Here is a 70,907-nt window from a genome sequence, read left to right as displayed (position 1 = left end):
AAATTCACCCAATTACATTTAGCTTGGGTCATTATTGTTTTGTTGATTATTTAATTTATTTAGGGTCATTTATTTAAGCCATCAGCATTCCATTGACATCTTCACCCCTCACTCTCAACCACTCTAGGCATTGTACGTGTAGAGCAAAAGAACAACACTTTGTTGGAAAAGGGATTTTATGATGATGGGCCTTATGAAGTTGGAGATGAGAACCGCTTGGATCCTGACCTGGTGCCTGTGCCTGCTAACAGCTACCTAGGTGGGTACAGTAGGTCTGAACCTTGATTGTGGGAATCATGTGTTTTGTGTGCTTAGGTATCCTGTTCATGACCAGTTTGTTTGCTGCCAACCCTGATCAGTTTGTGTATAAGTCACCTTCTCTGCAGGTCAGCTTTGAGAGAACTCTAGATGTGACGACCAATACTTACTTAGGTTTGTGACCTTCGAGGTGCCTAAAACATTAACCATTCCATCTCCATGATGGCTAACTAGTGAATGGTTTATAGTGTGAATATTTAGCATGTCATTATTTTAACATAATGCTTGAATGCACTGCAGTTATTATTACTGGTATACTTATGTGTGCATCAACATGTGTTTTCTAGGTTGCATCAAGATGACATGACTAGTATATTTATTCGTGTTTTTCTTTACATCCCAAATTCACTCATTTATCCATGAAATATGCATGATCTGTATTATAGACAGTGTAAGAGATATACCTTGATTCCTGTTATTTCATGTTGCAGGATTTTCCCTTGATTCTGGCTTTAGCATCACCAAGGGGCGTGGCCTAACTATTGTGTCTGGAGCACCACGAGCCAATCACTGTGGGGCTGTGGTCCTGTTGCGAAAAGAGAATGAAGCGTCAGCAAGACTCTCCCCAGAGTACATTCTAGAAGGGCCTGGACTGGCATCGTCTTTTGGATATGATGTAGCTGTGGTCGACCTGAATGGAGATGGGTATGTCACACAAGTTCACTTCTACTTCTCCAGTTGTGGCTTATCCATACATTATGTAATCAAACCTACATGGATATTGTAAGATATGCTTACATTTTTTTGTTTTTGTTTTTTGCATCCCAGGTGGCAGGATATTGTAGTGGGAGCCCCTCAGTTCTTCATGAAAGAGGGAGACATTGGAGGAGCTGTTTATGTCTACATCAACCAGGCAGGAAAGTGGGCCAAGATCACCCCAATCCGCCTCAATGGAACCAAAGACTCAATGTTTGGGCTGGCAGTGGAGAACATCGGTGACATCAATCAGGACTCCTATCAAGGTGGGAACCTGGTATCTGTTCTTGTTTCTGGCCTTTTCTGTGCTTTTCCCATCAAATTCCATAGCTAAATGGCTTCTCTTTTACAGACATTGCCGTTGGAGCACCCTACGCTGATGCCGGGGCAGGAAAAGTGTACATTTACCATGGTTCTGCTAATGGAATCAACACCATGCCTGCACAGGTTGGTTTTGCAGTGTTTTATTGGTTAAGAATATGCTTGTTGACATAGTGAAATGACATCACTGCTGCATCCTATTTTTATTTGTAATTTCAGATCCTTGAGGGAAAGCCCAACAACATCAGATTATTTGGATATTCTCTGGCTGGGAACATGGATTTAGATAAGAATTCCTATCCTGATATAGCCATTGGGTCGCTCTCAGATACAGTACTCGTTTACAGGTGATGATCTTGTTAGGCTATCTATAGCAATCTAGTTTCGACCTCACAAATGAATTTCAAGATAACACAACTCACATAACATTTTTTTTTTAGGGCAAGGCCAATTATTAGTATCAAGAAGGATGTCAAAATTACTCCGAAGGAAATTGACTTCACAAAGAAAACCTGTGGCAACAGTATCTGGTAAGGTTTTGATGGGATTTGATAACTACTCATGTTTGAAAATATGTCTGACATCTTTATACTTCTGTGGATTTGTTTGCTAATTTAATTGAATGACATCCATTTATTTGTTGTCTACAGTTTGACCGTGGAAGCATGCTTCACCTATAAAGCAAACCCTGCATCCTACAGCCCAAAACTAAGTAAGCGAAGCTTCTCTCTCTCCTGTAACCCCACCCCAATTGGGATAATTTGTCGTAGTCCCGAAATTCCTGAATCCATTTGTCCTTACATAATACATACTGTTGTTCTGCAATGTTTCCTTACAGCTATCCGCTATGCATTTGAGGCTGAAGCAGATCGCAGGAAGCAAGGGCTGATCTCTAGGGTCCTGTTTCTGAACAAGTCTCGCACCGACCAGGACTTCCAGTCCACCGGAATTCTGGACCTCCGGGGACAAAACAAAAGAGCGTGTACCAAGACAAAAATCAGACTGCAGGTACAGTATTTGGTCTTCGTCTAACCCTCTTGAGATTTTAGAATAACACCTAGAATGTGGCTCCGGAGACAGTGTACTCATCGTGGTTGTGTTCTCTGTCTGTAGGATAACATTAGGGACAAGCTGCGTGGTATTCCCATTGAGGTGTCAGTGGGGATCCTGGGCACCAAGCGTCAGAAGAGGCAGAATGCTCTCCCACAGCTTGTGCCTATTCTTGACAACTCCCAGCCAAGCAAGGTCGTCACTGAGGTAATCATACTGCTTCAGAGCTGAGAGAGGATCTCCGTGTCCCCATTGTTGCATATACTTCACGATGCCATTGAATGTCTCAGGGCGAATGGAATTCAGTAAAGTTTAGAATGGACTTACTGTCAGATGCATTAAAAATAAGCTTTTTTATGTATTGTGCTTCATTACAGGTTAACTTCTTAAAGGAAGGATGTGGAAATGATAATATTTGCCAGAGTAATTTACAACTGGAGTACAGATTCTGTTCCAAAGAGCCCAACCAAGAGGTATTCCCTCCATTACAGATGTGAGTATGAACAAACATTCTCAGAAAAGAAAACCATGAATCTGAGGAAGAGGTTTAAGGCAATGTTTTGTTTTTGTTTTTATCCAGGCAGAATGGGCTACCAGTGATCTCCCTCAGTGATCAGAAGGACATAGCTCTGGAGGTGACAGTGAAGAACAGAAATGGGGATGATGCCCATGAGGCTAAGCTGGTGGGGATGTTCCCTAACGCTCTCTCATTCTCCGGCTTTCGCTCTCAGAAAACTACGGTAAGTGGAGGGACTCTGGTTTATTTCAGCATACTCAGATTTGCTATCAGTCAAGTAACAACATTGTAATGGGTTCTTGTTCTCCAGAGGGACAAACCGGTGCTTTGTTTAGCCAATCAGAATGGCTCCCAGACAGAGTGTGAACTGGGGAATCCGTTCAAAACAGATTCAAGGGTAGGCTATGAAGTAGTTTTCTTTACAGTATTTTTCTTATTCTGTCATTGTGTGGCTCACTCATGGTGAATGTTATTTAATATCTGGATGCAATGGGTTTCCAGGTTACTTTCTACATAATCTTGAGCACTGCTGGTATCTCTCTCAATACCACAGAAATCGACATTGACCTTGAGCTTCAAACGTAAGTAGCACTATAGTTTTCGCACAAACGTGACTGATGACTGACTTGGTGGCCTTGTAAAACACTTTTATGTGTCATTTCTCTTCTTTCAGGACCAGTACACAGGAAAACACGGGCAGTGTGAAAGCAAGGGCAAAAGTAGTGATTGAGATGTTACTTTCTGTTGCAGGGTAAGTATTCAAACATTTACACTTTTTGACTACTGCATCAATTAGTTCTGAAAGCTATTGTGTGCAATGTGGTCCTCTAATATGTGGTTTATCAACAGAGTTGCGAGACCCTCCCAGGTGTATTTTGGGGGCGATGTGAAAGGAGAGAGTGCCATCAAGACAGAAGAGGAGATCGGCAGTTTGATCGATTATGAATTTAGGGTAATTATCGTTGTCTGCTTATCTCACTGAGTTTCTCAATATAACTTGATCTGAGGTTTGACCGTGATGTTGAAAATGTTAATATTATACCTCCAGATAATCAATTTGGGTAAGCCGTTGAAGTCCTTTGGCACAGCCTCGTTGAACATCCAGTGGCCCAAAGAGAATGTGGATGGGAAGTGGCTGTTATATCTGGTTAAGATCAGCACCACTGGCCTGGAAGAGATCCCCTGCTCCCCAGAAACTGAGATCAACTCTCTCAAACACATTCAGGTAATACTTTCCTAATGCAGTTTCACTGTATTCTATGCATTTGTTCAGAAGCAAAAAACGTCCAGAGAAGGCGTTTTAAAACACTTAATGAAATTATAGTTTGAAACACTAACTTGTGATAATTTTTAGGAGTCTAGCACATCTAGGAAAAAGCGTGAAGCTGGAGGCAAAAAATCTGGAGGCAAAATCTCTTTGTTATCAGACCAAAGAAAGCACAAGATTTTGGTAAACACACTTTCATTTGCATTTTTTTTTATTGATCAATAATGACATCTAGGTTGTCTGACAAAAAAGTATTTTCCTCTCAGATGTGTGGCAATGGCTATGACTCTAGATGTGTGGTGATCAAGTGCCCTCTACTGGGCTTGGACAGTAGTGCAGTGATTTCTCTAAGGTCCCGTCTGTGGAACGCTACCTTCCTTGAGGTGAGAAACAACATGCCTGTTGCTATTTGCTTTTCAAAATAGTCCTAAATAGCCGACACGATTGATTCGGACATTCTCTAACATTGAAAACCTTTATTTTGAAACAGAATTACGCGTCTTTGAACTATCTTGATATAATTGTGAAAGCTTCCATCAGCCTTGATGCTCCTGCAAAGAATATGGTTCTCAGGAATGCTGAGACTCAGGTGAGTGGCACAGTCGACTCAAACAATGAATCCTTCACTGATCAATACAACTAAGAGTTTCTATGTAACAAATCAAAATAAACATACTGTTTCTTCTTGTGCCCATGCAGGTGAGAGTCACAGTGTTTCCAGAGAAGGCAGTAGCCCAGTTTGGTGGAGTCCCATGGTGGATCATCCTTGTGGCTGTCCTGGCTGGTATTCTGATGTTGGCGTTGCTAGTGTTTCTGCTCTGGAAGGTAAGGACAGTCTAGCTGCAACACATTTACTAATATATTCACTGTGTTGTACTCTGAGCTATTAGTAGACGCATGTAACAGTGAATCATTATTCATTCAGGTGGTAATCATAACATACAGTGATTATAACGTATCTTCCTCATAAAACAGATTTTATTCACACTTGCGGTGTTACAGTATATTTCCAGTCTCATATTGATTCTCATCACCCTTGCTCTCCTTAAGTGTGGTTTCTTCAAGAGAGCCCCACAGTATGATGCAGCGTATCACAAGGCACAGATCCATGTTCAGCCCTCTGACAAAGAGGAACTCACTACTGAGGCATAGTGCCTGATCTCTGCACTCAGACCTGGGGTAAAATGGACATTGCAGTCAGCATGGAGTGTGGGCTTAACAAAGACTAACTCACTTTGGCTTTAAAGGAAATGCTTACTTCCGAAGCTACTTCCGAACGTCTCGTGTGAACATTTTTGAATGGACACACACTCCCATACGTATTGATTTGGATAGTGAAGCTAAAACTTTGAATTTGGCTCTGTACTCCGTCATGTTGGATTTGAGATTAAATGTTTATATGAAGCAACAGTAAAGAATGTCACCTTTTATTTGAGGGTATTTTCATACATATCTGTTTTAGTATTTAGAAATGAATGCACTTTATGTATCTTGTCCCCCCATTTGAAGGTGTCATAAGTATTGGACAAATTCACTTATAATATATTAAGTAGTCAAAACATTAGTATGTGGTCCCATATTCCTAGCACGCAATGACTACATCAAGCTTGTTACTCTTGTTGGATGCATTTGGATGCATTTGCAGTTTGTTTTGGTTGTGTTTCGGATTATGTTGTGCCCAATAGAAATGAATGGTAAATAATGCATTATATAATTTTGGAGTCACATTTATTGTCAATAAGAATAGAATATGTTTCTGAACATTTCTACATTAATTTAAACGCCACCACGATTACGGATAATCATGAATGAATCGTGAATAATGATGAGTGAGAAAGTTACAGATGCACAAAGATCATGCCCCCAAAACAATTTGGTGAGAAAGTTACAGAGGCATAAATATCATACACCCCCCCCCCCAAAAAAGCATGATATTTATGCCTCTGTAACCTTCTCACTAAAACTTTTGACTAAATTGAATACACTATAAGTGAATTTGTCAAAATACTTATGATACCTTCAAATGGGGGGACTAGATACATAAAGTGATTTTATTTCTAAACTGTTAAACAGATATGTATGAAAACACTCTAAAAAAAGGGGAAAATCTATACTGTCGCATCATAAAACATTTGATCTCAAAACCATAATGATGGAGTGTGACACCAAATTAAAAGTTTTAGCTTCACTGTCCAAATAAATACGTGTGTGATTGTACTATGTCTGGTCATTGGAATTGATCTAATTTGAATATGTGCAAAGAGTATGCACTATTCAGATACAGTATTTGTGTGTTTGAATTTGGTCAGCATTTAAAGTTTTTTTCCCCCGAATGAGCAGTTATTCGATTTCCCTTATTTTCAAACCTATTAAGCTTTTTATTCCAGAAGTAATTCTGGAACTATATCTTGTGTGCTATGAAGCTTCTTTATTTTTCTAGGTTTCTGCTTTGCCCGCCTGGCTGTTTGGAAATGCTATTTTGAATATTACTCTTTCCAAGGGAAGCATGCTCTCACACAAATCACTCTCTTTGCATTGCCTCTGATTTGCTTGAGCATTATATTTTGTAAGTGTTGTATTTATATGTGCAGGTTGATACAAGTCTCATTTATAATAATGTATATTTTCTCTTGCCAGTGTGGATTTTTCAAACGCTCAAAACATGATGACAGCGTTCCAAGATACCATGCCGTACGGATAAAGAAGGAGGCTTGTCAGTTTAAAGACGGAAAAGCCAAGCTGGATTCCTTTGAGAAAAAGCAGTGGATGACAAGCTGGAATGAGAACGAGAGCTACTCATGAGACACTTGACTGTTGGGATACGGTCAGATACATTAGTCTCCTATTTTCCTAAACATCTAATGACTGCATTCGGGAAGCAAACTACAAAATAAACGTTTTCTATTCTCCCCAAGGACTCTCAGATGAAAATCTATCCCGTGTCGTATCTGAGGAAATGAGAAGCATCACGTCTTACATTTGGGTAGAGAAAGGAAATTGGGATTTTGAAATCCATTATCTGCCACTGATACAGTTTTTAATGACATGATGAATTGAGTTTCAATCTCCAATGTTTAGCTGTAGATAATCTTTCTGCTGTGTTTTTTTGCAGTCAGTTTTATCCAATCTCTATGTTGTATTATCCCTGCAATGTATAGACTGGAACATTCTGTATGTTTTGTATATATTTAAATACTTTAGCACACTGTATATTTATTTTTTGTCATTATCTGTACAAAGAAAACAGATATGCATTGGCCAAAGTCTTTTTAAATGTTTTATCTAAAGTTACTTTTCAGTAGAATAAGTAAGGGTAAATGGTACTGCTGATTTTCTAGTGCTGCACAGACTAAAAAGTAGCTACAGGTATTATGTGAATAATATTGTCATTGGGACTCATTCTTTGCACTTGTTATGATTATTAAAAAAAGGTATGTCATTTCTACACAAGTCATAAGGTACAAAGTTTATGCAATGCTTCTCAACTCCCAAATTAGAAAAGAATAGCACCTTTATGAATATTTCTAAGACAGTTATATGTCAGTTATGAGTTGGAGATATATAACGGATTCACACCAAACCTCTGTTTATCCATGGCTTTGACAGTGCCCCTGTCAAAGCCATTTCATATGCGCGAATACTGTACTGGGTGATACTTCAGTAGCATGCAGCTGGGACAACTGGAGTCGAAAGAAGCAGTAAAATGCAGTTTATTGTTTTGCTAATTTTATTTTAGCATTCCTGAGTAAGAAGGAAGGCACTCAGTAATGGTATTTGTAATGTGTGTCTTGAAGGTTAAGATGCCACCTGACATAAGAATCATAATACAAACCCCCAAAATGACGACTTCGGAAAGTGATCTTGTTGATGAATGCTCTCTGTAGGCCTATCAGACTTCATTTTATATGGAAGCTATTCAAAGGGTAATTGCTGTGGAATGGTGATCAATGAGAGGCATTAGGCGCTTTCACACTGCACCTTAGCTCAGGGTTAACAAATGCTTGTGTGAACACCGACTAAGCTAGCCCAGGGCCAGTCTAGCCTGGGGCTAAAAACAATGCAGTGTGAAAAGGCCTATTTAGTACTAGGCCTACCTAAAACATGTTTTGAAAAAAAAAAAAGTAAGTCTCAGCACTGGCTCTTCATTCATTCCTCTATTCAGATGTTTTGAATACTGTGCTTTGTGACAAATTGCAATAAAAAGAGAATAAATGGCTCAAAGTTCTACAATTCCGTCTTCTTTTTCTTCTTTTTACATAACAGTTGTTATGGGGTCACTGAAACTTGTAATTGACCAACTACAAGCAAAAAATATGAGGGATAGACAAAGATTGTCTATTATATTGACAAGATATTTGAGTGACCGCTCTAACAATGGAAATACATGTCCTCAAAGATGGAAGGCTGGCTGGATGAGGAGATCAGGTGACACCATTTTAGGCAATGAGAGGGCAGATACATGCTGGAACAGGCCATAGAGATAGATAGAGGACTCATCTTTGTATAGTGCCATTTGTGTCTGTGACAGCATCGGCAGCGCTATTGAGGCTATCTCCATTTTAAAGTAGTGAATTTTATCATTCATTGGCTGATTCTCCCAACTCATAGGAATCCCCACCAAGTTGACTACTTTAAAATTAAGCCCTCAAATGGCAATGTCCATGCTAAAACGGGTTATATCCACGATGAGTCCCATTTTTCGATATGACAATAGGCAAAATTCAGATATAAACTAATTTTATTTCAAAGTTGCCGAAATTCCACGTGGCCACTTAAATTAGTGATAAAAGTCACCTTGTCCGAGAGAGATTTTCATAGTTAGCAAAACGTCAAGCCAGAGTAGGCCTAACTGAAACACAGCCCATATTTTAAGTGTTTCTAAAATCCCCTATGGGGAAAATGAATGGTGGAAAAACAATTGGAACCATTTCCCTGTTTAACTGCTAGGTTTTATGGGTATTATGACACCTCCACTGTGGGGCTTTATACCTCTGGTTCATTCAGCCATTCCTATGGGGGAAAGAATGGGGTTTTGGGGATAAATGCTGAAAAGAATGTCTGAGGTTAACACAGGCTTAGGAGATCTGATACATTTTGTTCTATGAAATAATATTGTTTTTGGGAAATGTGTTTTTCGCATATTTTACTCTCCCTGAGACAACCTCTGAGAATGAGGGGACAGTCAGTGTCTGCCATTATCAACAGTGACTCTGGAGCATAAGGTTTAACTGCTTTGCTCAAGGGCACGTCGACTGATTTTTTATCTTGTCGGCTTGGGATTCGAACTAGCGACATTTCGGCTACTGGCCCAACACTCTTTATGTGCTTGTTTTGATTAAATAAATGCTTAAAAAGTATATAGACTAAGGAAACAGGCACTTCTGAGTCTACTAAAGTGGCATGTGTGACGTCAAGGACCCTGAACCAAAGAGGAAGCTCACGCTTGGGGTGTACTTTGACACTAGGCTGACCTGGGCAGAACACATTGAGAGAGTGGTGGGAAAGTAATGAGCTAAATGTCATGCGCTGTCTGATGGGGAAAGAGTGGGGGGCTGGGCGTTCCTCATTGAGGACCGTGTACCGTGCCTTCGGAAAGTATTCAGACACCTTGACTTTTTCCACATTTTGTTATGTTACAGCCTTTTTGCAAAATTGATTACACCCCCCCAGATCTACACAATACCCTATAATGACAAAGCAAAAACAGGTTTAGACATTTTTGCTAATTTATAAAAAATACAAATAAATTAAATATCACATCTACGTAAGTATTCAGATCCTTTACTCTGTACTTTGTTGAAGCACCTTTGGCAGCAATTACAGCCTTGAGTCTTCTTGGGTATCACGCTAAAAGCTTGGCACACCTGTATTTGGGGAGTTTCTCCCATTCTTCTCTGCAGATCCTCTCAAGCTCTGTCAGGTTGGATTGGGAGTGTCGCTGCACAGCTATTTTCAGTTCTGTCCAGAGATGTTTGATCGGGTTCAAGTCCGGGCTCTGGCTGGACCACTCAAGGACATTCAGAGAATTGTCCTAAAGCCACTCCTGCATTGTCTTAGCTGTGTGCTTAGGGTTGTTTTCCTGTTGGAAGGTGAACCTTCACCCCAGTCTGAGGTCCTGAGCGCTCTGGAGCAGGTTTTCATCAAGGATCGCTCTGTACTTTGCTCCGTTCATCTTTCCCTTGATCCTGACTGGTGTCAGTCACTGCTACTGAAAAACATCCCCCACAGCAGGATGCTGCCACCACCCTGCTTCACCGTGGGTATGGTGCCATGTTTCCTCCAGATGTGACGCTTAGCATTCAGGCCAAAGAGTTCAATCTTGGTTTCATCTGAACAGAGAATCTTGTTGGTCTGAGAGTCTTTAGGTGCCTTTTGGTAAACTCCAAGCGGGCTGTCATATGCCTTTTACTGAGGAGTGGCTTCCGTCTGGCCACTCTACCATAAAGGCCTGATTGCTGGGGTGCTGCGGAGATGGTTAACCTTCTGGAAGGTTCTCCCATCTCCACAAAGGAACTCTGGAGCTCTGTCAAAGTGATATTTAGGTTCTTGGTCACCTCCCTGGTCAAGGGCCTTCTCCCCCACTGCACAGTTTTGCCGGGCGGCCAGCTCTAAGAAGAGTCTTGGTGGTTCCAAACTTCATCCATTTACATTTACATTTACATTTAAGTCATTTAGCAGACGCTCTTATCCAGAGCGACTTACAAATTGGTGCATTCACCTTATGACATCCAGTGGAACGGCCACTTTACAATAGTGCATCAGTACCTACCTCTCTTCTCTGTCGTGACCACCAGGGCCTCTGCAGCCCCCCCCAGCCCTGTTTCCTCCCCAGTTGGGTCAGTACCTACCTCTCTTCTCTGTCGTGACCACCAGGGCCTCTGCAGCCCCCCCCCCCCAGCCCTGTTTCCTCCCCAGTCGGGTCAGTACCTACTACTACTAGTACCTAAACATTTAAGAATGATGGAGGCCACTGGATTCTTCGGGACCTACAATGCTGCAAAAAATGTTTTGGTACCGTTCCCCAGATCTGTGTCTCGCCACAATTCTGTCTCAGCTTTCTACAGACAATTCCTTCAACCTCATGGCTTGGTTTTGGCTCTGACATGCACTGTCAACTGTGGAACTTATATAGACAGGCCTTTCAAAATCATGTCCAATCAATTGAATTTACCACAGGTGGACTCCAATCAAGTCGTAGAAACATCTCAAGGACAATCAATGGAAACAGGAGGCATCTGAGCTCAATTTCGAGTCTGATAGCAAAGGGTCTGAATATGTAAATAAAGTATTTCAGTTTTACATTTTTATAATAAAAATAAAAAAATGCAGTGGGTGGAGGAAGTCATTAGATACAGTCTCAAATATTTTGTTATATTTTTTAAGAGAAAAAGGGCTGACAGGTTGGATTTCGTTTTTCCCTGTCTCATGGACCACACTCTAGTACAGTAGGTGGCGGTAATACACCATAACGTTGGATGCCAACCACCGATAAACCCCACCGAAGAAGAAGATGAAGCTGGTTCGTGTTTGTTTTGACTGCTAGCATGCTGCTGGAAGTTAGCTAGCACAACAAAACCAATGCACGATTCTTGAAGCGATATATGGTTGTTTAATGTAGAAAGTAACGTTATAATACGCTAAACTAATACGTATAAATACATGTTTTGAGATGTAGCTCACTTTCTAGAAAGTAGCTCACTTTCTAGGAACGCTTGCGAACAGTTCCAGTCGACTTGAATGAATGACATGCTGGAGTACTAACGTTAGTTAGCTAAATAATCTGGCAAACTCCACCAAGATATTGTCATTTATTGTAAACTGTAACCGTTACCTAGTCTATTCGTTTACTTGTGGACCGTGATGGCTGCAAACGAACTTCATAAAAGCTACCTAAGCTAACTAGCTAGCTGTTAAAGGCTAGCTAGTGACGTAGCTAGCTTAGCTACATATCTCGCTGAATTCATCAGATGTCAACAATGCCATGGGCAATCAGCTGTTCAACACCGCCAACTGAATAATTTCTATCCATGCCCGTTTATCAACTGTAAGCTAAGTCGATCAAAATGAGGATTCTAAGGGCCTTGATGAGTAACGCCGCCTCCATGGGAAAGCATATTGATTACTACTCCAGGTTCTCCCCTTCTCCCCTCTCAATGAAACAGTTCTTGGACTTCGGTAAGTGTACTTGATTTTCAATGTCTTTAGCCAACTGTTGACTAGCTTTATTGAGACGTGGCACATAGGCTTTATATGGCTGCTTCATATCTTTCATATAACTAACCAACAGTCATGTTTGTGCTGTTCCACATTCAGGGTCTGGTGAAAATGCATGCGAGAAAACATCGTTTGCATTCCTCAGACAGGAGCTACCTGTGAGGTTGGCAAACATAATGAAGGAGATCAACTTGTTACCTGATAATCTGCTAAAGACTCCATCAGTCCGGTTGGTACAAAGTTGGTGAGTACTGTCATTTTAGATCCAACGGACCCCCATCTAGCCTGGTGGAACCAGCCTGAATGCTGCTTTTACCATTGCATTTCACTTCAGTAAAACAGGATGGTGAATGCAGAAATCAGGCTGGTTCCACCAGGCTAATTCCCATCTTCTCCTGTTATGCATTTTCATCAGGCCTATGAATAGTTTAACCATGTATTGGGTCATTTTCTCTTTTTAGGTACATGCAAAGTCTTAAAGACATTATTGAGTTCAAGGAGAAAGATGCTGATGATGAGAAAGTAACATATGAGTAAGATTATAATCACGTTTCGTTATTCATGCTGACATATCACTAACATAAACGGGGCCTATTGTGGATCATAATTCCTTTTGGTGTCTGTCTTCACATAGTTTCACTGACGCTGTTATAAAGATCCGAAACCGTCACAATGACGTCATCCCGACAATGGCCCAGGGGGTTGTGGAGTACAAGGAGACCTATGGCACAGACCCCATCGTCAGCCAGAACGTTCAGTATTTCCTGGATCGCTTCTACATGAGCAGAATATCCATCAGGATGCTGCTTAACCAGCACAGTGAGCATGTCACCTGTTATAGCACCCACACTGACATCAAAAGCTGCAGCATTGCTCAGAAGAGGAACATTTGAAATGGAAACGGTTTCTGGCAGTTTAAAGACAAAAAATATCTTACATCCTACGGCCAGAATATGTGAAAGAAGTTGACAAATAACGGGCCCAGAGCTGTCAAACTTGTTATATAAACATCTGTGAAATGTTAGTGGTGACGGTTTTTCATGTATTTGTGCGTCTTCTATTTTAGCCCTGCTCTTTGGTGGGAAGGTGAGGGTAAACCCAGCGCATCCTAAACAGATTGGCAGTATTGATCCGCACTGCAGTGTTACTGAAGTAGTCAGGGGTAAGTGCTGCACAATTTTAAACAACTGAAATAGGCCTAAATTGATAGCAACAATTTAGTATTACTTTCCTAACTGCTTTGCCTTTACCCCAGATGCGTATGAAAATGCAAGAAACCTTTGTGATCGGTATTATATGAACTCTCCTGAGTTGGTACTGGAAGAATTCAATGGTAAATGTTTGGATTTCATTCCTGACTTATGCATAAGAATAAACTTGGTGGACTTTTTATGATATTAGACTGCATTTACATGTATTTTCCGAAATGATTGCATGACACTTACAGTTCCTACATTTTCCAATTGTCCCTACAGTGAAAGATGATGGAAAGCCAGTGACTGTAGTGTATGTGCCATCCCATCTCTACCACATGGTATTTGAACTTTTCAAGGTATGCCTTATTTTTTTTAACTTAATGACTTATGAGCTTACGTTTTTAAGTTCTGAGACATTTCTTGGACCTTAAATCTGGATTTGATCTCCAGAACGCCATGAGAGCCACCATGGAGTTGTATGGGGACTCTATGGACTATCCTCCTGTACATGCCCAGGTTGCCCTGGGGAGTGAAGACCTGACAGTCAAGGTACAACTACTCTGCAGTGCTGCTTCTCATTTGTCCTCTCTTATATGGCTAGAAAGACGCCATATCAGGCTTATCAGTGCATCTCTAGTCGATGCTATTTACTCTTCCAGGTGAGTGATCGTGGAGGAGGGGTCCCTCTAAGGAAGATTGAGAGGCTGTTCACCTACACCTACTCCACCGCCCCCCCACCCAGCATGGATGGCCAACGCAGCCCTCTGGTGAGACTTTCCACTTTATAACAAGGAGCACATACTATTAATATTCATTACAATATTGTAAGCATTCTCTTATCTGTTCTGTTGTAGGCTGGATATGGGTACGGCCTGCCCATCTCTCGATTATATGCCAGATACTTCCAAGGTGATTTGAAGCTGTACTCTCTGGAGGGTTATGGCACCGATGCTGTGATATATATCCGGGTAAGTCACAAAAATGAGACGTTAAAAGCATTGTATACAAGTGCTGATATTTTTCAGAGTAACTTGAAACCCATTTCTCCCATTATTCCCTCTACAATTGTGTGCAGGCTTTGTCTACGGAGTCCATCGAGCGGCTTCCTGTTTACAACAAGTCAGTCTGGAAGCACTACAAGACCATGCACGAGGCAGACGACTGGTGTGTTCCAAGCAAGGAGCCCAAGGACATGACAACGTTCCGTAGTTTTTAGGCCTAGATGCCTCCTGGTTAGACGAGCGTCATTTACTAGATTTACTGTACATGAATTGTGGTTGCTGAAAGAATTGCTTTGTGTGAGTGATGCTATAGCTGTTCCACTGTGGGAAGCAATAGGTCAAAACCCTTTGCACCTTTACTGGTTGTATGTATACATAACTAACAAAATTACAGAGCAAAGTTCTAGTGCCATACATTTTATGTGAGCAATAGGTTTTGGTGTTTCTGGGAGTGTTGCTTTTTCAAAACTGACATGTTTATACCATGTGTATTATGTGAAAGGATTGCTTGGTTTCTAGCATTTTGCTGAAAGGGAAAAAGAGTGAATGTTGCTTGTTATTTATACTGAGTCTTCTCCACGGGCTGAAGATGTTTGTTACAAAGTTGTGCAGCTACGAGGTCTTTTTCCATGTCCTCCGCTATCGTTGAAGGAATGTTCTTTTATCTCGACTGTCCTCCAGTGATACACGACGTTAGAGAAATAAAAATATAGTACTTCTTCTAACCATTGAGATACGTGTTATTTCCCTTATTAAAGTGTACAATAGTGGGCCTTCCATCTCATGATTGCGGAAACCATTAGACATCCCAATAAAGCACAAAAAACACCCACAAAAGAATCTGATGTGAGAATTTGTTTATTTTATGCACCCATCATTCATGTTGACAAGACAGCCAACTATTCAACTGATTTACTGTCATAGGCACACACACCTCGTGTTATCATGGATCCCACACCCTGTCAGCAAGGAGTGCATGCACTGTAGAATAATATTGCATGTCTCGGTACCATTTCAGCAACACGTCAAATTCTCCAGCTCAATAGGACCACTGAGTAGTACCTCCTCCATTCTCAAAACAGGCACAGTTGGGAAGGGGTTACAAACAGCATTTACGTTATCGTTACTGGATTCTTTCTGCCTTTCATTTAGCAAAGATGTTGTCATCCTAGTGGCTATTCTACTTAGTAGAAAAAGTATATGTAAAATGATGAACCTTTAATAATTTGATTTTAAAAAGTTATGCAGTTAATTGATATGTAGAAAAGTTCATTTATACACTTCAAACCTTGTCACCCATTTAAGCTTAAAAGATTATATAGTACTTTTATCGCAACTGTACAAAGTTCCTGCAACAAAATATCTGTACATGGCTACAGGAAAGTTAAGCTAGCAAAAATACACTATAAAACATGTAAAAAGTAGTACTGAACTCATTCCACTTGTTGTATGGGTAAATGTACACATCCTGCAACTACATATCTGGAACCTCAAAAGGGATAAAAGTACTGCTTCTATAGCTGTATAAAGGTAAAAAAAACATGTTGGGTTTTGTTTTTGGTCATGTCCCTAACACTTATCATTACAGTATCACTTCCCCCCCCCGTCCCGTCCCGTCTCCCCAATCTACCACAATGATGTGATACAGATACTGCTGGCGACAGGACTGTCAGCGTGTTTGATTTGATTAAAAAGCAGAGCCAGCTCTTGTGTGTTCTTGTGAATAACCCAAAACTAGGAAACTAGGAAAAGTATCAATAGCCAACGACAAATCGGGCTATTTTCAGATGATTCTTCCAATTGGAATGGTAAATCAACCCTGGTGCGCTAACATTGTTGTTACTGGTCATTATAAACTCACATGATGAGTGACTGCTTTAGTGCTCTCTTAGTAACTGCTGTGAACTGAGGTGGATGGCACTTACGTAGGCCTATATGTGAAACAGAACAAATACAAGGGTCCTTGAATGCCCTGCCTCACTCGAGAGAGAATGTGTTGGGTTACGTTCAGAGTGAGAGACTGGGTCACCTCTGGGGCAGTTCAGCAGACATAGTCAGTGTTGGGAGGCAGTCTCCCGCTGCGCCGTGATTCCTTCTCCCTTTTTTCCCTCTGTTTCTCCAGCTTCTCCTGGGCCTTCCTCATGTCCTTCAGCTTCTTCTTGATGATGGCCCGGTCACTTTGGCTGGACACACCTAGGGCCTGAGGGGACAAACATCACTGGTCACATTCTAGAACACACCTCTATGAAATGTATATACACTTCGGACAATATCCTCTAATTTATTGTGTCGTTTTCCATATGTACCATTTTAGTGTAAATCATTGTAGAATTCAGCCGGTTTATTTGGGGCTATAAGGTGGCAGTCTATGGCATATAAACCTGACTGCTGCTGTAAATGGAAGAGCTTGCATTCGGATGGTATGAAAATCACTTCAATTGTACTTTCTTCCTTCTGACTGAAACTGTGTGTGGCCTACATACGAGTTCTGAACTGTGGTCTTGTTGCTTGTGATGCCCTCGTACCTTCAACTTGTCACTGTCCAGGTGCATGAGCTGATGGCCATCCACACCCTTGGCGGTGAACTCAGGTGTGTATTGGTCCATGTTCATGCCCATCAACCAGTGACAGACTTGCTGATTGTTCCACTCGAGGACAGGGCGGTTCTGCCATTGATATTCCTTCCCTGTGGGCACTGGCTCATCATCCAGGTTCTACGGAACGCCAAGAAACACATGACATCCCAAGAAAACTAACGAAAAAACACTCACCTACAGCACAGTATAACGGATGAAATAGCAAATTCATGTTTTAAGCACAATATCAAAACTTTATGGCACAGTGCAAAGCATTTGGTACATGCATTGCACATCCAGTGACTGAAATCACATTTAAAAAAAGCTGTATCCAATGGTCCATTCAGAGTTTGTCACAACTCCCTTAAGTGGAACAGGCCAGAACTTGCAGCGGGAGCATGTCTGTTTTGTTCTATCTGGCATACGTCTGCTTGTTAAAGTATAGTAGGCAGGGCTTAGGTGTAGTGTTTATCAGAGTAAAATGAATCACTTATCAACTGAAACACCAACAAGATAAGCCAAACAGTCATAAAACACAATTACACACACAATCCAAAACCATATGAAAAGGAATGTAAGACAAGCTCCACTAAACAGAGACAGGAGCGGCACAGATCATTTTATGGCTGGGTTCCCCAACTGGCGGACGGCCTGCGGTGTGGTTGTATTTGGCCCCAAAAAACATATCTTTTTTATTGTTGTGGATGTTGAATGATCATTGATGGACATAAAAACTGTAAAAACACCAGGAAATCAGCTCCAAGTGATTTAAATTTGGGAAATCTGTTCAAGTATTTCCACGCATATTAGAAATACACGCGACCATGTACAAATGTAAGCAAGGTTTGAAATGATTAAGTTTTAGTCGAATATTATTTCTGTTTGGGCTTCTACAAATGATTTGTAATTATGTTCCCCCCCACCGACCATCCGTTCAAGTAAAAAAAATTGTCTTGTGGCTGTATCTAGCTGATGATCCCTGTTCTAAGGTCTATGAGAAAAACAGAAGACCACTGGAGTAACTAAGTAGCCTCTACTGCTAGTTCAGCTGGTAGTAGCACAACAAGGACCCAAAGCTAAAGACAGACACTTGTTTTAACACCACACATGCAACTTCCTTCTCCGGTGGTCATTCACGATTCCATCATCACAGCCACGAGGGGGGTAAACTCAAAAAGCATGCTTGAGACTGTCCCCTTTCAGAGACATCTGAGCAGCACCATCCCGCACAGGGGTTTGTGGAACAAAGAGAGAGAGTACTCACCTCACTGGACGAGAAGACTAAAGTATGTGAGCGCCCAGACAGATTGGGCTCTGCAACTAAGCCTGAGATGTCTGAACTGGGGCTGCCAAGGTTTGAATCATCTATGACTGACAAATTCTGGAGCAGTGGAACAAGGAGGAAACAAGGAAGAACGCATTAACTAGACAAACACATGGGTGGTGGGTACACGACAGTTCTGTGGCCTAAAGCTCTAGGGAGGAAGGCGATCAGCAGTTGTACTGTAAACGTGGAAATTGAGGTTGAGAATTAAATAGGGATTATCATTGACATGATTTGGTCTATGGTGATATCAACACTGTGTCAAATACATTATCATCATAACAGACGGGAAGAAGAAGATATCAGGTCAATGATTTCACATTCATAAATCCAAATGGATTTACCAATTGAGTACAAGACAAACATAACTCGACAGAATTGCTATCATGACAAAACGACTTCTACTATGACATTTATGACACACAATTTCTATTGGTACAGCACTAATTGCAGCACTCAAAAACCTTTGTGGTACGGTGTCAGGAGTATGTTTTTCAATCATTTGTGATGAATTCCGACCGATAATATTCATCATATCACGTGTGATATGAAAGGTATGGCGAGGAAGCATAAATGTGAAGTTAGATTCACAGAGCCTTCAGAAAGCATTCATTGTGTTGTGCCACAGCCTGAATTCAAATTCAACATTTTCTCACTCATCTTAGACAATACCCCATAAAACATGTTTTTAGACATATTTGCACATTTATTGAAAATTAAATCAGAAATATCTCATTTACATAAGTATTCACACCCCTGAGTCAATGCTTTGTAGAAGCACCTTTGGCAGCGATTACAGCTGTGAGTCGTTCTGGGTAAGTCTCTAAGAGGTTTTCACACCTGGATTGTGCAACATTTGCCCATTTTGTCAAGCTCTGTCAAATTGGTTGTTGATCATTGCTAGACAACCATTTTCAGGTCTTGCCATAGATTTAAGTAGAAGAAAATCTACTTAACTAGGACACTCAGGTACATTCACAGTCTTCTTGGTAAGCAACTCCAGCGGAGATTTGGCCTTTTGTTTTAGGTTATTGTCCTGCTGAAAGGTGAATTCATCTCCCAGTGTCTGATGGAATGCAGACTGAACCAGATTTTCCTCTATGATTTTACCTCTGCTTAGCTCCATTCCATTTATTTTTATCCTGAAAAACTCCCCAGTCCTTAACGATTACAAGCATACCCATAACATGATGAGGCCACCATTATGCTTGAAAATATGGAGAGTGGTACTCAGTAATGTGTTGTATTGTATTTGTCCCAGACATAACACTTTGTATTCAGGACAAAAAGTGAATTGCTTCGCCACATTTTTTACAGTATTACTTTAGTGCCTGTTGCAAACAGGATGCATGTTTTTGAATATTTTTTATTCTGTACAGGCTTCCTTCTTTTCACTCTGTCAATTATGTTAGTATTGTGGAGTAACTACAATGTTGAGCCATCCTCAGTTCTCTCCTATACCAGCCATTCAACTCTGTAACTGTTTTAAAGTCACCATTGTTTTAAAGTCACCAAAGTCACTGTTTGACTCAAGTACCTTAGAGATAATTGTATGTGTGGGGTTATAGAGATGAGGTAGACATTCAAAAATCATGTTAAACACTATTATTGCACACAGACTAAGTCCATGCAACTTACTCTGTGACTTGTTCAGCACATGTGTACTCCTGAACCTATTTAGGCTTGCCATAACAAAGGGGTTGAATACTTATTGACTCAAGACATTCCAGCTTCTCATTTTTAAATCTTTTGTAAACACTTTGAAAAACATAATTCCACTTTGACATTATGGTGTATTGTGTGTAGATCAGTGACACAAACATCTAAATGTAATCCATTTTAAATTCAGGCTGTAACACAACAAAACGTGGGAAAAGTCAAGGGGGGTGAATACTTTCTGAAGGCTCTGCAAGTGCTTGACACACTACCACAAAACCCAAATCCACTACAACAACAACACAAATCAGTGTTGGTGTATTAGTACAATCTAGATGTGAAATGAACTATCACAACACGAAACTAGATGACTGGTTAGTTCTAATCTACCAGCTCCTCTAAGATTGGGGTTGTAAAAAGAAAATCATACTGTACCAAATCTAACGAGCGACTGAATAAAGAGGACCAGGAGAGATCTGTCTGTTTAAAAGAAGGACGGTTGGAGAGATTGTCAAGTCGTTCTCCGTACTGTACACTGGGGTTGACACCCACCTCTAGCTTCCAGCCAGAGGAACCAGGGAGGCCCTGTTTGTGGCACACATCGCCCACTCCCCACAGCCCTCCGTCTACTCCCCAGGCAGTCTGGTTGGGAATTACTCAGGCCTATTTGTGCAGATGCATTTAATGGGGATAATTATCTGGTTGCTAAGCCATTGAAATGCCAGTGAATCGTCCTCCTCTTGCTCTCAGATTAAAGACGGGGCAGCTTCTCAAATGGCACCCTGTTCCCTATATAGTGCACTACTTTTGACCAGGGCCCATAGAGGAATAGGGTGCCATTTGGGACGCAGCCACGGCCCCCATATGGTTCCACAGGCAGCAGCAGGAGCAGCAGCAGTGCAACCCTGTTCTGCTCTCTTCCTGAATGGGAGGAGCTATAGGAGACAGACCAGCCACTCCACAGCAATGTCATCGTCACGCTCTGGGAAAAATGTTACCGGCCGGCTGCTACACATCTCTTGACTGGATGTGGTATTTCCAGTGGATTACTGGCCAACTCACCATGAAACGGTTCGGAAATGACTGAGAGAGGTCAGTTCAGTGACACAGGATTCCACTTAGTAGTAGCAAATGAAATCTAATTCGAATCCCGGCTATATTTTTCATTCCAGTAAAATGGCCTAATGCAATCATTCCTTTATGTGTTCTGCTTCCGTTTGTTACTGGTGATTCTGAAGTGACTGGAAATCTCTACCTCTTGGATAAAGATCTCTAGATGATGAGGGCTTTTTCGTTCTGTCTTTTGATGGAGTTGGCAGTGTGTGTGTGTGTGTGTGCACTCACCTTGTTCTTGCGGTCCTGGCTCTGCTCACTGCTGGTCTCAGTGGCTGTGTATGGTAGGCTGCTGCTGGTGGACAAAGGCTCCTTGTCCCTGTCTCGGTCCCCAAACCAGGAGAAGGGCATACATGTGGGAATAGAGGTCATGGACTCAGAAGGGGACAGGTTTCCCCCAGATTCCTCCAGGAGCTCGGCAGAACCCCTGGACATTAGGAAAATGAAGAAAAATAAAAGTCTCCAAGTTACGTATTGTCCCTTTATTAGCAGAAAGGTCCTCTGCTAGCAGAGCTGTGAGTGTACGGTGATGACTTATCTAGGATGTGGTGAAACAGTCAGCCTGGTAACATGACATGTGACATACCTGCTGTCCAGAGATGCTCGCATCACCTCCTTGTCATGTTTCCTCCCTTTGCCACCAGACTTCCGAAGGCCACTGTTGGTTTTCAAAATCTTTAGATGACGCAGGGACTAACAGGACTGTCAAAATGGGAACTAATCTTTATCGCAGGCACTTACCCAAAAATCGTCTTTTTGGGTTTTCCGACTGAAGAACTCTCATTTGTCTCATCTGTAACAGAGTCCATTTTATATTTTTTTTACAAAGTAATGAACTGCCACAAGCAGAGAGCCAGTAAGCGGCATATCAATATGGTGATAGTCAGTGGAGGTAGCAGCAACAACTTGTTTTGTAAATGTACTGTGTAAACATCATATTGTGGGTAGCAGATTAATGGCAGTACCTTTGAGCTCCTTGCCCTTCCCCTTGGACTCCCTCTTCTTGACGTTGCGAAGGAACCCTGAGGGGGAGTGTGGCGAGGGCAAAGAGGTGTCTTTCGGCACGGACAGGGAAGGACTGCCCCCGCTTTCGACACTATCTCTCTGGGACGGGGGCAGGGAGGGGCTGCTGGAGAGCTTCAACTTGCTCCTGGATCTCTCCGCAGCCTCGGGGGTGTCGCCCCTCTGGCCGTTCCTAGGAAAGCAGATGGGCCCGGGCAGGGACAGGCTCTCTTGGATGCACCTCCTTCTGCTGGTAGAGTCCTCCTCCGCATCTTCCTCCTCCTCCTCCTCGTTCTCCTGGAGGGGAAAAACAGTCAGCAGTGAATTGAGCAGACAAACAGTGGCTCGGAGATAGAACTGAAACATGTGAATATTGGTATTGAACATGCATCCATAGAAAGAGATGCGGAAGAAGAAATCTTTGAAATAGCTGGTACTATTGAACCCTGAAATTGTTTTCAAAACGAATGAGAGAACTTTCTGGGCTGACCTGTGAGTGGCAAGGGGACATGACGAGGTTCTCCTTCAGTTTGTTGCGAGACGGACGATTCCTCCTTGGGGCCAGTAGGCACTTGGCTTTGTGTGCACTGGTGTCCAAGCGCTCAGTCTCCGGAACCAGCTCGCTCAAGTCTGTATCTGTGGAGGAGAGACAAAAGAGCTCAGTAAACACAACATAACAGCAAACTGTACACTATTCTCAGACATACTGGTGTTCAGAGACAGTCACAGAGACAGTCACGCTTTCCAATGGTAGTAAATAATGGGTGGCTTCTATCCTGTTCGTCAAGTGTACGTTGGAGCCCTACCTAGCGCTAGAGAGTCCACTGACTGTGTGTTGATGACAGGGCCTTCACTCCCCTGGGTGCTCCGTCTCCTCTCCACAGCAGAGTCCTGACCCGCCTGGGTCTCTTCACGGTCAGCAGGTGGACCGCTGCCCTCCAGGACCGCTATCTGAGGAGAGAACCATAGAATGGCCAGTCAACTTCTTCTCCACTAGGTCTGTTCTAATGTTGAAGTATCTTTCTTCCAATATGTCCCTCTTACCCTGTCCTGCAGGCTTTCAAGCTGCTCCTTGTACCATCGATCCTTCTCGTCTAGAACTTTCCTCATCTCCTCCTCCTTCTTCACAAAGTCAATCTCCCTGGAAAGGAATCAGAGCATTAAACTTCAGAAATCATTCCATTGACGCATAAACATATTGTACTTTCTACACAACATGACTCAGCATAGTGGAAGGAAGCCCTCGGCCTGGTCAACACAGAAACTCACTCAGCTGAAGTTGCGACTTCTAAATAATGAAAAAATGCACGTCTAACTTAGTGAACTCAACTCGAACTGCAAAACGAACTGCAAAAATCACTGAAGCTGATGACTCATATCTCCCTCACTAGCTTTAAGCACCAGCTGTCAGAGCAGCTCACAGAACACTGCACCTGTACATAGCCCATCTGGAAACAGCCCATCCAACTACCTCATCCCCATACTGTATTTCTTTTTTCATCTTGCTCCTTTGCACCCCAGTATCTCCACTTGCACATTCATCTTCTGCACATCTACCATTCCAGTTGCTATATTGTGATTACTTCGCCACCATGGCCTTTTTATTGCCTTTACCTCCCTTATCTTACCTCATTTGCACTCACTGTATATAGACTTTTCTTTTTTCTACTGTATTATTGACTGTATGTTTCTTTATTCCATGTGTAACTCTGTGTTGTTGTATGTGTCGGACTGCTGTGCTTTATCTTGGCCAGGTCGCAGTTGTAAATGAGAACTTGTTCTCAACTAGCCTACCTGGTTAAATAAAGGTGAAATATATATATTTTTTTTTAACTCACTTCTGCTGGTAGTCTTTGAGCAGTTTCTTGGCCTTGTTGTATTTCTTGTCCAGCGTCTCGTACTGGCTCTGGGTCTCCGACAGTTGCTTGTTGACAGTTTTACACAGAGCCTGGGCCTCCAGCCAGTACTTCTCCAGCTTCAACATCTTCTCGTTATTCTCCTTAATCTTCTGCTCCAACTCAACCTCCATGGACTCCCTGGATGCTTTGTCCTCCTCGGACGCCCTTAGCTGTAAAGGAATAGTGAAAGGTATTTATACTACCTAAACGTAAGGGCTTCTCGTCTACGAGTACAATCAACATATTCAAATCATTACGGTCAGTCAGGTGACTGACAGGCAGAGACAGACAGTGTGACTGATGACATTTATAGTTAGTCACCGGGCTGGCGTCAGCTTACGCTCCAAGCATTTATCCATAAGTTCTCGTGTTTATAAAACAATCGTTTGTTCATCAGATTGACTTACCTTTTCCTTCAGTTGGCTTATTTCAGCTGTTGCTATGTTGTGTTTCAGCTGGAGCTAAGGTAAAGAAAGAAACAATTTATGTAACAAAAACAAGCACATTATCACACACATAATTACACAGCCACCAAACTGTAAACTTGTGATAATTCTATCATTTGAAATACCTCCTTGAATTTGAAGCCCATCTGTGTGGAGTCCACGTTGGAGGGCATGAACACGGCCTCGGTCTTCGGCAGGTCAAACACCTCCACTGTCCTTCCGCCGGAGAAACTAGACCCTAGGACACCTCCCTCCTCTTCCTCCTCTTCCTCGTAGTGCTCCTCCTGAAACACAAAACAACCACAACCACACAATCATGCAGCCAATCACCTGCCCACGTGGCGCCCAGCAGCTCGGCTCGGAGCCCAGGGGAGAGGTATGGGTAATCACTACATCATATCTCAGTGTTACCGTGGTAGCCTGCAGAGAGCTCAGCAGGAGGCCTGTATCAGCAGGAAATTCATATCTTCTGCTCATCAACATGTTCCATCACACACACACAACCCCAAACATGAGCCACCACACACTTAGAAAAAAACAACACAAAAAGCCCCATCACACTACTGCACAGATTAATTGCATACCCACATTGAAATGGACAAATTTGTTCACCACTACCAACAGCTCCTTGGACAGGAGTAGTCCGGCATTCGGAATGTATTCAGACCACTTTACTTTTTCCAGATTTTGTTACGTTACAGCCATATTCTAAAATTGATTAAAATATTTTTGTTCCCTCAATCTACACACAATACCCCATAATGACAAAACAAAAACAGGTTTTTAGAAATGTTTGCACATTTACTCAACAAAAAAAAACAGAAATACCATATTTACATAAGTATTCAGACCCTTTGCTTTGAGAGTTGAAATTTAGCTCAGACGCATCCTGTTTCCATTGATCATCCTTGAGATGTTTCTACAACTTGATTGGAGTCCACCTGTGGTAAATTCAATTGATTGGACATGATTTGGAAAGGCACACACCTGTCTATATATAAGGTCCCACAGTTCACAGTACATGTCAAACAAAAACCAAGCCATGACGTCGAAGGACAATTCCGTGACAGGATTGTGTCGAGGCACAAATCTGGGGAAGGGTACCAAAACATTTCTGCAGCATTGAAGGTTCCCAAGAACACAGTGGCCTCCATCATTCTTAAATGGAACAAGATTGGAACCACTTCCTAGAGCTGGCCGCCCGGCCAAACTGAGCAATCGGGGGAGAAGGGCCTTGGTCAGAGAGGTGGCCAAGAACCCGATGGTTACTCTGACAGAGCTCCAGAGTTACTCTGTGGAGATGGGAGAATCTTCCAGAAGGACAACCGTCTCTGCAGCACTCCATCATTCAGGCCTTTATGGTAGAGTGGCCAGACAGATGCCACTCCTCAGTAAAACACACATGACAGCCCACTTGGAGTTTGCCAAACGGCACCTAAAGGACTCAGACCATGAGAAACAAGATTCTCTGTTCTGATGAAACCAAGATTGAACTCTTTGCCAAGAGTCACGTCTGAAGAATACCTGGCACCATCCCTACGGTGAAGCATGGTGGAAGCAGCATCATGCTGCGGGGATGTTTTTCAGCAGCAGGGACCGGGAGACTAGTCAGGCTTGAGGCAAATATGAATGGAGCAAAGTACAGAGAGATCCTTGATGAAAGGGCGAAAGTTCACCTTCCAACAGGACAACTACCCTATGCACACAGCCCAGACAACACAGGAGTGGCTTCGGGACAAGTCTTTGAATGTCCTTGAGTGGCCCAGCCAGAGCCCGGACTTGAACCCGATCTAACATCTCTGGATAGACCTGAAAATAGCTGTGCAGTGATGCTCCCCATCCAACCTGACAGAGCTTGAGAGGATCTGCAGAGAAGAATGGGAGAAACTCCCCAAATACAGGTGTGCCAAGCTCGTAGCTTGAGGCTGTAATCACTGCCAAAGGTGCTTCAAAGTACTGAGTAAAGGGTCTGAATACTTACATTTGCAAACATTTCTAAAAACCTGTTTTTGCTTTGTCATTATGGTGTATTGTGTGCAGATTGATGAGGGGGAAAAAACAATTAAATCCATTTCTTAATAAGGCTGTAACGTAAAAAAAATGTGGAAAAAGTCAAGGGGTCTGAATACTTTCCAAATGCACTGTATCTATATGATATGCTCCACAATGAGACATGTACACTGCGTGTACAAAACATTAAGGACACCTTCCTAATATTGAGTTGCACCCCCCCCTTTTGCCCTCAGAACAGCCTCAATTCGTCTGGGCATGGCCTCTACAAGGTGTTGAAAGCGTTCCACTGGGATGTTGACCCCAATGCTTCCCACAGTTGTGTCAAGCTGGCTGGATGTCCTTTGGGTGGTGGAACATTCTTGATACACACGGGAAACTGTTGAGCGTGAAGAACCCAGCAGCGTTGCAGTTCTTAAAACAAACCGGTGCATCTGGCACCTACTACCATACCCCGTTCAAAGGCACTTAAATCTTTTGTCTTGCACATTCAGCCTCTGAATGGCACACACACACTATCCATGTCTCAATTGTCTCAAGGCGTACAAATTCTTCTTTAACCTGTCTCCTCCCCTTTATCTACACTGATTGAAGTGGATTTAACAGATGACATCAATAAGGGATCATAGCTTTCACCTGGTCAGTCTATGTCATGGAAAGAGCAGGTGATCATAATGTTTTGTATAATCAGTGTATATCGCCTTTTAGCAGATCCAATAGGTTTAAGCTTTGTCTCTTTTCTAGGAGCCCTACCTTTTCATGCCCAGTTCCCTCTACAAATAAAGGCCTGTGGTTGCCTGTGCTTTTGATAAGCAAACATTGCACAATTCCAGCAGGCTCCAGCAGCCACCCCACCCACACAGCATCAGGGTTACTCACTGCTCCCTTCCCGGATGGAGTGTAACTGGATTGGGCTAACCAACTGGGTTGACTCACCTCCTCGGTGGACTGTTCATAGGGGTCGTCCAGGTCCTGCTGCTCCTGCTCGCTCTTCTCCTGCTCCAGGGTCTCACTGATCAGACGTGCCACCTCGCTCTGCGTCCCCGGCTTCTCCCGGCCAATCAGAAAACTGTTTGTGTGAGAGTGCAGCGGGTCAGCGTGGAGAGTGGTAGTACCAGCAGACGCCTTTCCTAGTCAATTTTATTTCCTTTGCTCTAAAGGCATACAAGCATAGTTTCAATCATAATAGCGGGCTCATACTGATATGAGTCGTTGCAATGTAAGGCAAACGGGTGAAGCCTGTTTATTGAACTCTTCTTAGAGTGTGTGCGCGCGTTTCAATTGCCTACAGTGAATCATTAACATATTCACCCGTGTCCCATGTGGGCTACTCTCTGTGTGGAGGCCTGAGGCACATGCAGTAGACAATAATAAAAACCAACCGATTTATTCAATATTTCTACAATTCTCAAGGATATTTATTTTATTCCAGTCATACCTAATCACTTGAAGAAAGCTATGAGGTATTTTGTGGGACGTTCCCTTACTGTCACACCTTAATCTCGTGTTGCCAGACAACCTAAAACTCTGGGGGCGAGGCGAGCCACACCTAGGATGATAACGACTTATTTCAAAATCAAATCAGCTCACATTTTATTTGTCACGTGCGTAGAATACAACAGGTACAATACAACCTTACAGTGAAATGCTTACTTACAAGCCCTTAAATCAACAATGCAGTTTAAAGAAAAATAAGTGTTAAGAAAGTATTTACTAAATAAAACTGAAGTAAAAAATAAATACGTTTTTTTTTTTTAAATAAATAAATAAAAATAAATAAATAAAGAGTAACAATAAAATAACATTAAAGAGGCTATATACTGGGGGTACCGGTACAGAGTCAATGTGCGGGGGCACAGGTTAGTCGAGGTAATTGAGGTAATATGTACAGAGGTAAAGTAACCATGCATAGATAATAAACAGAGAGTAACAGCAGCATGAAAATTATTAGCTGGTCAGGAGTATTATGGCTTGGGGGTAGAAGCTGTTAAGGAGCCTCTTGGAACTAGACTTGGCGCTCCGGTACCGCTTGCCGTGCGGTAGCAGAGAGAACAGTCTATGGATAGGGTCTTTGGCAATTTGTAGGGTCTTCCTCTGATATCACCTGGTATAGAGGTCCTGGATGGCAGGAAGCTTGGCCCCAGTGATGTACTGGGCCGTACACACTATTCTCTGTAGTGCCTTGCGGTCGGAGGCCAAGCAGTTGCCATACCAAGCGGTGATGCAACCAGTCAGGATGCTCTCGATGGTGCAGTTGTAGAACTTTTTGAGGAACTGAGGACCCATACCAAATCGTTTCAGTCTCCTGACGGGGAATAGGCTTTGTCGTGCCCTCTTCACGACACCAAGGAACTCGAAGCTCTCAACCTGCTCCACTACAGCCCCATCGATGAGAATGGGGGCATGCTCGGCCCTCCTTTTCCTGTAGTCCACGATAATCTCCTTTAGTCACTTTGAGGGAGAGGTTGTTATCCTGGCACCACACCACCAGGTCTCTGACCTCCTCCCTATAGGCTGTCTCATCGTTGTCGGTGATCAGGCCTACCACTGTTGTGGCATCAGCAAACTTAATGGTGTTGGAGTCATGATTGGCCATGAAGTCATGGGTGAACAGGGAGTACAGGAGGGGGCTGAGCATGCACCCCTGAGGGGCCCCTGTGTTGAGGATCAGCGTGGCAGCTGTGTTGTTACCTACCCTTACCACCTGAGGGCGGCCGGTCAGGAAGTCCAGAATCTAGGGAGGTGTTTAGTCCCAGGGTCAGCTAAGTGATGCGCTTTGAGAGCACTATGGTGTTGAACGCTGAACTGTAGTCAATGAATAGCATTCTCACATAGGTGTTCCTCTTGTCCAGGTGGGAAAGGACCGTGTGGAGTGCAATAGAGATTACACTCCACACCGCCCTGGGATAATGGTGTTGATGTGAGCCATGACCAGCCTTTTAAAGCACTTCATGGCTACAGACGTGAGTGCTACAGGTCGTTAGTCAATTAGGCAGGTTACCTTGTTGTTCTTGGGCACAGGGACTATGGTGATCTGCTTGAAACATGTTGGCATTACAGACTTGGTCGGACTACACGTCCTGGTAATCCGTCTGACCCTGCACCCTTGTGAATATTGACCTGTTTAAAGGTCTGACTCACATCGGCTACAGAGAGCATGATCTCACAGTCGTCTGGAACAGCTGGTGCTCTCATGCATGCTTCATTGTTGCTTGACTCAAAGCGCGCATATACGTAATTTAGCTCGTCTGGTAGGCCTGTGTCACTGGGCTTCCCTTTGTAGTCCGTAATAGTTTGCAAGCCCTGCCCAATCCGACGAGCATCGGTGTAGTAGGATTCAATCTTAGTCCTGTATTGATGCTTTGCCTGTTTGATGGTTATAAGCGTCCGGGTTAGAGTCCTGCTCCTTGAAAGCGGAAGCTCTACCCTTTAGCTCAGTACGGATGTTGCCTGTAATCCATGGCTTCTGGTTGGGGGATGTACGTACAGTCACTGTGGGGACCACGTCATCGATGCACTTATTGATGAAGCCAGTGACTGATGTGGTGTACTCCTCAATGTCATCGGACGAATCCCGGAACATATTCCAGTCTGTGCTAGCAAAAGAGTCCTGTAGCTTAGCATTTGCATCATCTGACCACTTCCGTATTGAGCGAGTCACTGGTATTTCCTGTTTTCGTTTTTGATTGTAAGCAGGAATCGGGAGGATAGAGTTATGGTCAGATTTGCCAAATGGAGGGCGAGGGAGAGCTTTGTACGCCTCTCTGTGTGGAGTAAAGGCGGTCTAGAGTTGTTTTTCCTCTGGTTGCACATGTAACATGTTGGTAGAAATTAGGTAAAACGGATTTAAGTTTCCCTGCATTTAAGTCCCCTGCCAATAGGAGCGGCGCCTCTGGATGAGCATTTTCTTGTTAGCTTACAGCTACGAAGCTGTATGTTATCCATGTCGTCATTCAGCCACGACTCGGTGAAACATAATATATTACAGATTTTAATGTCCCGTTGGTAGGATAGTCTTGATCGGAGCTCTTCCAGTTTATTATCCAATGATTGCACGTTGGCTAATAGGACTGATGGTAGAGGCGGGTTACCCAATCGCCGTCGGATTCTTACTAGGCACCCCGACCTACCCCTATATCTGTCTCTTCTTCATGCGAATGACGGGGATTTGGGCCTTGTCCGGTGTCTGAAGTAAATCCTTTGCGTCCGACTCGTTAAAGAAAAAATCTTCGTCCAGTACGAGGTGAGTAATCGTTGTCCTGATATCCAGAAGCTCTCTTCGGTCGTAATAGACGGTGGAAAAATACGTTATGTACAAAATAAGTTACAAATAACTCAAAAAAACCACACAATAGCAGAATTGGTTTGGAGCCTGTAAAACGGCAGCCATCTCCTCCGGCGCCGTTCTATCAAAGGGTCTATTAGAGCTGGACTCTGAGCTCACCTGACTGTTCCTTTAGTGTTCTTCAGAACTGTAGCAGCAAACAGCTGGGTCACTCCTACCAGACTGATCCCATCCACCTCCACTATCTGGTCATTCACCTGGATTCTAGTTGGAAAGGACAACATGCAATTATAAGGCAAGACATTTGAGACATATTGTATGTTAGAAAGAGGGAGTGTAATCAACAGGGGAGGATATTTGAGAAATGTACTGTAACTATGTTATAGTGACGCTTTTCCTTAATTTTTTTCAAATGCACACATTCTTCCAGCTGGCAGCGCAACATAAGGCCATATTCCCTGGGAAACAGAAGGAGACATTTTCTTTCGGTGCCTCATAGCATAGGGTTATAAATACAGCCAGTTGTCTAGAAATGGTGTACGAACACCCGTCGGAAATGAAGCATTTGTACACTTTGACATCTCGACAGTGTTGTGGATCATCGTGATATGCCTATAACTTACAACACATTTTAAATGCCAAGGTTAAAACTGTAATTGTTCGGTTAAGCACAGTGGAGCGGAGCACGTTTCCCCAAAGGCATCACCTGCCATCCCGTTCAGCTGCTCCACGCTCAGATATGGTCTTCACAAAGATTCCTAGTTTCTCCAGGCCCTGGTCAGCTCCCACTCCCATCCCTATGATACTGATGCCAAGGCCGTTGTCTCCTGTGGGGCAAAGAAAGATGGGGAGTTAGAATGGATGGGTGGGACTGCATTCTCTGGACCCTTGTGATGATGTTGACGATGATGTATCTTGGCCAGGGCTGCCTTGTAAAAAAAAATCTCAATGGTACTCAAAGGGATTAATAAAGAAAAGATGAAAGACAGACAAGACGACGGACCCTTTTCAATTTCCACAGGGAACACGTCCATCTTCTCCACCCTCTTCTCCAGCTCGTACTCAGCCGACGCCGCCACGGGGTCCACCTCATCGTTGCGCCGGTCGTAATCCTCATTAGAGTAGGTGCTGAACACCTGCAGTGTGGGAACACAAGCACAGGGGGCTCACAACTAGGTAAACCACTCCCCACACTCCAACAACAAGCAACAGACCTAATATGGGACAGACACATTTTCTGTCTCTGTACTCATAGAATTAGCGATATTCTCTAAAATAAGTCTGTTCTGCTCAGAACTATTCTATTTTTTTGGTCTCTACTGTGGTTATGAGTGTAAATAAATATTAAGCAGACTAGGCCTTGATGTTGCGAACTCTAACCCTCCATTAATTATCAATAAAGAAAACACTCCCTGTGCCATCAACTCTTGTTCACCCTTTGCCAGTGAAAGAGGCTTCTGTGTCTTAGTTTTCAGACAGTGAGGTAACTTGCAGTCTCCCTAGTTTACAGCAAACTAAAGCACTGAGGCATGCAAATGCCAGTAGGCACCAAGACACACTGTTACAGGGATTTCATTAAGTTTTACAGAACCTACGATTTCAGCAGACATAACATCAGAGCACTAGTTCAGTCTCCGTTCAGTTCAGAGGCAATGTAGCGGTTTCCGTGTCAGGATCCTAGTCGCACAACGTGTGGCAGGCAAAGCATGCCTTGCCTCGAGAAAAAGCAGGCCACAGCTGGAAGGAAAAGAGTGGATGTGGCAAAGATCATTGCTCTGTGGCAACAGGTGGCAATCCTCAGTGCTAAAATCAATAGCTCACAGAAAGCCTGTATTCAGTCAGCAATCTCCTGCCCTCTGCCAGCTTTCATTGCAGGTGGGCGTTATCCCGCCATATCGTGATTAAATCAAACATCACACAGTTCATTTAGCCGGCATACCGCGTGTATTAGTCAGCTGGCATGGCCGCCTTCCATAATCTAATTTGTGAAACACTCTTACAACCATCTGCTGGCAGTGACTACGTTACCAGGATGTAGTAAGAAAGGTATGAATCCAATCTATCTAAAGCGGCTTGGGCTGTGGGCTCCCAGATCTGTATGGTGTCCTCTCCTCAGTCACAATGTGATATCCAGCCAAAGAGACAGAGAGCCAGAGCAAGCAGCACAGCCAGCTGGGATTTCAAAGCTTCTTTTTGTCAGTTGATCTCAGATCTGCTCTGAGAGAAGGGAGCCCTACTGATGGTGGGGATGGAATAGAGCGGACCACACATTAGTCTTCAGCTTTGATATTCTTCGGACATCCTATGTCAAGAACTGCAGGAAACTCACTCAAAATGAAATGTGTTGCTGGCTACAGGAAACGGAGGAAAGGGAAGATATGTCAAGGTTTAAAAGAGTGGGAATGCGGAGTCTACAACTGCAAAGCCAAGGGAATGAACTCTAGTCTAGAGTTGTTCTGTTCTCCCTCATTTTTAAGGCATGGGGTCAGCTTCAAGTGTGACCTCACTGTAACAACAGCACTCTCCATACATGGACAGAGCAGTTGTTACCTCATGTCACTACAGAGTCTTAGACATGACCCACTGTGTTATTACAACCCAATGACGAGCTCAGAAAAGTGGGGCCCAATGTTAGTCAGAGCACGCACTATATTGAACAAAATAAAACACAACATGCAACAATTTCAAAGATTTTGCTGAGTTACAGTTCATAGAAGGAAATAAGTCAAATGAAATAAATTCATTAGGTCCTAATCTATAGATTTCACATAACTGGGCAGGGGCACAGCCATGGGTGGGCCTGGGAGGGCATAGGTCCACCCACTTGAGAGCCATGCCCACCTACTTGGGAGCCAGACCTAGCCAATCAGAATACGTTTTCCCCCACAAAATTGCATTATTACAGATAGAAATACTCCTTAGCACCCCCCCGGTTGTGAGGCCATTCTCTAAAACGATGGAGGCAGCTTATGGTAGAGAATAGAACATTCAATTCTCTGGCAACAGCTCTTTTGGACTTTCCTGCAGTCAGCAGGCCAATTGCACGCTCGCTCAAAACTTGAGACATCTGTGGGATTGTGTTGTGTGACAAAACTGCACATTTTAAAGTAGCCTTTTATTGTCTCCCAGCACAAGGTGCATCTGTGTAATGATCATGCTGTTTAATTAACTTCTTGATATGCCTGACCTGTCAGGTGGATGGATTATCTTGGCAAAGGAGAAATGCTTACTAACAGGGATGTAAACAAATTTGTGAACACAATTTGAGAGAAATAAGCTTTTGGGGATCTTTTATTTCAGCTCATGAAACATGGGACCAACACTTTACATGTTGCGTTTATAGTTTTGTTCAGTATAGTAGCGAACACCAAAGACAGACACAAAACTGGCTTACTCATTCTCCAGAGGATAGATGTATCCTAGCCTGCTATCTACTAACGGGAATTTTCTCACACAGTTCTGAGCAATAGTTCGAAGGAGTTCCCACATATGCTGAGCACTTGTTGGCTGCTTTTCCTTCACTCTGTGGTCCAACTCATCCCAAACCATCTCAATTGGGTTGAGGTCGAGTGATTGTGGAGGCCAGGTCATCTGATGCAGTACTCCATCACTCTCCTTCTTGGTCAAATAGCACTTACACAGCCTGGAGGTGTGTTGGGTCATTGTCCTGTTGAAAAACAAATGATAGTCCCACTAAGCGCAAACCAGATGGGATGGCGTATCACTGCAGAATGCTGTGGTAGCCATGCTGGTTAAGTGTGCCTTCAATTTTAAATAAATCACAGACAGTGTCATCAGTGTCACCAGCAAAACACCCCCACACCTCCTCCTCCATGCTTCACGGTGGGAACCACACATTCAGAGATTATTTGGACGCCGATTATGGCCGATTACATTGCAATCCACGAGGAGACTGCGTGACAGGCTGACCACCTGTTGCACGAGTGCAGCATCAAAAGGACCTTGTGGCTGCAAGGAGCCAAGGTAAGTTGCTAGCTAGCATTAAACTTATCATATAAAAAACAATTAATATTCACATAACTACACATGGTTGATGATATTACTAGTTTAACTAGCTTGTCCTGCATTGCATATAATCAAAGCAGTGCCTGTTAATTTATCAACAAATCACAGCCTACTTCAACTTCGCCAAACGGGTGATGATTTAACAAAAACACATTCGCAAAAAAAGCACAACTGTTGCACAAATGTACCTAACCATAAACATCAATGCCTTTCTTAAAATTAATACACAGAAGTATATATTTTTAAACCTGCATATTTAGTTAAAATAAATGCATGTTAGCAGGCAATATTAACTAGAGAAATTGTGTCACTTCTCTTGCGTTCTGTGCAAGCAGAGTCAGGGTATATGCAGCAGTTTGGGCCGCCGGGCTCGTTGCGAACTGTGTGAAGACCATTTCTTCCTAACAAAGACCGTAATTAATTTGCCAGAATTGTACATAATTATGACATAACATTGAAGGTTCGGCAATGTAACAGCAATATTTAGACTTAGGGTTACCACCCGTTCGATAAAACGGTTCCATATTTCACTGAAAGAATAAACATTTTGTTTTAGAAATGATAGTTTCCTGATTTGACCATATTGATGACCAAAGGCTTATTTCTGAGTGTTTATTATAATTAAGTCTATGATTTGATATTTGATAGACCAGTCTGACTGAGCGGTGGTAGGTAGCAGCAGGCTCGTAAGCATTCATTCAAACAGCACGTTACTGCGTTTGCCAACAACTCTTAGCAATGCTTGAAGCACAGCGCTGTTTATGACTTCAAGCCTATCAACTCCCGAGATTAGGCTGGCAATACTATAGTGCCTATAAGAACATGCAATAGTCAAAGATATATGAAATACAAATGGTAGAGAGAGAAATAGTTGACGCGTCATAATTTCTATAATAACTACAACCTAAAACTTCTTAACTGGGAATATTGAAGACTCATGTTAAAAGGAACCACCAGCTTTCATATGTTCTCATGTTCTGAGCAAGGAACTTAAAAGTTTGCTTTTTTACATGGCACATATTGCACTTTTCTTTCTTCTCCAACACTGTTTTTGCATTATTTAAACCAAATTGAACATGTTTCATTATTTATGAGACTAAATAGATTTTATTTATGTATTAAGTAAAAATAAAAGTGTTCATTGTTCATTCTGTATTGTTATAATTGTCATTATTACAAATATATATATAAAAATCGTCCGATTAATCGGTATCGGCTTTTTTTGTGTCCTCCAATATATGGTATCGGCGTTGAAAAATCATAAATCGGTCAACCTCTAGCAGAGATCATCCGTTCACCTACTCTGCGTCTCACAAGGACATGGAGGTTGGAACCAAAAATCTCAATTTGGACTCATCAGACCAAAGGACAGATTTCCACCGGTCTAATGTCCATTACTCGTGTTTTTTGGCCCAAGTAAGTCTCTTATTCTTATTGGTGTCTCTGGGTAACTCTAGGTCTTCCTTTCCTGTGGCAGTCCTCAAGAGAGCCAGTTTCATCATAGCACTTGATGGTTTTGGCGACTTGAAGAAACTTTCAAAGTTCTTGACAATTTCCGGATAGACTGACCTTCATGTCTTAAAGGAATGGACTGTCATTTCTCTTTGCTTATTTGAGCTGTTCTTGCCATAATATGGACGTAGTCTTTTACCAAATAGGGCTCTTCTGTATACCACACATACCTTTTCACAACACAAATTATTGGCTCAAACGCATTAAGAAAATAAATTCCACAAATTAACAAGGCACACCTGTTAACTGAAATGCACTCCAGGTGACTACCTCATGAAGCTGGTTGAGAGAATGCCAAGAGTGTGCAAAGCTGTCATCAAAGCAAAGGCTGGCTACTTTGAAGAATCTCAAACATAAAATATATTTTTGATTTGTTTATTAACACTTTTTTGGTTATTACATGATGCCATGTGTGTTATTTCATGGTTTTGATGTCTTCGCTATTATTCTACAATGTAGAAAATATATGTCTAACTGAGAGAGACTAATCCTCTCCCTTCATGGCGGTTCATGGCCATGAAGTGGTAAGGAAGTACGGTCCAGGAGACAACACAAGCCACCCTCAGAAAGAGGCAGAGGTTTGCTGTCTGCCGAGGTAGCCAGAGAGTGACTGAGGAAAGCTACATGATTAGAAGTAGATTCCTCTGGAAGCTTGGATGGAGGAGTAGTGTGAAGGCTGCATGATGTAATCCAGTAAACATTTCCACTCCGAGAAGCCCGGTCTGAGGTCTGGGTGCTGGAGCATGTCAGGACTTGAGGAACCTGGCAGGCGCTCAGCGGGAGTAGGAGACGACCGACCGTCCGTCTCCGTGTAGACCGCTATGGGTTCTCACAAGCACATTCCCATGTAAACAGATTACAATCCAAAGGGTTTGTACACACTATTGCAATTTTGTGGTGAAGGGAAGAATGGCACTCATTTTACTAGAGGTAGATCTAGATTTTGACCATGTCCGTGGGTAGAATCTCATAGTTGAACACTATATCCCCTGCTTTGGCTTCATTCTCCTAGCTGGACAGACATTGCTTAAACTTGAACACAAGCAATGCCATCTCACTTGGTATTGAGATGAGTGAATTTGCCAATTAATACAGGATGTACAGTACAAGTGCTCTCCGCCATTTCAAATGAAAATAGTTTAGTCCAAGCACATCAGTCCTTGGATTATCTGACACGCACACATTTACAAAGGCTGAGAACAGTGTGCTCTAGAAAAAGTCTGTATGTGAACAACCGAACCAGATTGGTTTGGGATTTAATAGCCTGTTAAAATCCAAAAAAGAATCAATAAAACCGAAGCAGACAAAAGTCATTAAGGATAAAAAAGGCCTGGTTTTGGGGGTGTACAGTAATTAAGTGGAGAAATGTTAATAGAAAATGTAAATTGTAGAACGGCGGGAACACACTGATGCATCCCAGGCCTCAGTTGGACTCTGCAGTAGCGCTGCAGTGGTTTTGCTTGGCTTCTCCCCTCTCACTTCTTTTGTTCCATTTTCCTGTTGCCATGGAATAGTCCAGCTATTCAGAACAATGTTCCTTTCTCTGTTGCTGAAACCTAATCACTCAAGCACTGTCTTCCACACAAGATAGAGACTCTGGAAGCAATGGCTTTATTAACCCCCCAAAAAACACAGCTTGCTGTTATCACCAATCTCCAGTTACCACGTGAAACACCCATTTACCTTTATCTCTGTGTGCAGGCCTGGTGGTTGGCCAGGTAAGAGTTGCAATTTGTTCAATTCTGGAGGGCAAGGACAAGCAGATTCAGATCAGTCAAGCGCATAGTATTCTCTTTGACTACTGAGCTGAAAGCTTGGCAATTAATGTAGCATTTTATTTTTGGTAATTTTGTGCCACTAAATCTTTAATGGAGTGGCAGAAGCTGTGATGTGGCTTGGTAAACCGTAGGGCCATCTGCTTCATATTTTCTGTTTCTCCATGGCTGGTGAAAGCCTGTCTCCCAGCACGCCTGGCGTGACAATTACGCTTCATCCACCTTCAACCACCACAGAGGCCTGCCTGCTGCACACACACACACACACACACACACTTTCCCCCTCTCCCGTTATCCCTTCCCCCAAAAACATACCACTGTGGGAAATGAGTCAGCAGCTGGGAGGGAAGCTAACCAGAGAAACCCACGCTACGCAAGGGTACCGAAGCGAGCGCCGAGCACTGGATCGGGACGAGCACATAATGTAAGCAGCTCTACAAAGACAACAAATGAAAACATGCTGTGGGAGCAGGGCAGGGGCCTGGTGCAGATCATACAGTAATTAGGAAAAAAAGCATGCCGCCAAGTTATTCAGTCCTGAATAAACAGAGCACGGAATCGGTTCAATACTTCCTGCTAGCATGCTCTACAAAAAGATAGGACCAGATACAAAAAAATATATATACATTGGTTCAACAACAAAAACATCTGTCAAATAGGCCTCCTTTTCAACTCTACCTTCGAAGAAATTAAACAATGAATCACTCGGGAAAAGCAAAGTGACTGACTGTTTAATTGCGAGAAAGAGGCCATACCCTAACCTTGTGTTTGGTGATGTGGAGTCAGATGGATAGAATGCGGCTGGGTTCCATTTTGGAATCATATTCAAAAGGAGCGTGGAGTAAAGACGGGTTGAACGGGTTTGCTTCTAAACGGCCCACAGACTCAGATTAACAGGCACCTCTCGTGCCCTGCTATGGACAGCTGTTAAAAACCCTCCAATACCACTTCGTCTTCTGTCAACCAGCTAAGGGAAAACAGATATTGATGTACTTACTTTTAAATCACACAATGAAATGCATTATGAGGCAATCACAATCAGCCCCAGACTAGTCGGAGTCTCCCTGTGCCAAAGAGCGAAAAGGCAGCTGTATTAGTATTCAGGTCCATCCCCCAGTCTCCAGCCCAGGTGTCTGGAGGGAGCACAGATCCTGGCAGGCCGGGCCTCCCTCTCCTCACCTCTCCTCTCTGGCTTCTCTGCTGGCTGGGTAAGGGGTGGAGTGCAATGTTCCCTCAAAATATTTTCGTCACTGAGCAAATTTCAGGTCTGCTGAGCGCAAACTTGAACATTATGAAAATTCTGTGCAACTTCCAGCGTGTGTTTACTGTGAACACTGAGGCTGTACCCGCTTTAAGTTACAGTCTAAGCAGTGGCCAACTAGGCTACTGTGGCTATTTGATCATAATGTAGACCTACCAGAGTGGCCGACCATCAAAAACAATGGAGAAAATGATGCATCCCACAACATTTTAAAGACGGAAATAGCTGTTCTATCATTCAGCTTAAAGTAGCAGAGAATGTGTTGAGTTCAACATAGGCCTACATTCCATGAGACTTTTGAGAAGAAAAGAAAAACACGCAGGGCTTGACATTAACCTGTTTATCCACTTGTCCTTCAGACAAGGAGGTGCCTGAAAATGTTTGTGTTGCTAGATGCAAGAAACCACTTTACAAAATAAATTATTATTCCCATACCATTATTACAGAGAATCAGACAAATTATGCTACCCTCTGCCTACTTTAAGCCAGTCTAAAAATACAACACTGCCCCTTTAAGACAAAAAAGCTCTTTACCTGACTCGCTTTTCAAAGATGTCTAGAGATGTACACATTTTGTGCTCTTGTAGGAAGCAATCACTCCCCTATTGCTGACTACAAAGTATCTATAACTGGGCTAATAACTCACTAACTAGCAAAATATATGAACAAAATGTCCACACGTGGCTACATGCAGCTCTTGCTTTGATCTCAAAACAAGCTCATCTCTATCACGACCACAGCTGTAAACACAGTCCAGTTCAAAGTAAATGGCACAGATCCATATTTGGCAATGGTTGATTTGCATTTAGGCCTACTGCAGCTCTGATTGGTTATGCCACACGGGTCTGTGTAAAGTACGGTCTGAGTCGTGCCCAATAAAATCCTACTCCGATTCGTTCTGCCTACAACAAACTCTCTTGCATAATTTGTTTTGTTTCGGTATGTCGTATTGAAAGTGGCTAATATTGCATCGATTCGCTCACAATTGACACGGTAAAGGGAAACGTTGATAGTGTTAACTGATATTTCTTCTAAGCTTTGCGCGGCAGTCTAGGGGCTACTGCGCGCACAGCTTCAAGGGAACATTGGTGGAGTGTGTCAGACACATTCCTCTGGCAACCAAAGAGAACGAAACAGAAACAGGAAATTAAAGTATAACATTTTGTGGAGGGGATGTACAGGAGTCGCCCCTCCTTGAGTGTCCATGACTAGAGTAGTGGGGCCGAATGGTATCTACGTTCACTTCTCTCCACTTTCCAGGATTCACACACAGGAAATCGAGCAGGACAAAGGGCATGCTACAACATAATATTTTTTTTTGTAGAACGACTGAGAAAGTCACTTCTGGTGACTTAAAAGAAATGTCAACTTAATTATGTTGACACCATCTGAGATATACCCGATTCAAGTCTCTCATTAGCGCCACTGCTCATTCTGTTTGCAACAAATATACATTGTAACTTGTCACTGATTTAAAGGGACAGTGCAATATTTTGTCAATCAAGCCCTTCGTATACTTACCCAGAGTCAGATGAACTCATTGATACAATTTGTCTCCGCGTGCAGTTTGAATTAACTTCTTTGGGGTAGGGGGCAGTATTTTCACGTCCGGATGAAAAGCATGCCCAGAGTAAATGGCCTGCTACAAAGCCATAAAAGCTAGAATATGCATATTATTAGTAGATTTGATAGAAAACAATCTGAAGTTTCTAAAACTGTTTGAATGATGTATGTGAGTATAACAGAACTCATCAGGCAGGCAAAAACCTGAGAAAAAATCCAACCAGGAAGTGAGAAATCTGAGGTTGGTCGGTTTTCAACTCAGCTCCTATTGAAGATACAGTGGGATATTGGTAATGTTGCACTTCCTAAGGCTTCCACTAGATGTCAACAGTCATTAGAACCTTGTCTGATGCCTCTACTGTTTAGTGGGGCCGAAGGAGAGAGGAATGAGTCAGGTCTGCCATGACCTGAACATGCTTTGACCATGCGCGTTCACGTGAGAGCGAGCTCTGTTCCATCGCAATTCTGAAGACACAGGAATACTCCGGTTGGAACATTATTGAAGAATTATGTTAAAAGCATCATAAAGATTGATTCAATACTTCGTTTGTCATGTTTTTTACTTTTTAACTTTTCGTCCGTACTTTCCGCTGGACCTGCCCACGCGTCGTGAGTTTGGAAAGTGTACTGAACGCTAGAACAACAAGGAGGAATTTGGACATAAATGATGGACATTATCAAACAGAACAAACATTTATTGTGGAACTAGGATTCCTGGGAGTGCATTCTGATGAAGATCATCAAAAGGTAAGTGAATGTTTATATTGTTACTTCTGACTTCTGTTGACTGCATAATATGGCGGCTATATTTGTGTCTTGATTGGGCTCTGAGCGCCGACTCAGATTATTGCATGGTTGGCATTTTTCGTAAAGCTTTTTTGAAATCCGACACAGCGGTTGCATTAAGGAGAAGTGCATCTAAAATTCCATGCATAACAGTTGTATCTTTTAGCAATGTTTATTATGAGTATTCCTGTAAATTGGTGTGGCTCTCTGCAAAATCAAAGGATGTTTTGTGACTTCTGAACGTAAGGCGCCAATGTAAACTCAGATTTTTGGATATAAATATGAACTTTACCGAACAAAACATACATGTGTTGTGTAACATGAAGTCCTATGAGTGTCATCTGATGAAGAGCAAAGGTTAGTGATTCATTTTATCTATATTTCTGCTTTTTGTGAATCCTCTCTTTGGCTGGAAAAATGGCTGTGTTATTCTGTGAATAGGCACTCACCTAACATAATCGTTTGGTTTGCTTTCGTCGTAAAGCTTTTTTGAAATCGGACACTGTGGCTGGATTGACAATAAGTGTATCTTTAAAATGGTGTAAAATACATGTATGTTTGAGGAATTTTAATTATGGGATTTCTGTTGTTTTTAATTTGGCGCCCTTCACTTTCACTGGCTGTTGAAGAGGTGGGACGCTAATGACTGGACATCTATAATAGCTGCTCCCACAGACTTGCTAGCTGCTCGCATAGACTTCCAGTCATTGCGCTAACGCTAGTTAGCAACTTCCTACAAACTGCGCGCAGAGACATAAAAATTATACCCATGAGTTCATCTGATTCAGGGTAAGTAGAAAAACAGCTTATTTGCTAAAATCTCAATTTAAAAGTGCATCTGGGCAAAAAAAGTATATGTTTAACAATTATTTAATTGAACCCTTTACACGTGGGAATTGGCCTATATGGATAGGGCTAAATGTAAATGTTTCTTACGGAAGAAACCTGAAAATAATGGTAGTAATTGAAAGGCAACAGTTTGGAGATTATGCGAAAATTATTAGACCAAAGTTGAGGACATTTAACTAGGCAAGTCAGTTAAGAACAAATTATTTTTTACAATGACGGCCTACCAATAGGCAAACAGCCTCCTGCGGAACGGGGGCTGGGATTAAAAATAATTAAAATAAAATAAATCGGACAAAAACACACATCACGATAAGAAAGACAACACAACACTATATAACAGACCTAAGACAACAACATAGCAAGGCAGCAACACATGACAACACAACATGGTAGCAGCACAAAACATTACTGGGCACAGACAACAGCACAGAGGGCAAGAAGGTAGAGACAACAATACATCATGAAAAGCAGCCACAACTGTCAGTGAGTGTCCATGATTGAGTCTTTCAATGAAGAGATTGAAATAAAACTGTCCAGTTTGAGTGTTTGTTGCAGCTCGTTCCAGTCGCTAGCTGCAGCCAACTGAAAAGACGAGTGACCCAGGGATGTGTGCGCTTTGAGGACCTTTAACAGAATGTGACTGGCAGAACTGGTGTTGTATGTGGAGGATGGGGGCTGCAGTAGATATCTCAGATAGGGGGGAGTGAGGCCTAAGAGGGTTTTAGAAATAAGCATCAACTAGTGGGTCTTGCGACGCGTATACAGAAATGACCAGTTTACAGAGGAGTATAGAGTGCAGTGATGTGTCCTATAAGGAACATCGGTGGCAAATCCGATGGCCGAACAGTAAAGAACATCTAGCCGCTCGAGATCACCCTTACTTGCCGATCTATAAATTACGTCTGCGTAATCTTGCAAGGGTAGGATGGTCATCTGAATCAGGGTTAGTTTGGCAGCTGGGGTGAAGGAGAAGCGATTACGACAGAGGAAACCAAGTCTAGATTTAACTTTAGCCTGGAGCTTTGATATGTGCTGAGAGAAGGACAGGGTACCGTCTATCCATACTCCCAAGTACTTGTATGAGGTGACAACCTCAAGCTCTAAACCCTCAGAGGTAGTAATCACACCTGTGGGGAGAGGGGAATTCTTCTTACCAAACCACATGACCTTTGTTTTGGATGTGTTCTGAAGGGCAGAGAAAGCTTGTTGGACACTAACAAAGCTTTGTTGTAAAGCATTTAACAAAAGGTCCGGGACAGCTGAGTATAAGACTGTATCATCTGCATGTAAATGGATGACAGAGCTTCCTACTACCTGAGCTATGTTGTTGATGTAAATTGAGAAGAGCGTAGGGCCTAGGATCGAGCCTCGGGGTACTCCCTTGGTGACAGGCAGTGGCTGAGACAGCAGATGTTATGACTTTATACAGAGGTAGTCAGCAAACCAGGCCAAAAAACCCTTAGAGACACCAATACTCCTTAGCCGGCCCACAAGAATGGAATGGTCTACTATATCAAATGTTTTGGCCGAGTCAATAAAAATAGCAGCAGAACATTGTTTGAATCAAGGGCAATGGTGACATCATTGAGGACCTTTAACGTTGCAGTGACATCCATAACCTGAGCGGAAACCAGATTGCATACCAGAGAGAATACTATAGACATCAAGAAAACCAGTCAGTTGATTAGACAAGTTTTTCCCAACACTTTTGATAAACAGTGCAAAATAGAAATAGGCCTATAACAGTTAGGATCAGCTTGATATCCCCCTTTAAATAAAGGACGAACCGTGGCTGCCTTCCAAGCAATGGGAACCTCCCCAGAAAGGAGAGACCGGTTAAAAAAGGTCAGAGATAGGCTTGGCGATGATAGGGGCAGCAACCTTAAAGAAGAAAGGGTCTAAACGAGTGGGTTCCCGAGTGGCGCAGTGGTCTAAGACACTGCATCTCAGTGCAAGATGTGTCACTGCAGTACCTGGTTCGAATCCAGGCCGCTCCACAGGGCGGCGCACAATTGGCCCAGTGTCGTCTGGGTTTGGCCGGGGTAGGATGTCATTGTAAATAAGAATTTGTTCTTAACCTAGTTAAATAAAAGGTTAAATAAAAAACATCTGACCCAGATGTTTTTTTGTGGTCAAGTTTAAGGAGCTCCTTTAGCACCTCGGACTCAGTGACCGCCTGCAGGGAGAAACTTTGTAGTGGGGCAGGGGAAAAAGAGGGAGAAGCGTCGGGGATAGTTGCATTAGAAGGGGTGGGAGATTAAATGTTGGACGGGCAAGGGGCATAGCTGAGTCAAATAGGAATCCTGACTTAATGAAGTGGTGATTAAAGAGCTCAGCCATGTGCTTCTTGTCAGTAACAACCACGTCATCAACATTAAGGGACATGGGCAGCTGTGAGGAGGAGGGTTTATTCTCCAGGTCTTTAACCCTTTCCAGAACTTCTTGGGGTTAAACCTACAGAGAGAGAACTGCTCCTTAAAGTAACTAACTTTGGCCTTCCGGATAGCCTGAGTGCACTTATTTCTCAATTGCCTGAACGAGAGCCAGTCAGCCTGAGTATGCGTGTACCGAGCATTTTCGTCAAATGCAATTGTTGAGGTGGAGTAACTCTGCCAGATCACGGTCGAACCAGGGGCTGAACATGTTTTTAATTCTAATTTTCTTTATGGAGGCGTATTTGTTAACAATACCACTGAAAATATTAAAAAAGAAGGTCCAAGTGTCTTAGACAGACAACAGTCTTTAAGCTGATTCTATACCATTTTACCAGTTCATTAAGTTTTTTAGCAAGTGTCTATGACAAATCAGGACAGGTCATTTCACTGAGCAGCCATTACAAACACAGGCTGTAAAATAGTGATCACTAAGGTCATTAGAGAAACCACTGGACTGATACCTATCAGAATTATTTGAGAGGATAACGTCGAGGAGAGTAGCCTTTTCTGGGTATTTGGAGTCATACCTTGTGGGATTGGTAATAATCTGAGAAAGATTTAGGGAGTCCCATTGCTTTAGGACTTGGTCAGGTGGTTTAAGCATGTCCCAGTTTAGGTCACCTAGCAGGACAAATTCAGTGTAAGGGGCCAGAAGACAGTAAGACAGTGTAAGGGGCCAGGAGAGATCTTAGGGCAGGTGGGGTACAGGCCGGTGGGGATGGAGGACGATAGCACCCAGCAAGTCAACAAAGAACTACTTGAAAGTTTAATGCTTAGAACCAGAAAATCTAATTGTTTGGGGACAGTTCACCTGACAGAAGACTGAATCCAAACATTACACTGTTGATTTGAGAATTTTACATTTACTCTACTTTTCGCCGCATTTGTTGATAACAAAGTCAGAAAATATACTGGATACATTGAGTAAAATTATAAGAACATTCCTGAAAATGTGGTGTCGGTGCAACATAAGACAAAAAATGACAAGGCTTGACTGAGGTCTAACTGGTGTCTCCAAGTGGCCACACACCTTTTCAAAGTGTGCACAGTAATCTCAACGCACTTTTATGACTCAAAGAGTCATCTTCAACTATAAGGTGCTTTTTTGAGCTCTCCTAGCTGTGCCGTTGAGGAACTACAGCAAGCACACGTAGTTTTGTTTGGAACACAGCACTGCACCCCTGCCATCACACAATTCCGGTTGTTGTTTACGCAATCCAAAAACAGCCCATTATAATTGGCAATCTGGGTCATAGATTCATTCTGTTCATAATAACCCAGGGTATAACGACATGTCATCTTGTAACTGTACATCAAACATAGTGATCCTAAACGTTGACACTGTACAGTGCCTTCAGAAAGCATTCATAACCCTTTACTTATTCCTCATTGTTACAGCCTGAATTCAAAATTGATGAAAGTTTTATGTTTTTCTCACCATCTACACACACACAACACCCCATAACGACAAAGTGAAAATATGTTTTAATTTCTTTTTGCAAATGAAATACAGAGATATCTAATTTACATAAGGAGCCACACCCCTGAGTCAATACTTTGTAGAAGCACCATTGGCAGCAATTACAGCTGTGAGTCTTTCTGGGTACATCTGTAAGAGCTCTCCACAGCTGGATTGTGCAACATTTGCCAATTATTCTTTTCAAAAATGTTCAAGCTCTATCAAATCGGTTGTTGATCATTGCTAGACAACCATTTTCAGATATTGCTATAAATTTTCAAGTAGATTTAAGTCAATTCAAGATTTAACTCAGCCCCTCAGAAACATTCACTGTCTTCTTGGTGAGCAACTCCAGTGTAGATTTGGCCTTTTGTTTCAGATTATTGTCCTGCTGAAAGGTGAATTAATCTCCCAGTGTCTGGTGGAAAGCAGACATTTTATTTAATTCCGAAAAACTCCCCAGTCCTTAATGATTACAAGCATACCCATAACATGATGCAGCCACCACTAAGCTTGAAAATATGGATAGTTATATTCAGTAATGTGTTGTATTTGTCACACCTATTCCCGCTCTCCCTCTCTAGCGCTCGAGGGCGCCAGGCTGCTCTTCATTACGCACACATGTCACCATCACTACGCGCATCAGCACTCATTGGACTCACCTGGACTCCCTTACTTTATTGATTGCCCCTCTATATCTGTCTGCTCCTCAGTTTGTTCCCCATGTCAGCATTCTCGTTTCCCCTGTCCGTATTCTGTTCTGTTTGTTGGTTATTAAATGTTCACTCCCTGTACCTGCTTCTCATCTCGAGCGTCTGTCCTTACAGAATGCTGACACCAATATGTGAAGCATCAGGGAGTTTTTGTTGGTGATCGGGTGCCGTCGCCGATGGAACTGGGGGTGCCTCAGTTGGCTCGTCGGGCTTCCACGCCTTAGCTGGCTCGAGCGGTTTACTTGCCTCGGTTGGCTCGGCAGGCGCCCATCCCACGTCATGCCTCAGCCAGTTCATCGGGCTCCACGACTCAACTGGCTCGTCGGGCTTCTATGCTTCAGCCAGGCCCGTCAGGCTCGCCCAGGTGAGACGCCGGGTGGGGGGGTACCGTCATGCCTGCTCCCGCTCTCCGGTGCCAGGCTGCCCTTCATTACGCACACCCGTCACCATCATTACGCGCATCCGCGCTCATTAGACTCACCTGGACTCCCTTACTTTGTTGATTGTCCCTCTATATCTGTCTGCTCCTCAGTTTGTTCCTGTGTCAGCATTATTGTCGTGGATGTTTCCCCTGTCTAGACACTGTCCGTATTCTGTTCCTGTCCGTTGGTTAAATGTTCACTCCCTGTACCTGCTTCTCGTCTCCAGCGTCTGACCTTACAGTATTGGATTTGCCACAAACATAGCACTTTGTATTCAGGACAAAAAGGTAATTGCTTTGCCACATTTACGCAGTATTACTTTAGTGCCTTGTTGCAAACAGGATCCATATTTTTTCCTTCTTTCCACAATGTCAATTAGGTTAGTATTGTGGAGTAACTACAATATTGTTGATCCATACTCAGTTTTCTTCCATCACAGCCATTAAACTGTGTGTGTATACAATGTCTGTTTACTTGACGGAGTCAGTGAGTGGCGCTTCCTGTGACAGCGTGGCGGTGGGTGCAGGTGCAGGTGCACATGCTGGTTCCTGCTGCCATTTTCCTTTTCTCTGAAGATTAACTCATTCCCAACTCCAAAATGTCTACCCAGACTAACAGCAATGAGCAGCACAGTACAATAGTTTAGTCAGCCTCTCTGGACAGTGGACAAACTACAGTGTACTTACCTCTGTACTGCACACAGTATCTACAACAGGATAATAACACATCTGGAACTGGGGAGTGTTACCGCTCTCTACAATAATTCTACAACATGTGGTCATAGCATTGGTGTCAAGGTGAATGTGAATTTCAGCAGATACAGATTGCCGGGTGTGCTGTTTGTTAGACCTGTGGTCCACAGTTTGAACATAGCTCTGTGTGTCACACCACTCCATCATTTTCTTCAGATTAGGCCACACCTAGGAAACACAATTTCAACTGTACGGAGAACAGAGGAGTTAACCCTTTCCTTTCCTCTGCCTACGACACAATCAAACATTTCAAAAGCCCCTTGAAGTAGGGCTGGGCGACATGTCCTAAAAATCATATCCTAATTTATGGGTGCTTCAAGATATCTAAATAAGCTTTGTTGCACAATAAATAAATAAAAAGTCAGGTATAATCAAATCAATTCAGGGCTTGTAAAATTATGTCTAGGCTAAATAAGCCTTCCAAAACCATAAAACCCACTAATCGTTTTATTTGATCAAATAAGTTTAACCTGCTTTTTTTGCAATAATCACCAATCTGGCTTTCAAGTCTGTCTATGACAGGGTTTCAATTAGGAAAACGTGGCGCCAGACATTTGACCAGCAGCATTTTAATTTACCGGACATTTAAGAACTTTTCCTCAGACAACAAGACGAGTAACGAACAGTCAAATCACTAGTCTATGTCAACCTACTATCCCCTATAGTAGAAAAGATGACCTATTCTATTGGTCAGCTTGTCGAGAAAGAAATAGCCTGTTCCAAACAGACTCTGGGACAGTTGTGAGATGATAGAGTCCAAATTCATACAACCAGTTACCTTAAAAAGCAATTAGTCTGATGCAACAGATGAGAATGTTTATGATTCTTGCGATACAGGCATTTGGAAGAGCGACAAAACATGCATTCAAATTAATTCGATATATCACCCAGCCATTCTTTGAAGTAAGAATAAAAGCTACGCAATATGACATAAAACGCAAGAGATATCTTGAAGACAAAATGTGTGGAAAAGACTAAGGTATAACCCCAGTGTTTATGTTGACCATTTATCATGAGGCCTGTACAGAAGGTTTTGAGACTGCTGCAGCAACAAGACTACTACTGACTCAGCTGCTATGGGAATGCAGTATATCGTATCCAACGCCCCATCTAGGTGCTCTGTTATCCAAATATTAACATGAAGATATTTCCCCCACCATTGCATTAATGCATTGACTGACTGAGGAACCTGCGGCAATACAGACATTTAGACTACAGTAAATCAAGGCGCAGAAGTGGTATGACAGTATGACAGTGTGCACGTGTCAACAAGCCAGTGGGTAGTTTCCGGGTAGTATAGCAGGCAGTAAACAAAAAGGTCCAACGTAACTTTGATGTAATTGTCACCTAGTAATTAAGCCTAACCTTCAAATATCCATTATGGCACCTCAGGTTGGAATACTAAGCGTCTTTGTTTTTTTATTGTTAGTAATTTTTTTTCAACTTTACTCTCCACAATTTTGTGATTACAATCTGGTCTCATCGCTGCAACTCCATAACTGGCTGTGGAGAGGCGAAGGTGGAGTCATGTGTCCTCCACCACTGGTCAGAGGAAACACAGTTCAACTGATGACCGAGGTCAGCCTGCAGGCGCCCGGCCCGACACAAGGAGTCGCTAGAGCGAGATGAGCCAAGTAAAGCACCCCTGGGCAAACCCTCCCCTAACCCGGACGACGCAGTGCCATTTGTGCGCCGCTCTCTGGGATTCCCAGTCACGGCCGGTTATGAACCCAGGCTGTAGTGATGCCGCAACACTGCGATGCAGTGCCTTAGACCGCTGCGCCACTCGGGAGGCCCGGAATACTCAGCTAATGATGGGTACAAAGCATCAACTTAAGTTGAGATTCCTTAAGTAAAGCACAACCTCTATTTTTAAAGATGCATCAAGCAGAACAAGCAGATTAAGTACAGAGCTAATGGGATAGGAGTACAGGTGTCTGAAAATCAGTCAACGAATTTATAATCCATTCATTTGCGAAACAAACAGTAACTCTCCATATGTGCAACTGCAAACTGTCTTTTGAGCCTCGGTCAAGGGACATGTTCAGAATGGAAGTCTCCTGCAGCAGCTTGACAAAGAATACCTTTCTTCCTCAGACGACAGGTCCCCTTGTACAGGCTCAGGTTGCACACAAAGGCCTAAATTCTGCTGCCGGCTGTAGCACAAAGCACTTCAACTCTCCTCTGATAGCAGGCAAGGGCTCCAGAGTGGCCCACCATGCCACGCCAGCCAGCTCAAACCAGCACACTGTCTGAGGCATTGTCGACTGAATACCCTAGTCAAGCACTACTAGTGAGGTAAACTAAAATCATTCTGTATTGTGCCACTAGAGGTGAGGACAGACTGGTGTTGAAAATGAAATGGAAAGACGCTACGGTTGAAGACCAAACTGTCAAATGCAAATCTTTCTGCTTTCCAGATAACTGGAAAAAGACAAGTTGTGAGTAGACAGTCAATCCCCTTTTTCAACTGATATTCAAACACCAACAGCAAGAGCCAACCTGTCACTGAAATTACCCCTATTGTAAAAGGAGCGTGTCGTTTCTCCTGAGAGGCCTGTTTGAGAGGGAAAGAACACCGCTTACATAACTTTACTCTCTAGGCTAGTAAGGCTACAATTGTGGAAACAAATGGATAAGTAGTGTAACAGAAGCCATTCCTGCTTGCAATACCATCGTTGACGTTTAAAGGAAAGACCAGAGGAAGCGATCCACTTTCGAGTCAACACATAGCAGGAGACGCATCTCATCCTTGTGTTGTTAAGAGATACTCCAGGGTGGAGGAATATCAGGAAGTGCATGCTTCAGGAAAACCTAAAGTGCCATGCCCACTTCAAACTGTCTGGAAGCAGTTCAAATCATGACTCATCTAAAATAGGACACCCACCATTTTACAGATAGCACCCTAAGGAGTATAGAAGGAAAAAAATGAAGGGTGCGAAAAAGATTGCAGAAAACAATCTTTCATTAATAACTAGTAAACACTTTGTCCCAGACACATGGCATGCTATCTACCTTCAGCCTGTTAGAATTGAGAAACAAGGAGGGAAGAATGATGAGCAGCACATGCCAGGGCAAGACTGAAACGAAGAATCCACCATTTCACAACCACAGGAAGAACACTGTCAACCAACAGATGTTACGTCACACTTACGACCTAGTCCTAACAAGGAGAAGCCCTTTAACCTTAGCGTTACCGGGACAAAAAGACTGGTGATCATAAATTGATTCATCGTTAGTACAGGAGTTTAGGAGTAATGCATTCTTCACTGAAACAGTGTTTGATAATGGAGTTTGCAATGGCTTGAATTTCTGAACGCATTTGTGTATCTCTCTTCACTCACACTGTTACTGAGCTCTATCAATATGTGAACTGCTCCTGTAACACAATGACGTGACGTGTAAAGCTAGGCTAATCTCTGCTATGTCGTCCCTAGGACAGATGCAGCACACTGTGTCGTCCTCCAGGTCAGTTACTGGCCGCCTCTCCCAGGACCCCCTCCCTAGGACCCCATGTCAGGCCAATTGGGGCCATCCACACCCTGAGATAACACACATTTGAGGCCCTGGATAAACATTGACCAGTATATAGGCTGTGGAATGCCCTGAAGTGATTTTTCCCCCCTGATCTGCCAAAATTGTTGATAAACTGTGTTGATGGGAGACATCACCCAACACCCCCACGCCCAGCCCACTTCATTTTGACACCGTTCACAAATTAGTTTTAGGCCATATGGCCCAGCCCTATCTCAATATTTTGCAAACCTATGGGCAATTCACAATTTATATATATATATATATATATTTTTTTTTCTTTTTCTTTCTCTAAATAAGCTTTTTTGTACAATTAAAGGTCAAATACACTGCATTTAAAAACAGTTAGCAATAATCTAATGAATTCGGAGCTTGTGAAATTAGGCCGAATGTACACTACGTTCAAAAGTTTGGGGGTTCGATTACAGGCTCAAAATAGCCAGAAACAAATAAACAAACAAATTTCTTCTGAAACTCGTCAGTCTATTCTTGTTCTGAGAAATGACGGCTATTCCATGCGAGAAATTGCCAAGAAACGGAAGATCTCATACAACGCTGTGTACTACTCCCTTCACAAAACAGTGCTAACTGCCTCAGAATAGAAATAGTGGGAGGCCCCGGTGCACAACTGAGCAAGAAGACAAGTACATTAGTGTCTAGTTTGAGAAACAGACACCTCACAAGTCCTCAATTGGCAGCTTCATTAAATAGTACTTGGATTAGCTAACACAACGTGCCATTGGAACACAGGAGTGATGGTTGCTGATAATGGGCCTCTATACGCCCATGTAGATATTCCATTAGAAATCAGCCGTTTCCAGCTACAATAGTCATTTACAAAATTAACAACGTCTATACTGTATTTCAGATCAATTTGATGTTATTTTAAAATGGAGGGGGAAAAAGTGCTTTTCTTTTAAAAAAAATGACATTTCTAAGTGACCCCAAATTTTTGGAACGGTAGTGTATGCATTCCACAACCATAAGACCCACTAATAATGTAATTATTTATCAAAATAGTTGTATCTACTTTTGTTTCTTTTTTTTCTCTCCAAACAATCACTGAATTAGCTATCAGGTTGGTCTATAAATAAAATGCCCTTTTTGTTAGAAATTTTACCGTTCACTAATAATGTAGCAGGCATTCTAGAAAATTAACACCAGTCTCATAAACAAGCCCGCGTGCTAGTGAGTAGCCAGCTAATATTTATGTTTCAAGTTTGGCCAACTTGGATCTGAATTCAGCTAACAGTTGAATTGTTATGAACACACCCTTCTGTCTGTCTCCAACTGTTTGAACAGCGTGCTAGCCTGTCCAGTTTGTTCAAATGTTGAAATCAAGTGGCCTACCTTATTTCTAAAGAATGAGAACAAGTTGCCAATTCCTTACATAAATTGTTTTACACTTATTGCACATTTATAAAACACACACTACACAGCTAGTATAACAATCTTTATTTGACAAAAAATCTGCTAGCGATACGTGGTACCATAATGCGCGCGCGACTAACTGAGCATTCATTTTCCAGAATGTTCATTGGTACATCTGTTTCAGTAGTGTCTGCTCTGTTCGAAATATAGGAGTTGAAACATTTAAAAAAAAGGGTATGGTTCGAAACTTCTCATCTATTACAGTAAAATAATGTCTCCATGTGTTTTGGTGTCCGTATGACCCATTCTGTTGGACCAAATCTCAAATGCAAATAGCGAGTTGAAACCGTTTGTCAGAGAAGAAGAAGTGATCTCTTATCTGTTGTTGTGAGTGGTAGGAGGAGAGGCTTGGGAGAAAAAGGCGAAGCAAGAGGTGTCCCTCTCGCCAAATTCTGTCCAAAATAAGCCCAATGCATTTCTATGCTCTTATTTTGAACCTAAGCTTGTCACCTGCCTTCCCGCCTTTGGGACAACGACTCCCATTGTTAGGGCGGAGACATGAGCATCTCGTCATTATATACAGATCTCTGGTGGAAATGGGAAGGTGCACAGCACAGAAGGAGCGAACGAGACCGAAAAGACAACGTGAGAACAAGCGGACATAAACGCTCATAAAAACAAAATACTATTCTGCGATACAGGCATTAGGAATGAACATAAATTCAAATTAATTTGATATATCGCCCAGCCCTACATTCACGAGTGCCAGTGGTAAAGGAGAATGCAATGCACAGCCACAGATAAGAATACCTTCTAGCTTACCATCTTTAAATCACTCACCAGCAGCGAACTGAGCATATTGACCAGGCGGATCATTAACACAATAGATAGGAGGGAGTTCTGAGGGCAGGAATGTGTTTGTTCCCAAAAGGATTTAAGTTCCGCTTGTAAAAGGTAGAGTAAATAGGGAATTCTTGGTTTTACTATCCCCACCATTATCATGAAATGACTCGGCACCGGTCAGTAAAATGAGATCATACGAGTTGAATTAGTATCTACACGTCTTGTTGGTCAAGAGTCCTTACATGTTCACTAGGCTTGGGTGATATACCGTTTATAGCGTATACCGGGGTATTTCGAAATACCGACGGTATGATTTTCAATACCATTTGGGTTGAGGGCACCCTCGCCTTGCGGTGGCGAGGGTTACGCCACTGCTTTTACGGTATATAAGTTAAGTATAATCTTTTTTTTTTTTAAATCCAAGACGTGTCAAAAAATTATATCCAGCTCAGGGCTCCAGCTATGCATTTGATTTGCTAACTTGCTAGCTAAGTGGCTACATGTCAAGATGAAGCTTCTTGGTTACAGCAGAGACATTCAATCCCCTCCTGGATTGCCTAAATTCTTGTGCGTAAATTAAAAAATAAACAAATACATACAGTACCAGTCAAAAATTTAACACACCTACTCCAGGGTTTTTCTTTATTCATACTATTTTCTATAATGTAGAATAATAGTGAAAACATCAAAACAATGAAATAGGTTGCTTTGCTGGTGACACTGTCTGTGATGTATTTAAAATTCAAGGCACACTTAACCAGCATGGCTACCACAGCATTCTGCAGCGAAACGCCATCCCATCTGGTTTGAGCTTAGTGGGACTATCATTTGTTTTTCAACTGAACAATGACTCAACACACCTCCAGGCTGTGTAAGGGCTATTTGACCAAGAAGGAGAGTGATGGATTGCTCCATCAGATGACCTGGCCTCCAATCACATGACCTCAACCCAATTGAGATGGTTTGGGATGAGTTGGACCACAGAGTGAAGGAAAAGAAGCCAACAAGTGCTCAGCATATGTGGGAACTCCTTCAATAATGTTGGAAAAGCATTCCAGGTGAAGCTGGTTGAGATAATGCCAAGAGTGTGCAAAGCTGTAATCAAGGCAAAGGGTGGCTACTTTGAAGAATATAAAATATATTTTGATTTGTTTAACACTTTTTTGGTTACTACATGATTCCATATGTGTTATTTCATAGTTTTGATGTCTTCACTATTATTCTACAATGTATAAAAATAAAGAAAAACCCTTGAATGAGTAGGTGTCCAAACTTTTGACTGGTACTATATATATATATATATATAGTATGGTACAGAAACGGTATGAAAGTCTGAATACTGCCTAACCCTAATGTTCAACGGCTGATTCACAGTGAATGGATATAATCATTCCCCAAAAGTAGGCCTCCAACCAACCATCAACAAGTCACTGGAGGAGCCATGATGAGGTTGTTTATACTGTACAGTACAGTTAAATCAGGGTTCCACCACGTCACTCCAGTTCCCTCCCGACTGTCCTCATTCAGCTGGGGCTCACACAGACCCCTTAATGTCAACAATGTTTCCATAAATACCGCTTGGAGCATGCTGGACTAACATCCGGAAATGTCTCCACTACTACTAGCCTAGATACACCACATTGTTAACAAGAGAAAGATGTGACCCTCAGACACACCAGCTTTAGGCAATGCCTCAGTAATTACAGAAGCTTAAACACCCCATAGTTTGGGTTCTCATCCATGACACGTTTCACCTGATACAGTGCTACAGCAGCCATAACATCATCATGTGTAACAAAGACACTAATTTCCTATGTGTGATCTGTCAATCAAGGCACCAAAGAATGCCCTCCACAAATAAGTCAACAACCTGAGCGAAAGCAGACTTCCTTGGTTAATAAGTTTGATCCAAAAGGGTGACATTGTTCAGTATATTACCACATATACAATTGACCTCTCTCAGAACTTTTAGGCCAGACAAAAGCTAGCTAGCTACCATGAATAGAACCCATATAGTAAGGTTCACATTCTTTAAGACCCCAAAATGAAAGCAATTATCATCAACTTCACTTCAGATTATCAATGTAACATTTCCTCTTCTCACTGCTTACCCGTATCGGTGACGTTGAAAACTTGATCTTCCTCAGTGGTTCCGGTTGCTCCTCATCATCTGAAAGCCCAGGGGCCTCCTCATACTCCTCCTCACAGGGCTGCTCTTCCTTCTCCTCCTCGAGGGTCTGGTCAGTATCCCTATCATCCACAAATGCTGTGTTCTCTCTACCATATGCCACTGGGGAAATCTTGCCCCTTCTGCCCTGTTCCTCCTGCTCCTCCTCAGCAACCTCCTCCTTCACATTTTCCTCCTCGTAATCCGCGGTTTGACTTACAGGATTCGTGTCTTCTCTCCACTCCTCTTTCAACTCATGCCGTGACTCCTCAAATCGACTTCCTTCTTCCTTCTCCAGTGTAATCTCGGTCTCCTTGCCGTCATCTTTCTCTGAGATCTGCTGCTGATGGTGTTCATCCTTCTGACTGATCGCCTTTGGTGGCGATTCTTTTAGCTCAACTTTGATCTCTTTTGGGGGTTGAACATGCACTTCCTCAAAAACATCGTCTTCAATATTCTCATCTTCGTTCTCCTCGCTCTCTGATGACTCATTCTGTACCACTACGAGCTCAGCCCGGACCATGCCAGGCAGAGATGAGGCCTGGGTAGGTTGCTTTTCCCTGCTGGGACTCTGTGTCACATGCCCATCACTCTTGGCACTGTTGGAGGTTTTGGCCCTGTTGCTACTGTAAAAGCTATTGGCAAACACAGTAGGCTGTTTTTGATCCCTGGCGGGTGGACTGGAGGGTTTTACTCCATCGCTACCCACAGATGGTCTACTGAAACCGTCACTGGTTGAGTGGGAGACCTTGTAAGCGCTTTGGCCACCTGGGGATACGGGTTCTGGGGAGATGGGCTTTGGAGTGGCATTGGCTGTTGGGGGGAATGTTTTGTGAGTAGTGTTATTGAATGGGGAAGTTGGTTTGAGAATGACACCAGAAACTATGGAGGTGGGTTTGTTAGTGGCATCATTAGTTGGAATGGTGGATTTGTAAAAACTGTCCCTTGTCGGAGATGTGGGCATTGAGCGATCTGAGAGACTGCATACTTTAGACAACATCTCTGTGGCTTTTGCCTCATTGTCACTGTCCACAATGACGTTGTCTAGCCGCCTGGACATGGGTCCAGCTTTCAGTGACACCCTGGACACATGTTTAGTCTCCTCAGTATCGCTCCTCTCATCTGGCTGGCTTCTCATCACTGGAGTGGGACAAGGCTCTGTTTTGATGTTGCTAGTTTCAGTGGACCCTGACAATCTCCTGGTACTTTTCCCCCCATCAGACACACTGCCCAGGGGCACCCGGCTTACAACTCTGTTGGGAGACTTCTCCGCTGCGGGTTGTTCTTTGATAGTCCTCTCAAAGAGTTTCCTGGTCGAAGAAAACTTCTCTGCCAAAGCTGTTTTGTCACCCTCGACATCTTCTCCCTTGGGGGTTTTGTCTAAACTTTGAGATTCTGGGCTAGTGGCACTGCTCAAACTTGTTTTGTGTGTGGTGACTGCTAATGACACATTTGGTGGGGAGACAGGGGACAAATCAGCTTTCAACGTTGTTTTCACCTCTTGAATCTCTTGTTGCTGGCCATCCATCTGGAGGAAAATATTCTTTATCTTGTTTATCCGATTGCCAAAATGCCTCCCCCTCGTGTCCTCCTGTGTGTCGTTAGAGCCATTTGCATATGACTTTGCAGCGCCGTCGGATTTCGTCCCATCAAAAGTACACTTAATAGCGTGGAAGTCCGACTTGTAAGCATTTCTATGCGGGGACGCACTCCTCAGCGCTCTTTCTCCTTTGCTCTCGGCTTTTATCATTTTCAAAGATTTACTGGGAGTATTTTGGGAAGAGGCGTTAGAAGTAAAAATTCTGAGTGTTTCTTGTTCCACTATTGTTGTTCTCAGTCGACCAGTGCCATGGATCCCTCAGCTTATTCGGCGTCTTGGTCAGGGAGTCTAAATCATGCGTAATGTGGTGGTCATCTACAGAGACAAGAGGAAAATACACTTTCAAAACCTAGCTGTTAGTACTATTCGAGCTTACCCAAAGCAACTTCCTATATACCTTGCAATCGCATTCTTCCGGCTGCTTCAAAGCAAATTACTTTTCCCTCACCGCTACATTGTCGTAGACCAACTTCTTTAATTATTACATTTACATTTAAGTCATTTAGCAGACGCTCTTATCCAGAGCGACTTATTGAACCTGAATGTGCTTTTAAGAGCCTATGATAATTCGTAGCCGGTCAAACACTGACAATAAAAGTCAGCTAAATATGAAACACAGAAATAAGTTAACTGTGCAAACCACGTTAGATACCAAACGTCTTTTGTGATCAGTTTCATTGTAACAATTACAAGTAAACCGTGAGCAAAACATTTCAGAGCTTTAACGCACGCAAATTAACTTCCGTTGTATTTTACCTCTTACGATACTTGTTTCTTCATCCTAGGTGCTGAAGGCTCCTCATAATGCAACTCTTGTGTAATTTATTCTCCCGAACTTGTCATTTCTTTACCGCCATCACTCCCCTTTCCAGTTTTCCTCCTTCCTCTACTCCAGATACAGACAAATCGCGCTTCCGCGCGTACGTACCCTCGCCCTCTGGCGCGCCACACGATCAGACACAATCGGGGGCGCGCACACCAAAACATTCCAGGACTACAAACCCCCATCCCTTCTTGAGTGCGTGGTTGCGCATACACATGAAATATTTGAGGAATAGATTCCTTGAGAAGCTCACCCACCGCTCTGCCGCATATGAAAGAAGAACATTTAAAATGTCCTCAAACAAAGCAACACCTATCCCACCAGGTAGCTACTGTATGTATCTTCAGCAGCTGCTCTATCTGATAGTGATAGTTTTGGTGTAAATGTCTCAACAGAAATATGGCTATTTGATGTTCCAACAAGTGGCTGTGATTTTGTTGAACAGTCTAAGAGCTTGTGTGAAATAGGCTTGGCATGATGCAACGCAGATACCTTACGACCAACCTTAACTTGGTCTATTTTGCCTCCCGAGTGGCGCAGCGGTCTAAGGCATCACTACAGACCTGAGTTCGATCCTGGGCTGTATCACAACCAGCCGTGATTGGGAGTCCCATAGGGCGGCGCACAATTGGCCCAGCATCGTCCCGTCCGGGTTAGGGGAGGGTTTGGCTGTCATTGTGAATAAAAATGTGTTCTTAACTGATTTGCCTAGTTAAATAAATCAATCTTAGCGATACTACCACTGCAGAACAGTAATGTATGTGTCATAATTCGACTGTGTCCATTGTGTAACATTGTTCCAGAATAGCTGACCTGTAAAGAAACTCAAAAAGGTACATAAATGGCACTATATTACCTCACTGAGGAACTGTGCTGCCTTGCAGAGAAGCCAAACTAGTTTCTCTAATGCAAATTCTCTCTCTCGTATTCTGCCACTGTGTACTCTGTTTAGGGCCAAATGTGTCAAGTAATTATCTTTTTGTTTTCTGATGATTTGGTTGGGTCTAATTGTGTTGCTGTCCTGGGGCTCTGTTTGTGTTTGTGAACAGAGCCCCAGGACCAGCTTGCTTGGATTTTTGTCCCATTCTCTCGGTCTTTCTGTAGCAGCCAGACGATGCAGCCTGTCTCAGAAAACAGTGTTTGCCTACTGAGGATGGAAAAGTACACTGAAAATGATGAGTGCAGTTTTACAGGAGAACATCAACACTGGTGGTGTTTGCACAGGTAAGGAGAGCTCATCTTCTCTGTGAAGAACACACCGTAACACTTAGTAAATCGAGAATATTACTTCAGAGTTGACTAATCATTGAGATCTGAGTAAAATTTATATGGTAAATTATGTCAAATGTTTCCACACAATCCAAACAATGGCAATCGTATTATTTGATGATTTAACACTACAATATATTGTAATGCAATGACTGGATTCTTTTATAGGAATAAGAGTGAATACAGTAATGATTTAATATGGAAAATGGAGCAATTACTTACCATGCAGCACTTAAACTGGTTCCCTCCTTTAGGGACAGTAGCCCTGCACGAAGTAGCACAAAAGTTCAAGTTAACTTCTACTCTATAGACAGACATATTTGATGTGTTAATTCTAATCTAAAAATAACAAGATAGCCTTAACAGGATTTGTTGATGTTCTTGAGATCAGCCAGACTCACTGGAAGAGAGTTTAGTGACATTTCCCAGGTGGCATGAGGACCTAGATTTCAAAAATACCAACCAATCAAATAGAAAGGGGGACAGAAGAGGTGAATAGAATTGAAGAAAAAGGTTCTTTGCACTCCACCCTCAGACATTGTATAGAATAGATTAAGTAGATGTTCAATCCAATAAAGAACAAACTTGATCAAATGTGTTAACCCTGCACAGGCCCTGATCACTTTGCAAGTCAATGTACAACAGTGGAGGCTGCTGAGGGGAGGACGGCTCATAATAATGGCTGGAATGGAGTCAGTGGAGTGGATCAACCACATGGAAACCACGTCTTTGATGTGTATGATACCATTTCATTGACTCCCTTCCAGCCATTATGAGCCGTCCTCCCTTCAGCAGCCTCCACACGTATACTAGACTAACTAGATATCTTAACGTTGATAAGTGGAAGTTAATGACATCTGAATCCTCTTGAAAATGTTTTCATGAAAGCAAATAGGCTTCTGTGCTGAGCCACGATATATTCAAAAGTAGTTCCTTTGTAGAGCATCAACTTCTGCCTATCCTACACTCATCTTGGTACCAGTAGACCACACTAATCATAGAAAATAATGGACAAAATGCATTTAGAAGGCACTTCGTTAGGTGATCATTCCAAAATCGTTGTGTAAAACAAAAGTTACTGATCAGTATTTAATTAAATAAACTTGGCAGCTAATGCATAAACAGATGGCAATCTATTTATCATATGTTGAGCTTTGTTATTTTCTCAATCACCCCAGGAGTGAACCCATACATATTTAAAATGTTTGAAACATGAAAAATGTACCTGACCCAAAGACTACATTAGATCCCCAAAATGTGTAGGTCTAACAACATGTCTTAACTCCAATTGAATGGATTGAAGAGCTACTCCAAACATTTTATGACTTACAGTGCCTTCAGAAAGTATTCAGACCCCCTTTTCCACGTTTTGTTACGTTACAGCCTTATTCTAAAATGTATTAAATCGTTTTTTCATCTCAAATCTACACACAATACCCCATAATGACGAAGCAAAAACAGGCTAATTTAAATAAAATAACTGAAATATCACATTTACATATGTATTCAGACCCTTTACTCAGTACTTTGTTGAAGCACCTTTTGGCAGTGTCTTTAGGTGCCATTTGGAAAAACTCCAAGCGGCCTGTCATGTGCCTTTTACTGAGAAGTGGCTTCCGTCTGGTCACTCTACAATAAAGGCCTGATTGGTGGAGTGCTGCAGAGATGGTTGTCCTTATGGAAGGTTCTACCATCTCCACAGAGGAACTCTAGAGCTCTGTCAGAGTGACCATCGGGTTCTTGGTCACCTCCTGACCAAGACCCTTCTCCCCCGTTTTAGGCCAGCTCTAGGAAGAGTCTTGGTGGTTCCAAACTTCTTCCATTTAAGGATGATGGAGGCCACAGTGTTCTTCAATGCTGCAGAAATGTTTTGGTACCCTTCCCGAGACTTGTGCCTCGACACAATCATGTCCCGTGCTCTACGGACAATTCCTTCGACCTCATGGTTTGGTATCTGCTGTGAACTGTGGGACCTTATATAGACAGGTGTGTGCCTTTCCAAATCATGTCCAATCAATTTAATTTACCACAGGTGTCAGGACCCGGTGCGAGAAACAGTCACTAATAATCGTTAGAACCCAGAAGATGAGGCAGACACAGCAGTACTAGAGATGGTGGTTTAATTAAAGAACAAAATCTTCAGGCAAAGAAACTAAATCCACAATGTCCAAAAATAAAGCCAAGAGGCACAAAATGGAAATCCTCCAAAATACAAAAGAAACTCCACAAAGTGGTAAAAAACAGCAGGGAAAAACAAACCTCAAAAGACTACTCAAATAATACACAAGAACTAAACCAGAGAACCTCTGGAAAATCCAACAAGAGAAATATCTGTATAAAACAAGGCTTGGGCTGGGGCTGGGTGCTAACTTACAAACACTGAGCAAGGAACTGAGGAACACACAGGGTTTAAATACTAACAAGGGAATGACCTACAGGTGCAAACAATAATTAGAGCAAGAAAAACAAAAAGGTACAAAAAAGGTGCAATGGGGACATCTAGTGACCAAAACCCGAACAGTCTTGGCCAAAACCTGACAGAATCCCCCTCCTAGGAACGGCTCCTGACGTTCCTACCAGCCTTCTCAGGGTGGAGGGTCCTGAACTGACGAATGAGGTCAGGGTCCAGTATGTCCTTGGCAGGAACCCAGGAGCGCTCCTCGGGACCGTAGCCTTCCCAGTCCACCAGATACTGCCAGGACCGCTGCACCCGGCGGGAATCCAGTATCCGGTGGACGGTATAAGCCGACTGGCCACCGATGACACGGGGCGGAGGGGGAGGTCTGCCTGCCGGGATAAGGGGAGAAAAAACAGGTTTTAATAAAGAAATGTGAAATGTAGGATTGATCTTAAGGGATTTGGGTAAGTGCAGGCGAAAAGTAACGGGATTGACTCTCCTGGCAATCTTAAAGGGACCGATGAACCTCTGGGACAGCTTGCGAGACTCCACCCGTAGTGGTAAATTCTTAGTTGAGAGCCATACTCTCTGGCCGGGGTACAGGGTAGGACCGGGACGGCGACGTCTGTTGGCTTGTCGTTGGTACTGCTGAGAGGAACGCAGAAGATTAAGACGTGCCTTCTTCCACGTAAGCCGACAGCGTCTGATGAACCTCGAGGCTGAAGGCACTCTGACTTCTGCCTCCTGGTCCGGGAACAATAGAGGCGCATAGCCAAACTGACACTCATGCGGGGATATACCAGTGGAGGAGGAGCACAAGGTGTTGTGCGCGTACTCGGCCCAAACAATGAATGATGACCATGTGGACGGGTTGTTGGAAACCATGCATCTGAGGGTGGTTTCCAGCTCCTGATTCATCCTCTCAGTTTGGCCATTGGACTCCGGATGGTACCCTGAAGATAAACTGGCCGTGGCCCCTATGAGTTGGCAGAAGGCCTTCCAAAACCTTGAGGCGAACTGGGGACCTCTGTCGGAAACCATATCTTGCGGAATCCCAAAGACTCGGAACACATGGTTAATCACCAACTCAGCTGTTTCCTTGGCAGAAGGTAATTTGGTCAAGGGAACAAACCTGGCCGCCTTAGAAAGCCTGTCGATGATGACTAGGATCGTAGTATTACCATGGGACGGAGGAAGGCCAGTAATAAAGTCCAACGAGATATGGGACCAGGGTCGGTGGGGAATAGATAGAGGGTGAAGGAGTCCTTGAGGGCGGAGGTGAGAAGATTTGCCCTGGCAGCACACGGAACAGGCCTTGACGAAAGTGGCAACGTCTTCTTTTATGGTGGGCCACCAGAACTTACGCTGGATGAACTCCAAGGTGCGACCTACGCCCGGGTGACAGGTGAGGCGAGAGGAATGCCCCCACAGAAGGACATGGGACCTTGCTGCCTTGGGAACAAACAACCGATTAGCAGGACCTCCTCCAGGGCCCGGTTCGATGGCTTGAGCTTGTTTCACGGTATCCTCCACTTGCCACGAGATCGGAGCCACGATCTTAGCGGCCGGAAGGACAGTCATGTCAGTATCTTCTCGAATGGCAGGAGAGTAGATTCGTGACAAGGCGTCCGGTTTGAGATTCTTCGACCCGGGTCTATAGGTGAGGATAAACTGAAATCGGCTGAAGAAAAGAGACCATCGAGCTTGTCTGGAGTTCAACCGCTTTGCCTGCTGGATATACTCCAGATTTTTGTGGTCCGTAAGCACTTGAAACGGTTGAGAAGCCCCCTCGAGCCAGTGTCTCCATTCCTTCAATGCCATCTTAACCGCTAGGAGTTCACGATCCCCCACATCGTAATTCCTCTCGGCCGGGGTAAGCCGGTGAGAGAAGAAGGCGCAAGGATGAAGCTTCTTGTCTTCACCCCTCTGAGACAGGACAGCTCCAACCCCAACCTCTGATGCGTCTACCTCCACCACAAAAGGTTCATCCGCCGTTGGTAGTGTCAGGATGGGAGCAGAGAGGATGCGCTGCTTGAGTCCTTGGAAGGCCGTCTCAGCTTCTCTTCCCCACAGAAACCTTGTGTTGCCACCCTTGGTTACAGCTGAGAGAGGGGCTGCCACCGAGCTGAAGTTCTTGATGAACTTGCGGTAAAAGTTGGTGAAGCCCAGGAAACGCTGAACTTCCTTAACGGACTTGGGGGTGGGCCAATCCGCTACCGCCCCTACCTTCTTGGGGTCCACCTGGACTCGACCGGGTTCCACTATAAATCCCAGGAATTGTACTCGAGAGGAATGGAATTCACACTTTTCCGGCTTAACGTACAAATGGCTGTCTAGGAGGCGTTTGAGCACTTGTCTGACATGCTTAGTGTGTTCTTGAAGGGAGCTCGAAAAGATGAGGATGTCATCCAAGTAAACAAACACGAAGATGTTAAGCATATCCCTAAGCACATCGTTTATGAGCGCTTGGAACACAGCCGGGGCGTTGGTCAGGCCGAAGGGCATCACCGAGTATTCGTAGTGACCAGTAGGCGTGTTGAAAGCGGTCTTCCACTCGTCCCCGGGTTTGATCCGCACAAGATGGTATGCGTTCCGCAGGTCAAGCTTAGTGAAGACAACTGCTTCCTGGAGCAGCTCAAAGGCTGTGGCCATAAGGGGTAGCGGGTAGCGGTTACGGACGGTTATGGCATTGAGTCCCCGGTAGTCAATGCAAGGTCGTAATCCACCGTCTTTCTTGGCCACAAAGAAAAACCCTGCTCCCGCCGGCGAGGTAGATGGACGCATGAGGCCTGCTGCCAGAGCGTCCTTGATGTAGGTATCCATAGCAGCTCGTTCGGGAGGAGAAAGGGAAAAGATCCGACCCCTGGGAGGGCAGGTCCCCGGAAACAGGTCGATGGTGCAATCGTAAGGTCTATGGGGTGGTAGTTTGGTGGCCCTCTGTTTGCTAAATACCAGTTTGAGGTCATGGTAACACTCGGGAACTCGGGACAGGTCGATGGATTCTAGAGACTCGGAAGGGGAACTCTGGGAACTCGGGAAGATACAAGTGGCTTGGCACGTAGGACCCCACTGCTTGATAGTGCCCACAGACCAGTCGATGTGAGGGTTATGGCTGTGAAGCCAGGGATAACCAAGGACGAGAGGGAACTCAGAACAGGAGATCAGATGAAAGTTCATCACTTCCTGGTGTTGGGAAACTGAAAGTCGCAAGGGGGTAGTGGCACGAGTGACAAGTCCAGATCCCAAAGGGCTTCTATCCAACGTAGTAACCCTTATGGGGTCACTTAGAGGTTCAGAAGGAACGCCATTCTCCTTCGCCCAGACCCCATCCATGAAGTTACCTGCGGCTCCAGAGTCTACCAAGGCTTGAAGAGAAAACTCGTGGTCGTCCCAGGAAAGGGTAACTGGAATGAGCAGGCGGGAGTTGGATGGATGGGAGGAGGTTATGTTTCCCGTTACAGTCCTCCCAGGCCTGCACGGGAGAGTGCGTTTCCCTGGAGCCCGGGACACGTGGAGCGGAAATGGCCCGGTTTGCCGCAATATAGACAGCATCGCTCCCTCATCCGGCGGTCTCTCTCAGCCTGGGAGATGCGCCCAACCTGCATGGGTTCTGGTGGAGCCAGCGAGGATAAAGGTGGAGACTCGGAGCTGGAACCGATAGGAGCTAGGGTGAGCGGTCTACGGTTGAGTTCTCTCTCTCTCAGACGCTGGTCTATGCGTGAAGCCAACTTGTTGTTGTCCGGTGGTTCCCGAGTGGCCAGTTCATCTTGGATGGTGTCAGAAAGACCCTTCAAAAAACACACTGTGAGCGCCTCGTCGTTCCAGCCACTTGCTGCTGCCACAGTGCGGAACTGGATGGCATAGTCCGTCACGCTGCGCCGACCTTGGCGGAGAGTCAGGAGCTGTTTGGCTGAGTCAGGGCCGTTGGTAGGACCTTGAAACACTCGCTTGAATTCTTCAGCAAAGGTAGAGTAGCTGGCACAGCAGGGACTTTGGGCATCCCACACAGCAGTAGCCCAGGCTAGGGCTTTTTCCGACAGCAGGGTGATGATATATGCTATCTTGGACCGGTCGGTGGGAAACGACGATGGTTGCAGCTCAAAGGAGAGAGAACATTGGGTGAAAAACCCCTTACAAACACTCGGATCCCCTGAGAACCGTTGGGGAGGCGGCAGACGAGGTTCAGCCAGGGGGTTAACTGCCAGGGGCACTTGAATCGGATGAACTGGAGCAGAAGCGGTTGCCGGGGAAAGTCGATCCGAAATCTGCTTTATGGAAGTCAGCATCTCTGACAGAAGTTGAGAATGTCTAGCCATTAAGGCCTCTTGCTGAACCAGAGCAGCTTCGTGGCGTTGGACAGTCCCCTCGTGGTGGGACAGCATGGAAAAAAAATCCTGGGTACTGGCTGCCTCTGGGTTCATTATAATGGCTCAGTGTTTCTGTCAGGACCCGGTGCGAGAAACAGTCACTAATAATCGTTAGAACCCAGAAGATGAGGCAGACACAGCAGTACTAGAGATGGTGGTTTAATTAAAGAACAAAATCTTCAGGCAAAGAAACTAAATCCACAATGTCCAAAAATAAAGCCAAGAGGCACAAAATGGAAATCCTCCAAAATACAAAAGAAACTCCACAAAGTGGTAAAAAACAGCAGGGAAAAACAAACCTCAAAAGACTACTCAAATAATACACAAGAACTAAACCAGAGAACCTCTGGAAAATCCAACAAGAGAAATATCTGTATAAAACAAGGCTTGGGCTGGGGCTGGGTGCTAACTTACAAACACTGAGCAAGGAACTGAGGAACACACAGGGTTTAAATACTAACAAGGGAATGACCTACAGGTGCAAACAATAATTAGAGCAAGAAAAACAAAAGGTACAAAAAAGGTGCAATGGGGACATCTAGTGACCAAAACCCGAACAGTCTTGGCCAAAACCTGACAACAGGTGAACTCCAATGAAGTTGTAAAACCATCTCAAGGATGATCAATGGAAACAGGATGCACCTGAGCTTAATTTCGTGTCTCCTAACAAAAGGTCTGAATACTTATATAAATAAGTTGTAAAATGTTAAATTATTAATAAATGTGCAAACATTTCTAACAAACTGTTCTGACTCATTATGGGGTATTGTGTGTAGATTGCTGAGAATTTAAAAAAGAAATCAATTTTAGAATAAGGCTGTAACGTAACAAAATGTGGAAAAAGTCAAGGGGTCTGAATACTTTCCGAAGGCAATAATGTAGAAGTTAAGTTACGCAAATCATATATATTTTTTATTAATATATAAAAAGAGTGTGGCTAATGGTAGGTAACTGATGGTGTAGACAGATTCAATTGAGATTACTTCAATACAGCCTTTGTGTAACTATTCAAGTAGGCTACCTCACAGTCAACATGTCAGAGGATATTCATAAATAGAAATTAACACAAACAGCTTAGCAGTAGCTACATTTAGGGAAGCAATCTCTGCAGTCTTACTGGAGAAATTCTGCTCCTCAGGCATTTCCTGGGGAGTAATCTCCTCTCACATTCCATTTGGGACATAGTTATCTGATGTATGAGGGTTTATAAATCTTCTCGCAGAAACTCACATGTGCTTCTGGTTTAATAGTTAATTTGATTTCTATAAATACATTACATTGTGGTCAAGAGATTTGTTGTGGGTTCAACAAGGTGAAGGGTTAAAGGTTTCAATGATCGGAATTATGAAACAGATTGATGACTGACTTGATTTCCCTTGACATTTAGCGCTCGGCTTATTTTTCAGTGAAAACTCATGTCTAGATCCACTGTGTGTGGAGCCTTTAGAAAATGTAAAATACTCTTTGTTGTAGCCCTTTTTCAGTAGTGGGAAACTTTGAAAGTCATCTACATACCAGCTGCAACAAAGCAGCTGCCTGAATGCTAGTTAGCATCTGAAATGATGCTGTGTGTGCGCACATGAGGTCTGCATGTGTGTTTACTATTACAAGCTCACTGGATTATCTCCGAGCAACGGTGGGCCTTTAGGCCCTGAAAGGCATACAGGCAGTCAGTGGGACAGCATACCTCCCAGGGGTAAAATCACAGCAGGCCAATAGCCCACAGTCCCCATGACAACACCTCAAACAATGTCTGAACGCACCAGTACCTTCAAATCAAGGGAAGACAGGACATTGTACAGGCAACAAAACACTCTAAAATCATACTACAAGGTGAACAGCTTACATGATATCATGAAGATGTTCAGCCCTCTGAGGGGCCAGGAATCACAACAGATATGTTTGAATCATAGCACAGCTGCAACACATTTTTCACTAGGCTATATACAGGGAACTGCCCAAATAAACACCAATGTAAAGTTTCTTAATAGGGAGTTGGGCTATCACAAGCCGCCATAACAGCTTCAATGCGCCTTAGAATAGATTCTACAAGTGTCTGGAACTATATTGGAGGAATGCGACATCGTTCTTCCACAAGAAATTCCAAAATTTGATGTTTTGTTGATGGTGGTGGAAAACTGTCTTTGGCATCGCTCCAGAATCTCCTATAGGCTAAAGCCTTGTTCATACTGCAGGCATTAATGCTCAAATCCGTTTTGGACTACTGACTGCCCAAACAGCAAATTATAAGTGACCAAATCGGTGAGAGTGTGTTCAGACAGCAGTCACTTTCTGACAAGGCTACGCTAGTTGTCATTGTAACAACGGGTACAGTTGAGGTCAGAAGTTTACATACACCTTAGCCAAATACATTTAAACTCAGTTTTTCACAATTCCTGACATTTAATCCTAGTAAAAATTCCCTGTCTTAGGTCAGTTAGGATTACTACTTTATTTTAAGAATGTGAAATGTTAGAATAATAGTAGAGAGAATGATTTATTTAATCTTTTATTTCTTTCATCACATTCCCAGTGGGTCAGAAGTTTACATGCACTCAATTAGTATTTGGTAGCATTGCCTTTATTGTTTAATTTGGGTCAAATGTTTCGGGTAGCCTTCCACAAGCTTCCCACAATAAGTTGGGTGAATTTTGGCCCAATCCTCCTGACAGAGCTGGTGTAACTGAGTCAGGTTTGTAGGCCTCCTTGCTCGCACACGCTTTTTCAGTTCTGCCCACAAATTTTCAATAGGATTGAGGTCAGGTCTTTGTGATGGCCACTCCAATACCTTGACTTTGTTGTCCTTAAGCCATTTTGCCACAACTTTGGAAGTATGCTTGGGGTCATTGTCCATTTGGAAGACCCATTTCCTACCTAGCTTTAACTTCCTGACTGATGTCTTGAGATGTTGCTCCAATATATCCACATAATTTTCCTACCTCATGATGCCATCTATTTTGTGAAGTGCACCAGTCCCTCCTGCAGCAAAGCACCCCCACAACAGGATGCTGCGACCCCCGTGCTTCACAGTTGGGATGGTGTTCTTTGGCTTGCAAGCCTCTCCTTTTTCCTCCAAACATAACGATGGTCATTATGGCCAAACAGTTCTATTTTTGTTTCATCAGACCAGAGGACATTTCTCCAAAAAGTACGATCTGTGTCCCCATGTGCAGTTTCAAACCGTAGTCTGGCTTTTTTATGGCGGTTTTGGAGCAGTGGCTTCTTTCTTGCTGTGTGGCCTTTCAGGTTGTCGATATAGGACTCGTTTTACTATAGATATAGATACTTTTGTACCTGTTTCCTCTAGCATCTTCACAAGGTCCTTTGCTGTTGTTCTGGGATTGATTTGCACTTTTCGCACCAAAGTATGTTAATCTCTAGGAGACAGAACGCATCTCCTTCCTGGGCGGTATGGCGGCCCCATGGTGTTTATATTTGCGTACTATTGTTTGTACAGATGAACGTGGTACCTTCAGGCGTTTGGAAATTGCTCCCAAGGATGAACCAGACTTGTGGAGGTCTACAAGTTTTTTCTGAGGTCTTGGCTGATTTCTTTTGATTTTCCCATGATGTCAAGCAAAGAGGCACTGCGTTTGAATGTAGGCCTTGAAATACATCCACAGGTACACCTCCAATTGACTAAAATTATGTCAGTTAGCCTATCAGAAGCTTCTAAATCCATGACATTGTTTCTGGAATTTTCCAAGCTGTTTAAAGACACAGTCAACTTAGTGGATGTAAACTTCTGACCCACTGGAATTGTGATACAGTGAATTATAAGTGAAATAATCTGTCTGTAAACAAATGTTGGAAAAATTACTTGTGTCATGCACAAAGTAGATATCCTAACCGACTTGCCAAAACTATAGTTTGTTAACAAGAAATGTGTGGAGTGGTTGAAAAACGAGTTTTAATGACTCCAACCTAAGTGTATGTAAACTTCCGACTTCAACTGTATGCGTGTAGTGGTGTATGCTGATTGGTGGTGGTGCTCAAGCTTCCTATCACTCAGGAGTTATGTAGCAAGGTAAGATGACAACAATGCCCGCCATGGATGTTTCCCAGTTCAATCAATCAATCAATCAAATTTAT

General features: G+C 43.2%; 3 protein-coding genes across 5 annotated transcripts in view; 2 read left to right on the top strand and 1 right to left on the bottom strand.

Moving 5' to 3' along the window:
- LOC139546868 (integrin alpha-6-like) overlaps positions 1 to 8,399 on the top strand; it is a 23,768-nt gene extending 15,369 nt beyond the window's left edge. The window contains exons 5-26 of one of the 3 annotated variants that reach the window (XM_071355770.1): positions 128 to 259; positions 316 to 432; positions 750 to 963; positions 1,087 to 1,280; positions 1,367 to 1,461; positions 1,555 to 1,682; positions 1,776 to 1,865; positions 1,986 to 2,047; positions 2,174 to 2,343; positions 2,449 to 2,592; positions 2,763 to 2,878; positions 2,966 to 3,125; positions 3,213 to 3,299; positions 3,404 to 3,483; positions 3,576 to 3,653; positions 3,752 to 3,854; positions 3,951 to 4,127; positions 4,257 to 4,352; positions 4,436 to 4,552; positions 4,660 to 4,758; positions 4,869 to 4,994; positions 6,807 to 8,399. In XM_071355770.1, the coding sequence (XP_071211871.1) occupies positions 128 to 259; positions 316 to 432; positions 750 to 963; positions 1,087 to 1,280; positions 1,367 to 1,461; positions 1,555 to 1,682; positions 1,776 to 1,865; positions 1,986 to 2,047; positions 2,174 to 2,343; positions 2,449 to 2,592; positions 2,763 to 2,878; positions 2,966 to 3,125; positions 3,213 to 3,299; positions 3,404 to 3,483; positions 3,576 to 3,653; positions 3,752 to 3,854; positions 3,951 to 4,127; positions 4,257 to 4,352; positions 4,436 to 4,552; positions 4,660 to 4,758; positions 4,869 to 4,994; positions 6,807 to 6,971 (2,750 nt within the window). In that variant the 3' untranslated portion in view covers positions 6,972 to 8,399. Of the gene's footprint in view, positions 1 to 127; positions 260 to 315; positions 433 to 749; positions 964 to 1,086; positions 1,281 to 1,366; positions 1,462 to 1,554; positions 1,683 to 1,775; positions 1,866 to 1,985; positions 2,048 to 2,173; positions 2,344 to 2,448; positions 2,593 to 2,762; positions 2,879 to 2,965; positions 3,126 to 3,212; positions 3,300 to 3,403; positions 3,484 to 3,575; positions 3,654 to 3,751; positions 3,855 to 3,950; positions 4,128 to 4,256; positions 4,353 to 4,435; positions 4,553 to 4,659; positions 4,759 to 4,868; positions 4,995 to 5,219; positions 5,349 to 6,806 lie in introns of all 3 variants that reach the window. The other 2 variants (XM_071355769.1, XM_071355768.1) reach the window with 2 other exon arrangements.
- Positions 8,400 to 11,616: 3,217 nt separating this feature from the next.
- pdk1 (pyruvate dehydrogenase kinase, isozyme 1) lies at positions 11,617 to 15,312 on the top strand. Its single transcript, XM_071355767.1, has 11 exons — positions 11,617 to 12,344; positions 12,483 to 12,627; positions 12,845 to 12,916; positions 13,018 to 13,202; positions 13,450 to 13,545; positions 13,639 to 13,716; positions 13,859 to 13,935; positions 14,030 to 14,128; positions 14,239 to 14,346; positions 14,434 to 14,547; positions 14,655 to 15,312. Exons 1-11 carry the CDS (start codon positions 12,233 to 12,235, stop codon positions 14,793 to 14,795), a joined length of 1,227 nt encoding a protein of 408 aa, XP_071211868.1. The 5' UTR covers positions 11,617 to 12,232; the 3' UTR covers positions 14,796 to 15,312.
- A 110-nt stretch (positions 15,313 to 15,422) lies between these two features.
- LOC139546866 (neurabin-1-like) lies at positions 15,423 to 58,914 on the bottom strand. The gene is made up of 20 exons (XM_071355766.1): positions 58,715 to 58,914; positions 56,303 to 58,273; positions 31,894 to 32,026; positions 31,597 to 31,717; positions 31,050 to 31,154; positions 27,542 to 27,674; positions 24,721 to 24,879; positions 24,557 to 24,610; positions 24,090 to 24,319; positions 23,296 to 23,392; positions 23,058 to 23,202; positions 22,742 to 22,887; positions 22,215 to 22,548; positions 21,991 to 22,042; positions 21,836 to 21,907; positions 21,481 to 21,676; positions 20,572 to 20,616; positions 18,421 to 18,537; positions 17,106 to 17,294; positions 15,423 to 16,780 (listed from the first exon to the last, which is right to left on the bottom strand). Exons 2-20 carry the CDS (start codon positions 58,106 to 58,108, stop codon positions 16,622 to 16,624), a joined length of 4,293 nt encoding a protein of 1,430 aa, XP_071211867.1. The 5' UTR covers positions 58,109 to 58,273; positions 58,715 to 58,914; the 3' UTR covers positions 15,423 to 16,621.
- Positions 58,915 to 70,907: the final 11,993 nt, after the last annotated feature.

The sequence above is a fragment of the Salvelinus alpinus genome, chromosome 20 (genome assembly GCF_045679555.1).
Source record: "Salvelinus alpinus chromosome 20, SLU_Salpinus.1, whole genome shotgun sequence".
Taxonomy (NCBI): domain Eukaryota; kingdom Metazoa; phylum Chordata; class Actinopteri; order Salmoniformes; family Salmonidae; genus Salvelinus; species Salvelinus alpinus.
This window is presented reverse-complemented; position numbering and strand designations above follow the sequence as displayed.

What these genes read in the sequence shown, in the direction of transcription:
- LOC139546866 (XM_071355766.1), bottom strand. Translation starts at nt 58,108, where the DNA reads ATGATAAAAGCCGAGAGCAAAGGAGAAAGAGCGCTGAGGAGTGCGTCC. An exon ending in GCAGCTGAACGGGATGGCAG is followed by an intron (nt 31,155 to 31,596) that starts GTGATGCCTTTG and finishes CTTTCCAACTAG; the next exon opens with AATCCAGGTGAATGACCAGA. An exon ending in AGTGGACTCTCTAGCGCTAG is followed by an intron (nt 22,888 to 23,057) that starts GTAGGGCTCCAA and finishes TCTCCTCCACAG; the next exon opens with ATACAGACTTGAGCGAGCTG.
- pdk1 (XM_071355767.1), top strand. Translation starts at nt 12,233, where the DNA reads ATGAGGATTCTAAGGGCCTTGATGAGTAACGCCGCCTCCATGGGAAAG. An exon ending in GATGAGAAAGTAACATATGA is followed by an intron (nt 12,917 to 13,017) that starts GTAAGATTATAA and finishes GTCTTCACATAG; the next exon opens with TTTCACTGACGCTGTTATAA. An exon ending in GGTACTGGAAGAATTCAATG is followed by an intron (nt 13,717 to 13,858) that starts GTAAATGTTTGG and finishes TTGTCCCTACAG; the next exon opens with TGAAAGATGATGGAAAGCCA.